Below are 72,089 nucleotides of genomic sequence, written 5' to 3' on the forward strand. Positions count from 1 at the left end.
GTTTTAGCTACCTTTTGAATGTGATAGAGGAGACGAGCCTGACACCTAGGCAGCATGCTTGTGCTACTGTGTGTATGATAGTACTTCCAACAGTAATGTGGAAAGAGGTTGTAGAGCCAGGTTTGGGAGGAAATATGAGGAGCTCCATTTTTGCCATGTTGAAGTTGGCAGAGGCCATCCAGGATGATATAGCAGAGAGACATTCAGAAACGTATCTCTGTACAGCAGTTGTAAGGTCAGGGGTTGAAAAGTAAATTTGTGTGTCATCAGCATAGAGCTGATATTTTAACCCAATAAATGTGATTAGGTCAACTAGAGAGATTGTGTAAAGAAAAGAGGTCCCAGGACAGAGCCTTGGGGTACCCCCACCGAGAGATTAATAAAAGAGCAGGAGGTGTTAGCAAAAGATGTTAGCAAGAGTACGATGGGAGAGTTAAGAAGAGATCCAGGATAGAGCTTTGCTATGGAAACCAAGAGTATGGAGAATATGAAGGAGAAGAGTGTCGTCCAAAGTATGAAATGCTGCAGAGAGGTCGAGTAATATGAGCAGAGTGTATTGACCTTTGTCTTTGGCAGCATTGAGGTCATTAGTTATTTTAGCGAGGGATGTTTCAGTGGAGTGGGCAGTGCAGAAGCCAGATTGTAGATGGTCTAGGAGACAATAGCTGGTGAGAAAATGGAGCAAGCGAGAGAATACAAGATGTTCAAGGAGTTTAGAGGCAAAAGACAGGAGGGAGTCAGGACGACAGTTAGAAAGACAGGTAGGGTCAAGCTTGCTGTTTTTGAGTAAAGATATAACTTTTGCATGTTTGAAGGAGGAGGGAAAGGTACCAGAGTAGAGGGAGGAGTTAAAAATGTGTGTGCATAGGGATTATAGTAGGTGCAAGAGGTTTTAGGAAATGGGAGGGAATGGGGTCAAGTGGGTAAGTGGTAGAGGGAGAAGAGGAGATCAGCAAAGATACATCCTCCTCTTTCATAGCGAGAAAGGAGTCGAGGAAGGCAGGAGGAGAGTTAGGAAGAGATGTAGGATAGGAGGATACCGAGGGGATTATAAGGATTGGGCTCCGGTCCCACCCTCCATGATGCGCCCCGTGACGAGACAGCTGACGCGCCTTGCACTGAGGTTGCGCACAGGTGTTGCACTCCCAGGCGTAAAGTCACCACACGGATCAAGCTTAAGCCCGCCCCCGTGATGCCACAGAGAAGCTCCCTCGCACACCTACGCACTGACGCCGTGTTGCCAAGGACACGCACAGGGTTAACACGATTACTCCACACTTACGGTGCACTCCGCCCGTGCTTAACAGTGGACAGAATACATATATTATTCATCCCTCACAGCCTGGTGCAGCCCTGCTATTGGCTTTCACTCCCTTATTCAGTATGCTCAGCCTGCCCTCCTCCAAGTTGGCTGAGCATAACCATAGTTTGTGACTCGTGCTTGCCTCAAGCAACCTACTGTTTACCATGCCTTTTTTCCTGCCTGCTGCTTTTCGTTGTACCTGACCCTTGCTTGTTCCTGGACCTCTGCCATCTCTGACCCTTGACCTTGGCTTGTATTTGGACTCAGACCTTCTATATTCCTGAACCCCGGCTACGCACTACGACCATCCGACTTCTCCAACCCTAGACCACGGCGAGTACCACGACCATCCGACTTCTCCAACCCTAGACCACAGCGAGTGTCACGACCATCCTAACCTCTCCTGCCCTGACCCCGCTACACAACTACGACTCTGCAATCCAGACGCAGTTGCGCGGTTGTTGGTCAGTGTATTCAAACATCCCCATCTCAACCTTGCGGTCCTGTCCTGTTTGTGGTGAGCACCCGTTACATGGATGTCCTGATGTATGGATTTCACCTTTTTCTTGAAATAGTCAGCAAAGTCCTGAGGTGACATTGAGGAAGAAACACAGGCAACAGATGATGGTCTGAGTAGGGAGTCAAAGACAGAGAAGAGTTGGCGTGGGTTAGACTTGTGCATGTTGATTAGTGAAGAAAAGTAGGTTTGTTTAGCCTGGGAGAGGGCAAAGATGAAACAGAATAACATCAATTTGTAGTGAAGGAAGTCTATAAGAGAGTGAGATTTCCTCCAGAGGCATTCAGAGGAACGAGTGCAGGAACGCAGCATGCGTGTGTGGCAATATAACGTGGGTCTGGGGTTTGAAGGGCGAGAATAGCAGAGAGAATTCGGGGCATCTAGATCAAGAGAGGAGGATAGGGCAAAGTTGTAGTTCCTGACCAGGTTGTCATGGTCTGGAGAAGAGCTGAGAGAGGAGAGGGATGAGCGCAAAGTGGAATCAAAAGCTGGTAAGTTAATAGAGTGCAGGTCTCTGCAGAAATGAGAGGTAGATGGAGGTGGAGAAGGGGAGAAGTGAGAGAGAGAAAATGAGATGATATGATGGTCAGAGAGAGGAAAGAGGGAGATCGAGAAATCAGAGAGAAATTTTTTTTTTATTGAAAACCAGGTCTTGACAGTAGCCATCCAGTGAGGCAATGTATTTGTATTTGCTCTATTGGAATCATAAATGCACTTTTGCAATTTTCTAAATACTGGTGTCTTCCTCCTTCATTATATACTATTTATTTGGGGATTGGGGATTTTCCCTATATGAATTTGTAATTATAATGCGAGTTTCAATGGAAGGTGATTCTTTCTTTAAGGATTCAGAGACCATACCATGCATTTTTTAATTTATTTGAATTGATGTTTCTTTAAAATCCTTTTCTTTTCTTCATATTTTTATATTATGTTTAGTTCTGTGATTATTCCCTACATATCTTTTGAGTGAGCTTTGGATTATACAATATTTAACACATAAACAACAGCAACTGTTCATATTCTGTAGTTAGAATTGTTTGTCTGATTGTATGATTTGTGCATGATATTACCTAAGTGACAGTGAACTCTGCTTTATCATATCAAAAAACAGTAAAATATCCTACTTTTTTGTTTGGTGTAACTCACAGAAGATTATATTTTTCCCAGTATTTCCATATTTGAAAAGCCTTCAGCATTGCTAACAAAATTACAAAAAAACCGATAACTGGTAGTTTAGGCGAAGGCAGCAGGAAGGTTATTTTTGTAACTTTGCTAATCATTAATAAAGCCGAACAATGCAGAATACAGACCGTAATGTGATGATTGAATTGATTTTGTGATACATTTTTTGCACTGCACTGCAAGATTCCTGTGAGTGCCTGTCTTGTGCATCGTCACGCTTCATCACCTGTGACAGTGTGCCCAGCTTAATGTATGGACTTATCATGACTGTCTTTCCCTCTCATCCTTATAATCATAAATAAATAATTAGGGTAGCATTCAACAGATGTGGAAGGTTACATTTGAGCATGTTAATCAATAAAAAGGTCATCTTCATTAAAAAAAATTAGCATGGGAAGCAAACATGCCAAATCTTCAATTCTAATAGCTTCACGGCCAGTCCCTTGCCTTTTTAGCCATTGCTGCTACTTTTTTGGTTCTTGATCTTGAGTGTATTATCACTCTTCTCATTCTTCTCTAGGGATTATAGACATTAATAAAACATATTTGCAGAAAGTATGTCAATGAGGCTGTTCTGTTATTGTATTTATTGCCATTTAAGTACTTGGAGTACTTTGGCCAGTAGTAAGGACATTTTGTCTTGGTCTCTGTTATATACATACACACACATTATATATAGATATATCGATATATAGATATATAGAGATATATAGATATATATATAGAGAGAGAGAGCCCAACCCTAGTGCTAGTGCATTGCCACAAATAAAATGTATTGATAAAAAAGAGGGGTAAACAATGCCCACTTACAAAAGATAGGAAAATGTAATTCATGTAAAGGTATCTATAAACAGTGTTGCTGCATATAAACATTGTCAACTGGAGAATCACCCGGTAGTTTGCTGATGGTTTGCTGTTCGCTGAGAAAGCATCTTATGTTCCGTGTGCTATTAAAGGCCCCTCCTGCTCCGTGGACTGCTGTTAAGGCTGCTGGAGTCCTCCGAACTCAACAGTCCGTGACAACGTTGCCCGATGTAACCGACAGCATACAAGGAAGCACAGGTTTAAATGTAACAAACCAGCACTCTCACAGCTTACAGGGATTCCCTCAGCATTCAACTCTCGTCCTCTAGGTAGCGCGATGACATCAGTCCCTACGCGTTTCATCAGCCGACTTCCTCAGGGGATACTGGGTGATGTGCTGTATGGGATTTTATAGAAAAAAAAAACAACTGAATTTCACTGGTCAGCAGCAGAAAGTAATTGGAAGTAATTGACAAAAAGGGAACACTCTGAAGAACTTAAAATTGATCTATATGTACAGTATATAACAATAGATAATTCAGGTAATAAACCTGTGGATTGTTAAAAATGTGCTCTTTAACCACTTGCCCAATTCCAACAATCCTTATAATAATAAAAGAATTAACCATACCTCAAAACAGAAAAAATATATACCACTAATAGAAAAATAGTATTCCATAACATCTATAAAAAAATAAAAATATAAAATGACAAGTGTAAAAAAATCACAATTTTGTTAAAAAGTTAAAAATGATAAATGATAATGTATATACAGTACATCAAACTAACACTGAGAGAAACTGACCAAAAACCAAGGAATAAATGAACAGAATGATTATGATGGGTGTGTATATTATGAGGAAATACTGTGGATAAGGGTGAGGCATGAGAATGAAAATGGGGAGAGAAGGAATAAAGGAAAAGGGGAGAGAAGTAAAGAAAAATAGGTGAGGGGGAAAGGGGGGAAGGGAGGGATGTGATGGGGGGGGGAATGGGAGGAAAAGAAGGGAGGTAAAAGATTATGGGTAGGACACTGAATTAGTATAGGGCAAGGAAGGGTAAAAAAGAATGATAAATGTGAGGTGAAAAATGGAATTGACAATAAATAAATCTAAACTATAGTACTGATATCAAGATGTTCATTTAGACCATGGGGCACAAGAGGATTTAATTTAAAGATCCAACAGCTTTCCTTCCTAGAAAGCAACTTGAATCTCTCACCAGCAAGCATGGATGGTGGTATAACTTCCAGACCCATTATTTTTAGGCCCTCTGTTTTTTTGTCACGCACCAATGAAAAATGTTTGGATACGTAATGGTTTGTGACGCAATTAACGATGTTCCATCTATGTTCCAAAAAACGTGTACTTAGTGGCCTGGTTGTCATCCCTACATAATGTAGGCCACAACCACAGGTCAGTAAGTACACGACATAGATAGTGATGCAATTGACAAATCCCTTAAAAGAGGGAAACCAGGAAGAGAGGAATGAAATTCCTTCTTACAGTTCATAAACGTGCAAGTGATGCACCTCCCACGACCGCATTTAAACTTACCAGCTGGTTTAGAGGCCATTTTAGAATCTGACCTAAGTTTAGTAGGGGCAAGAACATTCTTAGTACTGTTAGCCTTTCTATAAACAATAGAAGGTCTATCTTCTAAACTGTCAAGAAGAAACGGACCCCCATTAGAACAGACCAATGCTTCCTAATGATGGCTTCTAAAGATCGAGAGGAATGGCTATATTTTGTAGAAAATACTACACGACCACTAAGGAAATCCTCCTTATTTTTAGCTTTACAGAACCTTCTATTTCTGGAATCCAGGAGGAGATCTTTCCTCTTTGACTTGCTGCCCCAGAAAAGGAATCCTCGACAAGGGACTTGTCAGAACCCTTGGATAGGAACCTTTCCTTAAGCAATTCTGACTGTACCAGAAAATCAAGCTCAGTGGAGCAGTTACGACGTAGCCTGGGAAGTGATTCTTCCTGGATACAGCAGCCTCTTTCACCTGCATTTTGGCATTACAGCACATTGGAGTGCAGTTGGACATATATTTTTTCTACGCCTCCTGGACATATGATTACTGAAACTTTGTTTCTCCACCAGCTTTGATCTAGCACGATGTTCACAGCAGGCTCTACCTCGATGCGCTGTGACGTCTCCTACCAGGCTCAGCAAACACACCAGTTCTTTTCTCCTCACTGCTCCGGTTTCGCACCAAAAACAGGCAAGGGATGTGTGTAGATGCTGTGCTAAGGGTGCTCACAAGTCATAGGTGTCTCACCCTACGCATTTTACCAGACTGTGGATTCATCAGGGGTATGATTACTGCTTCAAAGAGCATCATTATATAGTTGTCACATATGCAAATTATGTTCATTCCTTGTTGACAATTTTTTTAGCTTCATTAAACTTTGCAGTTCTTTTTTGTTTTCACCTATATGCTTTTATTTTATTACTTATGTCCAGTACAATTTGTGAGTTTGTTCAAGGAATACATTTCGTTAAGCACTTGGATATCATTTATTGTGTATCCATGTTAAGATTCCTTCACCATATTATATGTAACAAACAATTTACACAAGAATAAATAACTTGTGTCTCTATAACATATACATATGTGTATATAATTGACACATTGATGAAAAGTTAAAAGATATTCATTTTGCCATATTTGTGGGTTTAGAGTGTCAGCTCTTGGACCCTTTGGTTGCACATGAAATGTATGTGATTGTGCAACAATAAAGTATTTATGTGTATTTTACCTTCCCAGGAGTGCTAACCAGTGGAGATTCACAGGCTATGAGTTTCAAGGGGGGTTTTGCGGAAAAAGTGTTGTCACATTGTGTTTAGGTAGACAAGGCCCAGAGTTGCTGGCCACCTCGAAACTGTAACCGGGAATCAAGTCAGATTCCAGGGGACATATAGGCACAGACCTCTGGTCAAAATCCTCCTTTGAAAACAGTTACGTGACTCACCGCCAAGTTCCCTGCTTCAGCACAGACCAGAAAGGTAAAAGGGGCATAGAGATGTAAGGTGTCCCTGACACAGTCAAGAGGTCCCTAGGTTAAGGGGGATGCCCAGATCACTCTGAAACCAATATAGGGGTTCAGGGGGTACTCCAGTTATATATAAGACTGTGAGGTTTTGTTACAGTCTAAAAGTCAGCTTTTGCAGAGTGTGAGGCATATGGCTAGTGGGACTAAAAAGTACAAGTTTTCATTCTATCCCTCATCACCAAAAAGACTTATTTTAGCAGCATAAAAGTGTAAGGTATATTTTATTAAACAAAGTGTGTTAAGTACATGTATGCTTTGTGCACAGTAAAATGAGGCACAGGGATGAAAAGTGTTCCTGTAGATGTGGGGATCCCTAGGTAACATAGGGGTACCACAGTTAGTGCCAAGTTGTCCCAGAACCGGTATTGGGATGTGGGTTATGGAAGTACCTGTAAAATAAAGGAAAATCTGACGTGTTTGTGTGCGTTTAGGAACCCCAAGGTTTATACTTTATTAAAGTAAGGTTCAGAGGGTGTTATACAGTATGTATAAAAATCCATGCATAGGAGACATGATGTGTATACCTAGCCTTCTGGCTTCAAAGGGAATCCAGGATGTGGAGGTGGGAGAACCATTTGGTGAGCAGGAAAAGGCCAGGTGTCAGTTCAAGAGAACAGAGGGCACCCCACTGGGGTCCTGATTGTGACACTAGACTTAGCGGAGCCGGCAAGGGGTTCGTGGGGGGGGAAAGGGAGAAGGGGGGAGGGGGGATGGGGGGGGGGGGGATGGGGACAGGGGGGGGGAAGGCGAAGTTGCTGCTTGTGGAAATATTTCACATTGGCTGATTCATTTTTCCAGCCCACACATTTTTTTCAAACTGGCTCAACACGCCCCTGCCTCTGACATCAACCAGGTGAGCCATGCTCTGATTGGCTACTGAGAAATTTCTCACTCTTCTGATTGGGCTGTAGGTTTATGTGAATGAAAGAGAGGTTTTAAAAACCCTTAAGCAGCTCTGATTTTCAGTTTCTTAGTGTGTCTAAGTGTCCTAAGTTTCTCTAAAGTTTTCTAAGATTCTAAGCAGCAAGCAAGTGTGTTTTCTCATGCTTATTATAATCCACTGTGTGTACGTCTGTTTCAATGGAATAAATGACAATTTGTTTTACTTCTTGGTTTTGCTCAGTGATATGATCCCGGTATAAAGGTGTAATTGCCTGGTCTCCCGTGACACCCAAAGGTTTTTTTTTCTTTTTTCTTTTTTCTTTCACAAGTTGTGGGGTAGACTCTGGTCACAGCATCAGTCCCTTGTGTGGGTCACCGTCTGTCGCAGTCCTCCCAGTCAAACTGTGGCATTGTGGCTTTCTCCAGTGCAGTGTAGTTTTCCTGCCTGGATGTGTAGCCCTTTAATTCTGGTCACTTCTGCACATGTTTTGTTGCTCAGACTGTTGCAGGAACTTATGCAGGCAAAAGCACAAAGACATTTCACAGGCAGTCTCCGGGGCCCCTTTGAACTTCAAGGGCCACCACATCCCAACTTCTGACACCATATGTAAGAAATGTGTGCAGAGGTATGCAATGAAGACCGTTTTTAAGGTGAAATTAAAATAAGGCTTTTTTGCCTGTTCATTTAAACAATACCGCAAACAAAAAAACATACATAAAACAATAAACACCTATCCCTGTGTAAGGGCTAACTTACTTCCCCATTCCCTCTCTGCCAGGCTTGGAGGGGAAAAGCACCTTACCCACGTATCACCCCATAGTACCTTAACACAGGTGGCCCTTCAGGTCAGTGGTGTCCGGGTAGGTGTCTGCTTGAGGGTCCAGGCATAGAGGTCTGGTCCCCTTTTGTCTTGCTCTCAGAACACAGCCCTCCTTTTCCTTATAGCAGCTCCACTGTGAGTCAAGGAATCTCTTTCCTGTTGCTCAGATCATGCTTTTTCTAAAAGTCCTAATCAGCCAGGTGGAGTCTGGTTGATTGCCTGTATGCAATTAACCAGCACACTGCTGGATTTAGAGACAGTTTCTCCAACATTGATAAGTCTCGGTTACAAGGTGCTTTAACGGTCCCTTTTTATTGTTGCTGATTCTTCTAAGAATAAGTGTCTTTAGGTTCTCTACCCCATATAATTATATGTACCTCCTCTCTCACTGTTTCCCCATATTTCATTAGTGCTGTACCTGCACTGGAAACATTAAGCTACTTATCACATAGGTAGTATGGCATAATATAGAAAGCTGATGGTAGAAGGAGAAACCCAGGCGCTACCTCTAAATATGATGTGGATAGGGAAATACAAATAAATAAAATTACCACCTTAAAAGTTCATAAGGTCTCCCTCCGCTTCTTGGTCTCTTCCTGTGTCTCAAAAAACCCCAAAAGGATCTATCCAGGATCCTTAGTGGTGTAGGGATACAGAAAGAAAAAATGGGGGAGCACAGGTTGAGGGGTAGATAGAAATAACAAATTTGGGTCTGGTGTATTAGTCCCTGAAACAATGGACGTAGGGGTGTTATAGTGTATAATATAATAAACACTTACACGGCCTTGTGCAAATGCTGTCGCATCAAGGTTTCTTTAGATCTTCTCTTCTTCTCTTGTATCTTGTTTCTTCCTTCTCCGTCTGTTCACTCCTGCTTCCCGTTCTTTAGTGCAGTGTAACCCTTGGAATAAACAAATTGATAGATTGAAAAAATGGGAGGTGGTAAATAGACAAAACGCAGGTTCTGATATAAAAAGCAGAAAAGACTGCAAACACTCACACGGACAAGTGTGAGTGCAGTCTTGAGGGAGGTTTCTTTGTCCCCTGCAAACACAGAGGTCCCTCAGAGAGGAACTTTTTATTGTACTGAATATACAGTGGAAAATAAGAATTGAAAAGGGGGGGGGGGAATACTATTACTCACACGGCCATCTGAACCAAATTTGTTATTTCTATCTACCCCTCAACCTGTGCTCCCCCATTTTTTCTTTCTGTAATATAGAAAGCTGTCATGATCATGATATTCAGATGTTTGTAAGAATAGCAATAAGAAAAAACAGATGTACCTTAATAAGAATACCACTGCTACTGGGTTTTGGACAATTCTAACATATAGTTCTTTTAGCTGTGGTTACAATGTTTTTTTTTTTTCTAAAACCAAGAGACAGAAAGGATACATTAAAATATATTATGAATGCAATCAATGCTCACAGTAAATAGGATGCATATAAAGGATGAAAACTTGTCATTACCATCACGTTTCATCTAAGGCTACGCTTATAGTGCCGGCGACGGTGACGTGACGGTCAGGCTACGGTCGCAGGAAAAATCAAATAGAGATGACTTACAGCAATCGCAACCAAACCGTCGCTCCATCGCGCCGCGCTTACTATAAGCGCACACGATGGCGGAAATGCATTTGTTTTGCCGCGACATCGCGTCGCTGTCGCCCGCACTATAAGCGCAGCTTTAGATAGGTGTCCACAACATTTTTGTAGTTTTAAAGAAATGTTTACGTTATTTTTCACCAGATTCTACCCAAACCTTTACATTGCAAACAGACATTCAATCACAACGTAACTTGAGCTAATATTAAAATATCCTATTTCTTGCTCCATAAAAGTTAACTTATCTAAATCTCTTACTAGGGCTTTATACGGTAGCGGGTAGATCAGAGATTGCCTGTAATGTACAGTTTAACACTTCTTTAAATGTGATTTTCCACAAACACTGATCATGTAATTAAAAATGTAATAACATTAAATTAGTCAAACAATTCTATCTTTCTTCCTCTTGTTATTTTACCCTAGATCTCTCTCACTTTCATTTAACCCAGAAGAGAATTGCTGCTGTAAAATATCACTCCCATTAAATTGGATAAAAATGTGTAAGAAATGAATAAAAGGTTAAATTAAAAACCTATATTGTGCGTGAAAACAAATTATCAACATTTCGGTCATCAGATTACATTCCTGCGTGGGAAATGCTGGTCATTTGTTTTCATGCATAATATAATTTTTTGATTTTACGTTTTGCCTGCTGTGTTAATTTTTATACTGTAATGTTTGAATTCCTTCTCAGTTCTTCATTTAGCGGCACCCTAGGGTTAGCACTGTTTGTTCTAATGCAAAGTTAAATAAGGAACATAATATTGCTCAAAGACAGTACTTATTTCTGTTAAGGAACTCAATGTATCCAAGTATTGTACCAAGGCAAAGAATGGTTTGCCATGATGAACTGATTTTTCCTATCTGTTTCTTAGCCAGAGGGATTTTATACTGCATTAACGTACAATTGGCACATTTTTTACACAAAAAAGGGAGTGACATAATTCACATAGCTAGAGAGATTAATATACCCTTAATATAATATGATACAATAATATAATGTCATGTAGTAAAATAATAGACACCAGCTATTTTTCTTTATTTTACGTCCTATGTTTTTTTAACATGAGCACAATGTTATTATTTTGGTCTGTAACCTACCGTAGATGTTACTTCCAAAGGCTTGAAGATACATTGAAGGCAAGGTCTACAAAAATCAGAGCACCTACTCACTAGGAAACCTAACATTCCTCTAAAAAGAATCCTTAGTTGTGAAAGCCTTCATCAGGAGTTGTGATTACAATCGTTAGATTGTGATGAAATGTTTCTCCTGATGAAGACTTTCATACCTAATGATTTTCTTTAGAGAAAGGTTAGGTTTCCTAGTGACTAGTTGCATTTCGCACACAGGAGAAAGTCACTCACGGTTTTAAGGAAACCTCTGATACATATATATATATATATATATAATGTGCTACCTAAACATATTCTTTGCTCATAATGTGTTCTGGTAGCATACATAAATGGCAGTGAGGATGGGATTATCAGGGCAAGTATTATGCTTTGATTATTGGAAAGTTCTACACATCTGCTTTTCTGTCGGCTTCATTATAGTCTTCTTTATAATACAAAGAATATGACTAGGAAAAAGCACAGTCATCTTTCATTGTATATGCTCTCTGTGTATAAAGTACTGGTGCTGGGTAGACCTTGGAAGAAAGTAGGAGTAGAAAGGGTACTGAAGATACAGTAAGTGGGAACAACATGTGAAGGCAGTAGAAAACAAATGGTCTGGTTTATAAAGTGAATACTCACAAATAAGGAAAGCTACTGAATGCCACTGATGACACATAGGAGTGGCATGGAAGAATCAAACAACTCAAAGAGCAAGTAGAAGGCCAGTCAATATTGAATTGTAATAACCAAACCAGGACATTTCAGATTAAACAGGCAATTTTTTCATCTGATATATAAAAATAGGGAACTTGCACATGTAGCTGTCTACAGTGACATCAGGATGCCTCACAACAAAGCTAGGGAAGCCCCCAATAGTGATACTGTATACCAGATTGCCTACGATCCAGGATAAGAGATAAAATGCTGGTCAAATATTGATTGGCTTATGAACGCTTATAGCATAGGCCCCTCTGTCTTTATGTTTCCTGTTTCAGTCTAGTCTTGGCCTTTGTTTTGTTTCCTATAATCTGCTTCTTGCTTGTACCCTGTTCTCTGACCTGACCTCTGTTTGCCTGTACCACGTTTAAGTTGTAGTTGAATTAAAGGTCTTTGCCTGTATTTTGACTTGTCTCTGCCTGTTCCTTGTCTCAGCCCAATTCCTTGTCTCAGCCCTGTTCCATGTCTCAGCCCTGTTCCTTGTATCAGCCATGTTCCTTGTCTCAGCCCAATTCCTTGTCTCAGCCCTGTTCCATGTCTCAGCCCTGTTCCATGTCTCAGCCCTGTTCCTTGTCTCAGTCCTGTTTCTTGTCTCAGCCATGTTCCTTGTCTCAGCCCTGTTCCCTATCCCAGCCAGGTTCCTTGTACAAGTTCTGTTGTCGTGCCCCAGTCCTGTTGTCGTGCCCCAGTCCTGTTGTCGTGCCCCAGTCCTGTTGTCGTGCCCCAGTCCTGTTGTCGTGCCCCAGTCCTGTTCCTGTTTATGAGTCCTGTTCCCACCTCTTCGCTGCCTGTCTCCGACCTCTACCTGTGGCTACTTCGCTGCCTGCCCTGACCTCTGTGAGTGACACTGACGATGCCTCTTCGCTGCCTGCCTATGATCTCTGCCCATGACCCCGACAACGCTACTTTGCTGCCTGCCCCGGATCCCTGCCTATAACCCATCTACGTCAACTGAGGTTCATCATGCACCTGACACCGTAGGGTCCGTGACACTGCAGCACATTTAGACATTGTGCTAACTTGCATATTTTTAATAGCATGGCTGCTTATTTATGTATAAAAACACACACAGTCTCAGCAAACTCAAAACTCAAGCCCACTCTATCTATCTTCTTCCCTGTCCGTCTCTTAGGGAGTTTCCATCAGTGTCAATGTTATGGCTTAGCCACGAACTACACTACACTACCGACACGCTTTATTGCGCATCGGCCAGATCCGCAAGCCGGGAGATTTCCCGGCTTGCTAGTGGCCGCCCCTCGGCGTGCCGCGCGTCATAGACGCGCGGTCACGCGTCTTCGGGAGCCTGCGCCCCCTGCACGCGCGTCCAGTGCTCCCCGAGGGAGCCCTGGTGTCCCGCGATGTGGGGGACGGCGGCAGGGGGTTCCGGGGGACCCGGCGGACCCGGCAGCGGTAGGGAGAGCGCCCCGATCGGAGGGCGCTCTTCCGCTGCTTCGGCGCGCGCCCGTCACCCTCGGGCGCGCGCCAGGCTACTGCTGCGGCCAAGAACGGGCAAATGCTCGAATAAACTTGGCTGCAGCAGTAGGTTCCCTCAAGATCAATATCCAGGTACTATATAGTTGATTTCTAAAAAAGGCATTCTGCTTCAGAGAAAACAGGGTGCCTATCAGCAGCTTCTCCGATTAGGTCCCAGGGCTACTGCCACTGCAGCCCCTATAGGACATACTGTAGGCTTCATCTGTTGGAAGCTGTGAGCTTCTGTGGTATCATGGCTACGTACACTAGCTAGAGTGGAAACTTTCTCTGACTACAAAATAACAAACAGGGACAGGACTCTATACATTATTTTCAGTATACACTGTACATGTTTACAGTACAAAAAGAAAAAATAGTGTGGCACTATCAGTGAGAATGGATATTTATTAATGTTAAATACCTTGTGCAAAAAATGATAAATAGGAAAATTATATATGTATAAAGTAATGCATATCTGTATGTCCAAAAAAAATTGTATCCCATGTCAGGCAAATATAACCTTGTAGAAAAGGAAGTCTTGAAGACCGATACTTATAGAAAGAAACTAAAACCTTTTTGATTCTGCAGCCAGAGTCCCCAGGGTTTCCAAACCCTTATTCAACAGATGCAAGAAAAGAATGGCTCCAGGCGCATGAATCGCAGTTTCAGAAATGGAAGAAAAGAGAAAAAAGTGTAATAATGTTATAACAGTGTGAATGTAATGCTGAGAGATGCATTCACGTTTTACTCCTTAACAAATAAAGCCTTAAATGCTGTTCTTTTTCTCTATCCCTTCCAGCGGTGCGCAAACTGGGGGGTGAGATGTTTTGGGGGGGCGCGGGCGGTTGCAGAAGTCCCGCACTCTTCCCCAAGGCATTTAAATTAAATGCCGGGGGACCGCGCGAGGCCTCTGCAACCTCTACATAACGGGATTCAACCGGCTTCAGGACGCGTGACCATGGCAACGCGGCGTCAAATGATGCCGCTGGGTCATGTGACATCACGGTTGCCCTGGTAACGTGCCGTGAAATGATGCTGCGGGTCACGTGACGTTACAAGACCCAGCGGTGCCATTTGACACTGCGCAAGGTAAGGAGGGGGACAGGCAACCGAGGAGGTAAGGCAGGGGGAGGCGCCACAAAAAACTTTGCGCGTCCCTGCCTTATACTATACAGCTTGCAAGTTCTTTCCTGCGTATAATTAGGCTACTGCTGTTATACCAATAGGGCTCATCCTTACAGTAGGGTATATTATCTATTGACATTAGCGCTAGTATACATCACCTTCTTTTGTTTTCTATCGAGTAATTGTTGTTTACTGTGCAGTTATATTCAAATAATATGGTGCATGGATGTTTGAGAAAACCTGTCTTTTCTTTCCTCAAGAAGGTGGAGGAAACTGTTGGAGGAAATACTTGAATTACTTATTATACGGCACTGTATGCATTTGAAGACACACAAGGTACAGCATACTACACTATGTACCTGATCAGGTGTATTCTGTGGCTATGAGGAGCGGGACGCACTCAGCGAATCTCCACATGATCCTAACTAGCAATATATAGTACAGGACAGTATAAATGTTAACACAGGTAACACTAAAACATGCACCTTCTGTTTACTTAACCTAACCATGTGTGTCTTTGTTTGCCCTAAGCTGCAGCTGCGTCTTATTGCTCAGAAGCACGATGGGTGGGGGAGGGTAATAACATGTTTTTTTATGGGTTTTTGTTAAGACAAGGCCAGTGATAGTATAAATATTAATGCGCAGTACACACTAAAATCTGCCAACATACTGTAGCAAAAAACTGCACCCACAGTACTGTACACACCGTAATCTCCCACAGAGCGATCACTGAGTGGTATCCAGATGGACCTTAGCAGCAAAATATGCGTTTCCGGATGACCCCGTTCAGGGCTGGCAGGATTAATGCATGGGCACGTGGAGGGATTCATATGCCCAGCCCTACTCACATAAATGTGCAGTGTATCCGGGAGTGTGCCTACAGAATATATGGAGACACAATTTTAACTGACACTTAAACCAATAGCACTGACACTAAACCTATGGCACTGACACTAAACCCATGGCACTGACACTAAACCCATGGCACTGACACTAAACCCATGGCACTGACACTAAACCAATGGCACTGACACTAAACCCATGGCACTGACACTAAACCCATGGCACTGACACTTACTTGCCACCGGTGACAGTAGGAGTAACCCATACACAATTTATACACACACCTGTCGGGGTCATCACGGTGGTGGAGCACCAGCACATGCGCTGTGCATAAGGGTTCTGCTGCTGCGAGGGTGGTGGGTACACATACTGTGAGGGCTATTGGTGCATGTAATGCGAGGGCTGTGGGTGCACATACTACGAAGGCTGTGGGTGCATAAACTTGGTGTTTCCATTGTAGCAGATAATGATAGATGTGCTGGGTGTGCTGTGTTGTCTGTTGGGGATGCAGGCACTGTGAATACAGCGGGGTACGTGAGATCGGCAGGTACTGTGGTGTCTGCTTGGGATACAGGTACTAAAGTGTTTGCTTGGATTACAGTTACTACGGTGTTTGCTCTGGATACAGGTACTGTGACTACAGCGGGGTATGCAGGTTGTGTGCTTTCTGCCATACAGGGGGTATTGTAGAAATTACCCCGACCTTAGCCATGGTGCCAGTGTTGTGTGACGTTCAGGGTTTCTAGACATTTCTAGAAATTCCACGGGACATTGTTACATTGTATATTGTACAGAAATATGTGTTAAGTTTTTGTGCAGTTCAACGTGGGTCTGGACAAAGATATTCAGTGCGCCATATGCCAGGCACATACTGAATTGCATTTACATAAACAAACCACACAAATATTTCATCCGGCGGACCGTCGCTGGCCCGCAGCCGAGTCGCGGTGAACAAAGTGTTCATGCGGCTATGATCTTGCGCCTTGTCATGGTACGAAAACAGTAAGTCTGGCTACATCTGTACACTTTTATACTAAATAGAATTATAGAAAACCACTGAGTCTACAGCTGGAATGACATGGTTCCAGCATTTATCATAACGATGAATAAGTCTGAAAATACTGTCCCTGGGAGGCTTACTTGAGGTATCGCCAAAAATCTTTTTCCAGTTTGTAATTAAGCACATAAACATATTTTCTGTTCACAGTTCAATAAAATATGGTGTCTTATTCACAAACGTCTGAAAGGTTTTCAGGCGATTAAAACACCTCTTGCTTCTGAAAAAGCTATTTGCAGGTGCAAGGTAAAGAATCTAAACCAGGCAGAGTTAGCTCATTTCTTACATACATTTCCAGGCTGAATCACTTCATTATTTCCCATGTTTCTGTGAATATACTCGGGGTAAATCTAGATACTGCATATTAAATGTTATTTGAAATATCTATGTTTCTGGCTACACAATAACTAATGAAGCACAATTTATTTTGCAACATTTATAAGGTTTGGTGAGGGTAATTATGTCCCAGGTTACAAAAGGTCCCAGTTCTGGAGCTTATGAAACATATTTAGTTCTTGAATAATATATTTACCTGTGAGGCTCTTGTTTAAAGATTATGAAAGATTTCTATGGTGTGGTTTGCTATAGCTACTAAAGCTTTACATTTCACCAATCAAACCAAATCTGCCCCAAGTCATTAAAGCATTCACTGTTAAGGAAGCAATTGTGTTCTTGTAATATGCTATAGAATGACCACCATTATTAGAAAAAAGTTTGCTAGTTGGAATCTTGTGTCTTTTTTGTTTCAGAACACTCAACACTCAATCATCAACTGGTGTCTGAAAATGAAGGCCCATATTTACAAAGCACTACTTGAATGGTCCGTAGGGTGTCTTCCTGTACTGGTGTCTTATGGATTAGCACCATTTAATAAACATGGGCCTATGCGTAGATGTGGTGTATAGCAATACATCAATAACTAACCCAGTTTTCTTACAGGTAATTCACTACTCAATGTATTTTTTTTTAAATGATAGCACACCATAGCCATTAACAAAATGTAAAGAAATCAGCATCTGACAGGTCATTTTCCCTCTGACTCAGAGGCTATTTTTCTACAGAATACATATTCAGTCCTCATATTGGCCTTTAAGGCCTTATAAAGTCTCCACTATTTTTCTCATTCTCTATTTTTTCCTAGGGAGTGTGACCTAAACGTGCAGCAGGGGTTGTAGCTGAGCTGGGAAATTTATTGACACACATTTGTTTCTTGTCCAGTTTCTGTTTCTTGTCCAGTTTCCCTTCCATCCATCATTCCATATTAATGATAGATTTACATCTTTATCTTCCTAAATCACCCCTCTCTTAAAACCCTGATAGGCCTTTTATTTTAAGGTTGCTGGATAGAGAATTCTCAGATTTTTCAATTAATTATTTTTCTGTCGAAACTATAGATCCAAAAAGTTGGCACATACAAAGTACGTATAAAGTAAGATTATAGTTGAGATATAGAACTTGAAGAAAACTAAATGCATAGCCAGTAAACCTACCCACAGTATATATATATATATATATATATATATATATATATATATATATATATATTCTAAAACTTTTAATAACTGGCAAAAAGCCTTTTTATTTATGCAAATGTTTTAGTAGAAAAGGACACTTCAATGTTGTGTTTTTTTAGTTAAACACATCAATATTATATTATATTGGAAGCATATACAGTAAACATTTTAGTGTTATAAGTTGTTTTTATATATGATGACCAATTCAGTTCATCGTGCGTATGAAGGATGTAGATTTGTGGTTGTCCTTTTTGTCTTCACGTTACTCTTTGCCCTTTCTAGTGGCTGCTGGTTAGCAAAAAAAATAAAATGTGGTCGGTGGAAATTCAAAAATAAGATATGCTGGGCCCTCAACGAATCTCATTGTAGATGGCGATCAGCCTGCAAATATAGGCAGGAATGTTCAAAGTGCGGGTGTAATCATTCAGCCTGGCGTTGTGCACGCAGGGGTGAAGTGGAAAGTCTGCAGTTGAATAGCCAGGATTTCAAAGTGACGACACCAGTGACAATAGAAGCGATGGAGTATTGGCTAAAATTGTTTTTTCGTTATAGAAATGTTCTAAGTAATACGTTAAAGAAAGATCTATTGTTGGAAAGAATTGTAGGCACCTTTTTGAAGAAGCATTTTAACATTTTTAAAGAATCCCTATTTGGTGTGGTAACTAAAAAGGAACCTGGTACAGTACTTTTGTTTAAGTCACAATTTGTCTTACCTAAGTGGTTTGTCGGTTTAAGTTGTTTGTCATGTGTCATGCGCAACTTTTGAACAGGCTGTTTGTCTAATTAGAGAATGCGGTAAAAGTGCTATTTAGCCAGAGCAGATATTGAGGCGGCCTTTAGATCCTCACCTTTTCATCCTTTATGTTTTCATTTGCTGGGTTTGTAAGTTTGACAGTTTTTTATTTCCTTGACAAATGTTTGCATATGGGTTGCTCTTTATCTTATATTACACTATTTTGATGATTTCTTATGTGTTGATCCTGCCAAGAGTGATATTTGCTTCAGGTTATTAAAATCCTTTGAATGGTAGTCAGATCCATTTGGAGTACCTTTGGCTAGAAAAAAAATGTAATTACCTTTTTAGGTATTGAAAGTGTGACTGAGCTTTTTTGAATTTAGGCTTCCTATTCAGAAAGTTAGGAAATTAAATGTGTTAATTCAGTTAGCCTTATCAGTTAATAAAAAAAAGCTGTGTGTGCTGTGCACGCGCATAGTAAGTGAAACTTCTTTGTCTTTTGTCACAGAAATTGTATTTGTGATGGTGATGTTTTTAATTCAAAATCAAAACACAATTTAAGTTCCAAAACACAAAGAAGTTTGACCGCGTGTTTTAGCTATTTATAGTAACTGAATTCCTTGGATGTGTGTGTGTCAGTCAGTGTGTGTCTCTGTGTGTGGTGTGTATGTCTCTCTCTGTGTCCTGCCCCCCTCTCCTGACTCTCTCCACCCCGGTGGAGCTGCGGACACGGGGGGCTCTGTCTGAGTCTCCCCCCCGGCAGAGCTGCATGCTTTGTGTCTTACGGCAGCCAGCCCCCCTGCGGAGGTATGTGTGTCAGTCAGTGTGTGTGTGTGTTTGTGACAGTAAGTGTGTGTGTATGTATGTGTGTCAGTCTGTGTGTATGTGTGTCAGTCTGTCAGTGTATGTGTGTGTCTTTCTCTCTGTGTGGGGTATGTCTTTCTCTGTCTGTGTACTCCCCCAACCCCCGGTGGAGCTGCGGACACGGGGGGCTCTGCCTGAGTCTCCTGAGCAGCTCTTCCCCCCCAGAGGTGCATGACCGGAGCAGCTCCCGTTCTCTTCCCCCTGGCGGAGATGTGCACACGGCGGCGTGTCCTGCTGCAGCCAGCGCACACGGCAGAGGTATGGGGTCACTGACCCTTTATAAGGAGCCTGAGCTGGGTGTATGGGGTCACTGACCCTTTATAAGGAGCCTGAGCTGTGTGTATGGGGTCACTGGTTCTTGTAAGGTCTCTTTGCTTTTCCCCTGTATGTAGGGGGTCTCCATTGTACCCCCTCCCTAGTCTCCCCCTTCCCCTCCCAGCAGGCCCCCACACTATGTTGCATTACCTGTGAGGACCCCTGTCCCAGGTTGTGTGGGTTTCGCGGCCTACCCCTCCCAGGCTTCATAGCAACCAGAGCATCCGCAGCCATCTTGAATTATCTAGGCTCTTCCCTTCTCCTTTTCTGCCTCAGCAGCCGCTCTGCGGCTGCGCAGCTCGCCTTCTCGCCCGGCCCACTAAAACGTTACCTTGGAGACCGAAGAGACACGTCTCCGCCTTGTCCTCTCAACAGATCTGCGGCGCATGCACAGTCCACAGCAATTGCTGCAGGGCAGCCATCTTTAATTTGGGCAAATAGCCCACAACCTATGCGTCTGAGATCAGATGCAGAGTAAGCGTCCGGTGTGGGGGAGCACGGAGTGGCGGCGGCGATTAAATTTTGAGCGGCGCCGCCACATGTCAGTGGGTGGGTGGGGGGAGCGGCGCTCGTCAGGAGCTGTGGCGGTGGCGAGTAAATTTTGAGCGGGTGCGGGGGAGCGGCGCCAGGGGCTAGCGCCGCCGCATGTCAGCAGCCGTGTGGGAGAGCAGCGGGCCTCGGGGAAGCAAGAGGGAGGAGAGAGGCTGAGCAGCGGCTCCTCCTCTCACAGCCCATGGCAGCGGGCGGCGGAACGGCGCCAGTTAGGAGCTGCGGCTATCGCCGCCGCATGTGAGCAACTGGGTGTGTGGGAGGGTGAGGGGTGTGTGGGAGGGTGAGGGGTGCGTGGCGATTAGGAGCGGCGCCGGCGGCTATCGCCACATGTGACAGGGGGCGTGTGAGCGGAGCGGCATCCATTACGTGACGTCACTTCCGTTTCATATTTCGCCCCCTATCTATCCAGTTTTATCCCATCAGAGGTGCCACTAAAGAAGTTTCACTTCAATATTACATTGAAACAGTTACAGTCTTTAATTGAGCATTAATATTTTGCATGTAATATTATGCCTATTGCAAGAATATTTGCTAGGCGGCTAGCAGCAGCTTCGGCAGGTGTTAAGATTCCTCATCATCACATTAGATTATCTAAGGAGCTTAAAGATGACTTGTAAATTTGGGATGTATTTTAAAGAGTTTTAATTGTAATTCTGGTATGCAGGATGATTTGATTACTATTTGCGACTTTGAGCTATTTACAACTGCGGCTAGTCATAGGATTTGGGGCCTTTAAGTAAGGACATTGGTGTGCTGAACCATTGCCTAAATTGTGGGCAGAAAAAGGTTTGACTAAGAATTTGATGCTTTTGAAGTTGTTTCCAAGTGCTGAGGCTGTAGATATTTGATGTGATTTATTAAAAAATAATAGAATTGTTATTTTTTTTGTTCCAATAATTTGGGTGTTTTGGCTATTAATAAGATTTCTGCTTCTCCTCCTCCGGTGATTCACGTTTTAAGACTTAAAGCTCAAACTTAGACAGTTGTGTGGGTTTAAGATTTGAAGACGGTTTTATTTTGGATAATAAAATTAGGTTGGTTATTGCTAAATCTAAAACTGACCAGTTGGAAGAAGGTCACTATATCTGTTTATAGGGTTTTATTATAAGGTTATTTATCCTGTCTACTTTGAGTCCTTTATTTAGATTAAAGGAACACATTTTTTGGGGTTCATAAAGATTGTTATTCTTCATCAGAATTAAAATGTATTAACATTTTCAAGTTACAGTATGTTTATTACGGTTGGGTTTTAATGCTGCGGATTATGGTTCGCACTCATTTTTAATACGGCAGCGACTGAAGCAGCGAGATTGGGTTTAGGCGAACATGTAATAATAAGAAAGTCATCTGGACCTTGGAACATTCCTTTGGTCAGTGGGTGGGTAAACACGCCTTAATTGGTCCTTATAGCTCTCAAGTGGGCGTGGAGGTCAGAGGTACCGTTCTTTGGTTGGGCCGTAAAGGTTTAAGATGGGGAGAATTTCCCCCCTGTTTGTTAGCCAAACAGCATACTGTAGGTTTTAGTGATCCGGAGTCTTAGTTATTCATGCGGGTGGGAACGTTTTGGGGAATTTATCGATGTTGAAGTTACTGCATCAATGAAAAGAGATTTGGCGTAGATGTCTCTGCTGTTTTGCAATTTCTTGGACATTTGATCCGAGGTAGCAACTCACATTAATCAGATTATTTTTTAAGAATTTAAAACCTCTCGAGAGATTTAGGAGAAAGCTTATCAAGGCTATGTCGATTTTTGTTCAATTTTGAAACAGTTTTTCTATTTGTCACGTGAGTTTGGAGAATGGTGGTAGAGGGCTTTACAGGAATGATTTCATTAATTAATCAGACAATGGTCCGGACATTTTTAATATTGGTATTCAAGAGAGGGGTCTTCGAGTTGTGGGGACTCTGAAGTCAATTTTATGTTTCAAATGGCTTTGTGGTGACGGTTATGTTAAAGCTTTGGTGTGATAAGTTTAAGCTCTTGGCTGGGAGGCAGATACATATTTGGTACGATATTCATATAACTAAGGTTACCTTATGGCCATAAGACTATGGTTAGTTTATAAGAAACAAGAAATAAACCCCCAAAAAGAGGAGTTCCAGAATCTCCACAAATAGGGGACGCTCTGTGGTGTGGTGTAGCGTAAAAGTATCAAAAATGTATTATAACAAAGAATACAAGCGGTGCCACCAACAAACCTTTAAAACGCTAAAACAAACATGTACAATCTAATTACCAGCAAATATGTATATGTAGCACATGTTCCCTCCCCCCTCTGGGAGATTTAGTCATGGCTATTGCTTGGTGTAGTGCAGGTTACCTGGTTGGCACAGGAGAGCTGAGGTACCTGCGATGGTGTGGGGGAAGACAGGCAGACTTTTAAGGAATCCTCTGGCTCTTATTCGTGGTGACAGCGCCTCCAGACATAGGGGGCTTCAGCAAGGCTGAAGGTGGTCCCCGCTATGACAGTCCTTACTCACAATACTCCCTCTATACAGACTGCCGCAAAGCCCAATTCATAAATGAGGATGATCTTTATTATAGCAGCCACTGCGATGTTGTTACAGCAAAGGTTTATTTGATAAGGTAGATCCCTGGCTTCTGGATGGTACTGGCCTGTTGGTAATAGTGACGTCTCTCTGGATTGAATTAGTGCCTCAGCCCATGAGGGACTGAGCAACGTCTCTCTCCCAGCCAGGAGAAGAGCTCAGAGCTCCTACCCCATGAAGGGATAGTTCGAACCCCAATCACAGACTGAAGGACCCACCCTAAGGGGCTGATCTTCATACTATAATTTAGACACTTCCTTCCTGTAGCTCAAAGAGGGAGGGCCCAGCACATGCACCACCACTCCTGCCACTCAGGAAGTCAGCACGAGGAGGGGGAACACCCCATAGGACAGCACTGTCTGTGTCTTACTAGAACTTACATGACAGGGTAGGTAGAGGGATAGATGGACTAGCCATCGCTATATTTATATAAGCAGATAAGAGACCCATAGATTTTGAGGGGTGCACGCAATCTCCCCTCAGGAAAAATGGAGTGCTGTACCTGGGTACTAAACACTAAGTGAATATACCAAACATGCGAGCAGCAGGGTAAGGGAACCATGTGAATATTGAGTAACAATTAACAGTGGATAGGTACAGTGTGTGTAAAAATCTATCAACCCTATCACATAGTAATAAAGTATGAATGTAACCGAACCCAAACTGGCTGTAAAAATGTTACAAAATGCTGGAGTTTAATGTCTCAATAGTAGCAGTAGGACTGGGATAAACCTCCGGAATTCACAGCAGTGTACTTAGTATCAATGGAGTAGCACAAATAATGGAATATGAACAAGCTCTAGAACACCATCAGATAAAGTCTAAAGGTAAACTGCCAAAAGGAAATTGTAACTGCGCAGGGTAATCATCAAAATCCCTATGTGGTGCCAGTACGCTATGCAGGGGAAACCAGGATACTGTACTCATAAGCCAAAGCGTTCAACTGTACACCCGTGGCTGCTGCATGATTAGCGTCTCTGAATCTGCATGGGCGATTGTTCTTTGATGTTAGAACGATGGCTTTGGGTTTATGCATAAGGCCATATCCAGTTTGGGCAGCAAGCTCCGGATATTTATACTGTATGGGTGACAGATAGACCTTTTTGGAATTTGAAGGGGATATTCTCAGGGGTATGGAACAGAGTTGAAAAAGGAGGGACTGGATTAAGTTCAATATCACCTGCTAAAGAGAGTAATAGTATGTGTAGAAATTTGAGTAGTTGTTTGCAAGTTGTAAATTTGTGATGCTTGTCATTAGAATGGTTGGTGTGCTGGCTTTCAGATCTCTCCAACAACATTCCATAAATAATGCAAGGCTTTTGAGTAATACAGGGTGTATGGTGATGTTAGGTGTCGGCCAGGAGGGAGGAGTTGTAGTGGATAGAGAGGGTAACATTTCCATGATGTCACAATAAAGAACAGAGTTGAGAGAAGTAGTACGTCATTATCACAGAGGTAGGTAACGTTGCATGAAGCTGTTGTGAGCCAAGTGAGAGTGTGTGCAGAGTAAACAGCAGATGTGTTCCTTTCCTTGCCAAATGTTTTGCTGCATTTGCAGTGCTAGGGTGTGTTCAGGGTTTGCATGGGGATTTGCAGGGTTGGAGGGGGAAGGAGGGGTGTGATGGTAGAGGCAGTTGTCTGCAGACAAGTGTTGGGAGAGGCTGCAGTAAATAAAGTGTACAAGGCGTTAAATGTGAAGGATAACAAGCATGGGATAAAAGTGTGGTCAGATAAGCTCACTGTTTGTTGTATTATGTAGAAGAGTTTACAGAAAGATTCAGTCCACAGTCCATCTCTAGTACACTTTAATATGCTATGCTACCCTGCTATGCTGTCCCTAAACTACAATATGATCAGATTTATACAACAGTCATGTGAACTCCCCCTTTCCCCCAGTAAATCTGCCTGTTACAAGCTGGACAATTAACAGCATACAATTAAAAAATAAAGTTTGCTATTCTTAACATACCAGAGATCATTAATACAGACAGGGTGGGGATGTTGCTTTAAAACAAGGGGTTACAGATGAATCAGTGGGTTAAACATACCAGAGATATTAGAAATCCATTTAGATTTTTGTCTCAAAAGTTGTTGTTCCAGGTTTCCTGCTTGACTACCCAGAGATAACTTTCTATGCCCCACAATTGTAAACCAAGGGATGAACCCTTGTGGGAAATAAGAAAATGACTTACTACACTAGTGAGCTGTTTGTTTCTGGATGAGTCTTTAGCAGTATTATTGATGTTACATGCATGCCCCAAGACATGCATCTTTAGCTCTTTCAATGTCATGCCCACATATACCAAGGGCATAGGGCAGCTTAATGCATAAATCCCTCCTGAATTACAGCAGTTAAAAAAAATCCTTGGTTCTATTATGTTTGGTATTACTACTATCAAAGAATCTTATAAGGGGGGTGCTATACCTGCAACACTTACAGGAACCACAGGGGTGTGTGCCCCTGATCTTTTTCTTTTGGGCCCTGGATCTACAAAAATGGTTATGCACCTTATGATCCTTAAGATCAGTTGGACTTTCTAGCTGTCGTCAATACTTTTTGATCTAATAACTGGAGATAGATCATTGTCACTCAAAGTTGGCTTATGTTTGATTATTCAAGATTACATAGTTACATAGTATGAATGAATATTAAATTAATAAAGGTGTGGCCTTTACCACCATTTCCATATACTACTGCCTGGTCTCATTATTTTAAGATTATAGGGCACTCGCATGCTGGACAGGACAATGCTTTTTGTGAAAACCAGGACCAGGTAGTGTCCATCCATGTATGTGCTGACTGTAGTCCATTGCGAAGGCCAAAAGAAGAAGCTACAGAGAGAAAGTAGAAAGCCCAAGGGAGAGAGGGGTCATCAATATGGCAGTTGATATTCCCAAGGAGAAGAACAGGGGAGTCGGAGGAATGAAAGATGGAGAGCCAGGATTGAAAGTCAGAGAGAAAGATAGAAGGGGGATGAGTAGAGGTAGGTGGGCGATAGATAACCGCCACATGGAGAGGAGAAAAAAATCATGTGCCTATCTGCAAAACATGCGTTTTTTGTTCTGGGGGAAATATCAATTGAGGCAGCTCCCTTAAAGATTCAGTACTTCCTAGGATGAAAGTGAACCAAGGACAGTGGCTTGGTTAATAGGTTAAATGTAGTTCATTGACACCTCTTCAAAACATCGAACAAGTGTAATTCGATTCAAATAATTGTAAAACTTTTTAACTTTTTCATATTAAACAAAAGCTTTAAGTGTTTTTATTTGCAATCTTTCTCTGTCTTTTGGTAAATTGTTGTTTTTGTTTTGACCATTGTTTGATAGTATTTCTAATTAGTAAAACAGATAAACACATAAAGTAGCTGATGCTTGGACCCAGAGCTAAGGGAAACATTCGTTAATTAGATTGTAAGCTCTTCGAGGCAGGGACTCCTTTTCCTAAATGTCCCTTTTATGTCTGAAAGCACTTCTTCCCATTATGTGTTATTTGTATTATTTGTTATTTATATGATTATCACGTGTATTACTGCTGTGTAGCGCTATGTAAATGAATGGTTCTATATAAATAAAGATATACATATATACATATATATATATACATACATACATACATACATACATACATACATACATTAACAGGATGCAAATAAGGATGTGTTACTTTTTTTAATGTGCTTGAGTGTACTATATATAGCTGATTAGTTTATATACAGTATATATTTAAGCCATTAGACTGATCAGTTGTTTAAAAAGGTTTTATTCTTGACCTGTTGTGTAGGACTGTCCTCTTTACAGAAGGTTGGTTAATTAAGAGAACAAAATCAGGATATTCATTACACTGTAGCAAACTTTCAAATATTATCAACTTTTAACTTGTTTATGTAGATTTTCTTCACAAATGTAACAGCACCTCCAACATAGGTACATCTTAGTTCCTCTGTCAAAGTGGGATACAGGAGCTTAAAATCAAGTACCAACTCCTATGAAGGCACCGTAAGACATGCAATTTATTATATGCAAAGGTCCTTTCAGAACACTTGTATTTCTGGACGTCTTTGTATATACTGAACTAATATATACATAAAATAGAAATAGTGATAATTTCCCTATTGCACGTGTAACCCCCCTTTGGGATTACTATTTTCACTTAAAAGGTTAAGGGCCTTAAAGGGTTAACACGATGCGCTTGGAAAGTGTAATACCCCTTTCCCATCACATGGTACAGGGTTATTAGGCAGAAATCTTGCCACACTCCCCTTCTAGATTGTATCTAGCCTTTCACCTGCTATAGAATGATTTTGAGGAATCCAATCTACTGCTCCTGTGGGCATTGTGATAGTGATGTTACAAGTAGGTATATATAGTGATGCTGGAAGATTCTAGAGCAATTACAGAGATGGGGGATCTCACGGTACATAGAGTAAGTAAGGTTTATGTGTACAAAGAAAAACCTGGGGCGAAAAGTTCATTGGATAATCCTGTACTTCTCAGGGGATCAGCACACTTGCTTGACAGGCCATGTGGGGGAAAAAACACAAACAGACACAGATCATAGTGCAACACTGTAGGGTTAAAACAGGTCTACACTAATACACACACTGCACATATAACATAGAGACTCCTAGTGACAATAAAAACTATTTATTAAATAAAAAGAACTATGCCATAAAATGGTATGGACAAATGAGAACACAGCTGGTCATCCAGATGGGAAAAATCAGAGCCCTACTTACAAGCAGCAAGGCAAATACAGGCAATGCAACAAAGAGTCCTCCGGGTGCTGCTGATGTCTTTGCAGAGATGTGATTCCTGCTGCACTGCGACTCTCATGCTGACTCTCCCTCCAGGGGTTAACAGGCACAGTGGCAGTGTCGAAGGCCCGCTCGTGGGGCTCACAGCTCTACTCCACGTGAGGCTGCTCTCCTCACTTCCTCCTCCGGTTACACAGGCTGTCTCAGAGAGTGCCCGTGCCCTTAAAGGGACAGTACAAGCGTCCTGTATGCCAAGAACTAACGGCTGCAATGGGGCTCAAATGTGACCAAGTGTCCCAAAAAGTCCAATACCAAGCTCAAAGTGACTGTGTCACCTGCCCTACGCGTTTTGTGGATGTTACTCCACTTCCTCAGGGGCTACAAAGACTGACACTGAATGACATATACATATACCCTAACCAATTAAAAATTAATTGCCCAATTATGCTGTATAGCCTGCATGTCATTAATATCAAATCACTACGTCTCTAACAACATAATACACATACAATACATTAAACAACATTAAAAACATTCAGATAACAACTGGTAACCGTATATCCCAAAATTGAGGCCAGATATAATATCATAATAGGCATTGATATATACCAAAATGCCAAATTGTGGCCAAAGGATAAACAAACCTGCTTAAGCCACTTAATATGCTACTGCTGGTACAGAGTCAAATGGATAAGGTCTCATCCATTAAGTAATGGTTGCACTTAACTTAATGTTTGTCTGAGCCATCTCATCTACCTAAAAAGGAGCCCAGTTCAAAATCAATATTGAGCCCATATGGGGATAAACATGGATAATCTCTTAGAAAAAGAGTAAATGCGCCGCACAGCACCAAAAAAGAAAGTGAAGGCTGATATGGGAAAAGTAAAAAAGCTTTATTTGCACAAGGTGCAAGCGAAACCTCTTGACGCGTTTCGGCCTGGGAGGCCTTTGTCAAAAGAGTGATTCGCTTGCATCATCAGACATCCATTTATACATCAGCAAACTGAGGACAGCTGTACATGTTGTTCAATGCAATGAATATCAGGTGTCCAACATAATGAACATTAACAACCTCAGTGTCAGACCTAGTGCCTGCATGATGAACATAGATGTCAGAAAAACATGTTAAAACAAAAGATATATATGTAAAAAAGACCAATCATTATGACTAGGAACATAAACATAAGTCTAAATGTCTCTGTTAAATACATAAATGACAGGTCAATAAGATATAAATTCTATGCACCTTGAGCTGAAATAAAGCACAAGTAGTATAGATCTAAATTTAAGTTTAATAACAAACCCAGAAATTGACCTGTCATTTATGTATTTAACAGAGACATTTAGACTTATGTTTATGTTCCTAGTCATAATGATTGGTCTTTTTTACATATATATCTTTTGTTTTAACATGTTTTTCTGACATCTATGTTCATCATGCAGGCACTAGGTCTGACACTGAGGTTGTTAATGTTCATTATGTTGGACACCTGATATTCATTGCATTGAACAACATGTACAGCTGTCCTCAGTTTGCTGATGTATAAATGGATGTCTGATGATGCAAGCGAATCACTCTTTTGACAAAGGCCTCCCAGGCCGAAACGCGTCAAGAGGTTTCGCTTGCACCTTGTGCAAATAAAGCTTTTTTACTTTTCCCATATCAGCCTTCACTTTCTTTTTTGGTGCTGTGCGGCGCATTTACTCTTTTTCTAAGAGATTATCCATGCTGATTCACTGCGCGCCTGCACGCCGAGTCACTGCTGGGTGTTCCTGGCTGTCGGGTCTGCCGTGACGTCACTCAGAAGCACCATCCATGCCGCCGGTCAGGTGACCACCCTCCGCATCGGCGGGCAGCGGGTTGGCGGTGAAGCAACGAGATCCTGCGACGGAGAGACCCCAGCCTATCCAGGAGGAGCGGGAGCATACAGCACAGCAATTTGAAAGACCTGACATCAAGTATTATACGTGAGTTTCCCGTGTTCCAGCCTTATAGTGCTCTTGGTGAGCCGGTTGGAGGGAAGGATACATTTTCTATACTGCTATACGATTGAATACAGCCGGGGTCTATGTGATTTATTGTATCATTGCTCACCAGCAGGACTATGCTTTATTCTGAGCGCCTGGAGGGTTAATCCATTGATTTACCCATTTGTATACCATATGGGGATAAAGTCTTAAGTTCATAGATCCAAAAGGCCTCCCTCCTATTGATGTGTTGAATGTTATTGCCACCTCTCCAATTGGGTGTACACAATTCAATAGGTTGACAGATAAAACTACCATTAACTTTTTGGATTTAAATATTAGTATTGTTGATGACCACATTCATACACAAACATTTTTTAAGCCTTTACAGGCCAACAATTATGTTATGGCCAACAGCCATCACAATCCGCAATGGATTAGGAATATTCCGAAAGGACAATTCATCCGATTTAGGCGCAACTGCTCCAGGTTGGAATCTTTTGTAGAGCAGGCGGATGAACTCAAAAATAAGTTTCTAGATCGGAATTATCCCATAGACGAACTAGAGAATACTATCTCTTTAGTTCAAGACATGGACAGGAACAAACTCCTGGAATATAAGGACAAAGGGGACAGCCAAGGGAAAAATAATATTTCCTTTATAACACAATATAACGCTATGGCCCCCAAAATAAGGAATATTTTTGCCAAACATTGGCCTATATTGTTGCAGGATGCAACTTTGTCACAGATACTAACACCACAGCCATCTATTCTTTTTAAGAAAGCTGGTAACTTTAGGAACAAACTGGCACCTAGTTACCCTTTAAACCAAGGTGAAATAAAAATGAACATCAATCAGGTTAAAAATGGGTTTAAACCATGCAGTAAATGTATAGCCTGTAAGTACAGCTGTTGTAGCACAGAATTCAAATCTAATGTCACCGCCAAAAACTACAAAATCATGTCACATATTTCATGTAAGTCGGAGTTTGTCATTTATATGTTGCAGTGTCTTTGTGGCCTGCAATATGTGGGTCGCACTGGTCGTACGTTTCAAAGACGTATATATGAACATATCTACAACATCAAAAAGGGTTTAACATCACACAGTGTTTCCCACCACTTTTTGGTACATCATGGCAAAATTCCAAAGGGCCTTATCTGTCAACCTATTGAATTGTGTACACCCAATTGGAGAGGTGGCAATAACATTCAACACATCAATAGGAGGGAGGCCTTTTGGATCTATGAACTTAAGATTTTATCCCCATATGGGCTCAATATTGATTTTGAACTGGGCTACTTTTTAGGTAGATGAGATGGCTCAGACAAACATTAAGTTAAGTGCAACCATTACTTAATGGATGAGACCTTATCCATTTGACTCTGTACCAGCAGTAGCATATTAAGTGGCTTAAGCAGGTTTGTTTATCCTTTGGCCACAATTTGGCATTTTGGTATATATCAATGCCTATTATGATATTATATCTGGCCTCAATTTTGGGATATACGGTTACCAGTTGTTATCTGAATGTTTTTAATGTTGTTTAATGTATTGTATGTGTATTATGTTGTTAGAGACGTAGTGATTTGATATTAATGACATGCAGGCTATACAGCATAATTGGGCAATTAATTTTTAATTGGTTAGGGTATATGTATATGTCATTCAGTGTCAGTCTTTGTAGCCCCTGAGGAAGTGGAGTAACATCCACGAAACGCGTAGGGCAGGTGACACAGTCACTTTGAGCTTGGTATTGGACTTTTTGGGACACTTGGTCACATTTGAGCCCCATTGCAGCCGTTAGTTCTTGGCATACAGGACGCTTGTACTGTCCCTTTAAGGGCACGGGCACTCTCTGAGACAGCCTGTGTAACCGGAGGAGGAAGTGAGGAGAGCAGCCTCATGTGGAGTAGAGCTGTGAGCCCCACGAGCGGGCCTCCGACACTGCCACTGTTCCTGTTAACCCCTGGAGGGAGAGTCAGCACGAGAGTTGCAGTGCAGCAGGAATCACATCTCTGCAAAGACATCAGCAGCACCCGGAGGACTCTTTGTTGCATTGCCTGTATTTGCCTTGCTGCTTGTAAGTAGCGCTCTGATTTTTCCTATCTGGATGACCAGCGGTGTTCTCATTTGTCCATACCATTTTATGGCATAGTTCTTTTTATTTAATAAATAGTTTTTGTAGTCACTAGGAGTCTCTATGTTATATTTGCAGTGTGTGTATTAGTGTAGACCTGATTTAACCCTACAGTGTTGCACTATGATCTGTGTCTGTTTGTGTTTTTTCCCCCACATGGCCTGTCAAGCAAGTGTGCTGATCCCTTGAGGAGTACAGGATTATCCAATGAACTTTTGGTGCCAGGTTTTTCTTTGTTTTCACTTTTTCTGTTAGTACTGACAGTATTACTAGGCAGCCTTTATATATATATATTTTGTACTTGTCACACTGGTGTTTTAGTCTTTAGCGCTTGTTCACATTTTTTCTTTTTCAGGTTTATGTGTACAGCTATACAGTATGTTTAAGGATGTCTTGTCACCTTTATTATTTTATAGTTTGGGGCAGTGCCCCTTCTAGTCATGACCCATAGCAATGGTCCGAGGTTAATTGTCTGTTCTGAAAGAGGATGATGCATGGAACTCCGGGGGGGAATCCTTTTAAAATAGGGTTCCAGAGCACCTCGGGTTTGGCCCATACTGACCAGTTCTAAATGTGAGCCCCTTCTGATGCCTTGGGATAAGGGGGGAACTACTCAGAGTGACGGGATATGTATTTCTGATGACTGAAGTATCTCTACCACGGGTCTTGGTGGGATGGAGGCAAATCCAAATGCATGGACAGCAAATACAATGCAGACTTAAAGCTAAGGGTACCAAGTCCAGAACCTTCCTAGGAAAGTGTTGAGAGCTGCCTGGGGAAGAATACCTAATGCAACTGTATTATTTGCCACTCTTTATTGTCTGAAGAGAAGATGTCCTTATATGTGGAACCTGATCAAAGGAATAAAGCTCTTGTTTATACTGTACTAATAAAGTTCCTGGCGGCCTTTACTATCACCTTTCAACATACACACTCAGCCAGCCTGGATGCCAGCACCCTGAGAAGGTAAATAGAGACACTGAACACCACTTTAAATAAGACACATCGATATAGCACTCTTTTTGAGCTGGGTAAAGAGGGGTTACACATGCTAACCGTTTAATCAGTTATCAATCTTCATGCTGCTGTAATGAACTGAATGTTCTGAGCTTCAACCAATGGGAGACAGGCAGTGTAGCTTTTCACAGCTTACACACACAGGTAGAAATATTAAAATGAGGTGAAGCTGCTGTGCCTAGGTACAGGGCATAAAAAATAGGCACAGTAGCTGCTAAATAGGTACAGTCAGTGTCAGATTTGCCATTAGGCCCAATAGGCCCAGGCCTAAGGCGGCAGAATTTGGAGGCGGCAGATTTTCCCTGCATCTTCCAGACGTCAGAGTCCTCACAGTCTTCAAGCTCGCCGCCTCCCCCAAGATTGGATTGGAGGAGACATCGGAATTGGGACTACATGCAACTGCACAGCACGAGAACAATGTTGCAAGTCTCTCTGAGCATGCTGTGCAGTTGTTCGTGTAGGAGCAGACATCAGAGCAGCAAACATGAGTGAATACAGATTTGAACACTGAAAACGATCTAGTTATCCCAAATAATTGCATGTATGTAGGAAATGACAGATCAGTCCTGCTGCCGGAAAGAATAAAGTTTTTTTTTCCGGACACCCTTGTGCAATATGGAAAAGGTATATTCTTGCGCATGGACTGGGCGTCAAATGAAACAGCGTAGTACAAGTACCAAAATAATGAACCTAGGTCCTAAAAGGACAACAAGCATGGGGTAGGGGGCTATTTTGTGTGTGCTGGGGTAGGGATGCCATTTGGTCTGTGCTACGGGGGTGGCGGTGCCATTTTGTGTGTGTGTGTGTGTGCTGCTGTGGGGGTACCATGCTGTGTGTGCTGTAGGGTGGGTGCCATGTTGTGTATTTGCTGTGGGGGGGGTATGTTTGTGTATGTGCGCTGCATGGGGGTGCCATGTTGTGTGTGTGTGCTGAAGGGGGTACCATGTTTTGTGTGTACGCTACGTGGAGGGAGGTGCCATGTTTGTGTGTGCACTGGGCAGGGGGAGTGCCATATGTGTGGTATTAAATTGAGTACATTGAGGAGAGGTCAGTATTATATGTATTGCGAAGAGGGTGAGACGAAAAATGAAGGGGCGGCAAAAAGGTATGGGCCTAAGGGCGGCAAAATTGTAATTCCGCCTCTGGGTACAGTTTGAGGGTTTGATGTAATGCTAATGTGCAGACACGTTTATAATATATTTAATGCTCTTTCTTACCTATGCATAATTTATTTTACTTGTGAAATAGATAGACAGTATCTCTTTTGTTCTGAACTACATGAAGTTAGTGAAACTGTATATTCACAAACAATGCATCCAATATATGTGCTCTAAACCATTGTGGTTTTTGTTTGACTGTGGTTTAACACAGTTCCAAAGATTGTCATTCCTGAGTGCCCGAGGGGTCTGCGATGCATTACTCTGCAGAGTATTATGTTGTGGTCCCACAGGCACTCAAGGGGATGAACCCGCACTGCAGGTTTTTCAAAACCGAATGGGTTACACTTACCCAGTGTGACTGGCAAACACATTCAGTACTGTAATCTCAATCAGAAGTTTCATTAAAGAATTTGAAAGAGATTTGGAATTTAACAAATGTGCTAGAAACAAATAATTAGAATCTATCACTAAAATATTGAACCACAAATGTAGTAATGTGCATGTTGTAGAGGATTCGTCACGCTACTTGAATAGAAATTCACTGGGTAGTACACTATTAAATATAAGTAGTATCTGGGGAAAATAAATACGTGGGTTCATTTGCAGTTCCTTCTACTTATGTACCATTAAATCATGACCCATCACATAAGTCAGACCATAAAACACACTGAAGGTTTATATATTTTTAAGACACTTTTGTAGATCTTTTGAGACATATTTTAAGTGCTTGATTTGTAACATTTCTACATTTTAAGAAACTTAAAGGGACGTGTGTGGGCTAAGGAAGCAGGGGAAAGCAGAAATTATTTACAACATGCTGTAAATCTAAAAGAACCCTTCCAAGGCTGAGCAACAAGAAACAAGAAAAAAGTAACGTGTTCTGTCTATGTGATACCCAATGTAATCTATAAAATAAGACAATTGTGTAAAAACAAAAGCAAGTAAATTAAAGGTTAAAGTGATGTTTTCCGGAACCTAGAAAACTTGTGTGTTAAAGGCGGTGTTTCGTAATGACACATATGCAATGCATTAGAAATTATGCTTTGTAGATCAGAAACGGAGTGAACAATGGATATTAAAAACACATTCCTTATTGCTGGCCTAGTGCTTTGGCAGCAGTACTTTTAGACATAAGCTGGACTCCAAACAAGAGCCTTTTATGGTTTGGCAGTGACTGAACTAGAGTTGTACCGTAGGGAGGGGCAGATTAAGGAAAGAGAAGAATGTTCCTGTAGTTTTGTTCTGTTCTGATTTGTTCTGTTATATCTGAGCACGGCCATTTAAAATAACTCACCAATTAATTAAAAAATTGTGTTTGGATGCTTGCTCAAAAGATTATTCAGAATGTTATCCAGTCAGTTTCAAGAGTGGTAGAATAAATCAATATCAAGCTTAAAGTTTTTTTTGTCTGCTTAGCAAAAGAATAGCAGGTAAAAATTCTTATTTAATACTCACCCAATATACTCACAATATGGTGGGTGAATTTTATCTCTTCAGTTTTGTGAATTGAGCTTTAAAATTATTGATACAATCTCATTTCTCATATTTGAAACAAATGACAAATTGATAGGTAACTAGTTACATCTAAACTAATATATATATATATATATATATATATATATATATATATATATATATATATATAAAACAAGAAACAAACAGCGCAAATATTTAACAATATGTTAGCGTGGTAGAAAATATATAAACCACACTCCTAGCCAATTCAGTCAATATAAAAAAGATTGTACCCTTACAATCTACTAACCCTACAGACTGCAGCCAATTTAGGTCTGCGACTCCACAATCGCCGCCTTGAATGTATAAAAAAGAATGACCTAGGCGCACATATGCAGGGAAAGAGAAAAAGAGAGGAATATCATAGGGCAGTATATCAAATTATAGTCAGATAATAAAATGGTAAGATATGCACTTACACTAATAAAGCAAATAAAAGCCTTTAATCCACTTAGGGACTCACGAACTCAGCTCCTGCAGCTTGTCTTTTTTCTTGGCCTCTGGATCTTTGGAGTGGATGTCCTCATGGATCAGCAACAGCAATCACGTTATGTCTTTTTGAACAGACTATCCCTTGTAGATAGATCTCACAAAAGAGGATAGGAAGGGAATAAAAGGAGAAACAAAATGTGTAAAACCTTTTAATAATTAAATATATATATATAAGGTGACACGGTGTGCTCATTTGCATGTAAATTCCCAGAATCCCTTGCTCCAGTGGAAGCACTTTTTGCTAGGTGATAATGGTGAAAGGTGGGGTTGCAGACCTGTCTAAGACATGTGAATGTGCTCACAAGTAATCTTTTTATTTACTATAGATATACAGATAGATGGGGTTCACTTGTGCAGAAGGATGTCTAACGCCCCTTTCCTGGTTACAAAAGTGGAAGGGTTAATCCTTGTAGCCCTGACTGTAGAGGGAGAAAGGGGGTGGCCCGGTATTAAAGGGGTTGCACCCCATTTGGCCACCCCTGACTGCACCAGGGAGACAAGGGGTTAACTGGACTGAGGTCCAGAAATGTGATTTAACCCTTGTTATGACCTGTAAATGTATTTTCCCCTGTTCCCCTGTTCCATTGTAATGTCTGTGTTAATCAGTGTCTGCATCACACACACACTAGAATCCATCCGGGAGCACAAGGGTTAATAGTTCTTTAATGATTATAGCTCTTTGTGTAGTTTTCCCGCCTTTTCAGGCACCATTTTGCAGGTCCCCATTGGCCGCCATTAGGGCTCAATGCATTCCAATGGCAGATTGTGCTGTTTTAGTCCTGTTTCCTGTAAAGACCAGCAGGTGGCGTCCAAGAGGGAGAGCGGCGGTTTCCCATTGAAAGTCAATGGGCCCATTGGCTTCAATGGAGATGCCTCGAGGTAACCTTTCCAGGAAGAAGTTGGCTGCCGTCCAAACCGCAAACCGCAAAGCGGATACAATGTCTAAAAAAGAGTGTACAATCACTTGAGTCAAGTTCAAAGTTAATTGATGTGGGAATAAACAGTTCTAGGGCACCTAGAAATAAAATTCTTTTTGCCCCTAGTTCCGAGGCTTCCCCCCACTCGACCACCACCGGGTCCCTGAATCCTGGACCCCCGATAAGGGTCGAACCAGATAGAGCGGGTCGCGCCATAGGCTTTGCCGGCGGCGGCAGAAACGGCTCAAAAAAATGACTAAGTGTGAAATACTGAATTTTAGGAATCCATATCTCCGGTTCCGGAGGGTCCAGCGGATCAGGGTTTGGGGTATCTGTAGCCACTGCTCTGGCATCGCTGCAGAACCATCCTTGACCTGCTTGGACCAACCCGACGGAGTATGGACCCCCTTGAAGTTCGGGACTTTTCCCATAGACTTCAATGGCAGAAAAACCCCATTGACTTCAATGGCGGCGATTTACCATTGAAAGTCTATGGCGGAGCTGCCTGTTGTTTTCAATGGGGATTTAGTGAAAAGCTGAGATTTCTTTTTCAATGGAGATTTTTGTATTAAAATGATTTAATGTACATTTGTGTAACTCCGGTTCCTTAGATAGTAACAAGTCGCTTTTTGGACCATATGGTGTCCCAGTTCTGGCAATGCGAACTGGGAAGTTTGGACCTGCTAGACCAAACGGAACCGGATATTTTAATACGTCTATGTTTTATGCTTAATACTGTATTCTAAGGTATGAATAAATTCCAGAGGAAATTTCTTTGGCCATAATGTAGCAGATGGCCGGAGAGGCGACCGAATGTCTAGGACTTAAGTATTGTTCAAAGAGTTTTGTCACCCTCACTGTTTATCCGAGGCCCAAACCAGAGCAGTTCTTAAGTGTTCCAGTTAACACCTTCCAACAAAGGTTTTCCTGCCATAAAGCCAAATGGGTAGAATGGCTGGCATTCCATTTGCATATGTGGGGCTACAGAAATGAGACCCTGGAGTTCTACTGCGCCTGTGCCAGCTAGCAGGGGGGCATGTGTTGAAATGTGTTCCCATGTTAAAGATTGGCTGGAGGTAATTGAAAACCAATCACTGGTGCTTAATGGTACAGATAGAGGGACAAAAGGTTTATAAACTGCTGTCCACCCATACAGTATATCCTTTGTCTTCGTTTGCTGATATGGTTACCTGATATCACCTGAATGATTTCCTGATTGCTGAGAGAAATGCTACATCTAACTTCTCATTCCCCAACCCCTAAGTAAGTGTACTTCTTGTTTGTTACTGTATTATCTGTTGTGTTCACCTTTATTCTAAGGAATAAATACAATTTATTATATCTTAAGCCTCGTTCAGTTCAAACCCAATTATTTTTGTGTAATATTAATAAGCCTGTGGAAGCTATCGTCACAGGCGTATTAATAAAACTGGTGGCAGCTGGCGGGACTGAACTGGACCTGGATTACAGTATTCTGCAGGGTACTGTGATCCAGTGGGAACTTGATGGTAATTGCAAGTTCCTGGGACTAAAGATATTGAACACACAGTAGTGCAACAAGTAACGCAAGTTGTCACACCACCTCACTGCTGCGACCCAGAACTCAGAGCCATGAGTGAAGCGGAGAACCTCTATTACCTGAGAACTAGAAATCAGCTAAAAGACAAGTGCCGTGCCTATGGACTGGAATATGTGGACCAGGAGGTCGAGGACATGGTTGTTGCAGTCACCGCATATGAAGCTGAGCATCCAGAGGTCCTGGAAGTAGCTCAGCTTGCCCTTGTACAGCCGCCCGGAGATCAGGGACTGAACCCAGTGCCGGGCCGGCAGGATCCCGGGGAGGGACCAAGTGCACCTCCCAGGACAAGTGCAGCAGGAGGGGCACTGATAGCTGCGGCTACCAGCCCGTTTACCCCTGAAATGCTGGCGCTGATAACAGCGTGGGGAGACCGAGGGACACCGGAGGAGCGGCTACAGTTTATCTCTATGGCAGTGAACAGACCCTCTTATTGCCCCCCGGTCCGACCCCCCAAAGATGGACTCCAACTGGACAAGCACAGTCTCACCAAGTATGTGGAGGGCACTGATCAGATTGACATGTTTCTAAGGAACTTTGAAACGCAGTGCCGGCGGTACGGGGTGCTTCCCCAGCATAGGGTTGCACGCCTGGACCCGCTACTCTCCGGCTTGGCTAAACAGACTTTGATGGCGCTTACAGAGGAGTTTGCTGATGACTATGACCACCTGAAAGAACTTTTGCTGTTTCAGCACGGTTTTACCCCTGAAGCTTACCGGGGTAATTTCCGGCTGGAGGAGAGGCACCCTCAGGAGACCTATGTCACTTATGTGACCCGCATGGCTTTGTACGGGTTACACTGGGTGGAGGGCTCTGAGGCCAGGACTTACCAACGCCTGCTGGACCTCATCTTTCAGGAGCAGCTCATGCAGCAGTGCCCGCCGGCGGTGAGGGCTTTTGTGTATGATAAAAAGCCCAAGACCTACACCGAGGCGGCGAGGATGGCAGATGACTATGTGGTCAGCCAGTCCCAGATGACCGCCAAGGTACCAGCCAAAGCAGTAACCCCACCGGCGCCGGCCAAGAAAGCTGTGAGTACCCCCCAGTGGACCCAAAAGCCGCCTGCGGGCAGCGGGTCACAGAAGGCATGAGAGCTCCGGTCCTGAGCGCCGGTGCTACAATTGCAACAGCACTGGTCACCTCAGACCTGATTGCCCGTAACCCCTGCGTTCCAATGGACCCTATCGAGGGCAACGCACCCCAGCTGCAAAGCCGGTAGCCCGCGTGCGGGTGGCTTCCACCAAAGAACCAGGACCGGTCATGGAAACAACTCCCAGCGAGACGTCCCATGTCACCCCTACCCCGGTTTCATCGGTGCCTACAGCCAGGAGCGGAGGTCAGCGCAGCGCAGACTTGCAGCAGATGGACGCAGGAGCAAGCATCTCACCCCGGTCACAGTCGGTGACCGGCCAGCAGTCGGCTTGCTTGATTCAGGAGCTGCAGTGACCCTGGTCCGACCTGATATGGTCCGGCCAGAGGAATTGCTCCCAGGCCCTGGGATGCAGATCACTGTGGCTGACGGAGAGCCACGTTTCCTGCAGGTGGCCTGCATTTTTTTGGATTGGGGGGTGGGCAAGGGTGTGCGGGAGGTGGGGGTTTTACCAGGTTTGGATGCTGAAATTCTTTTGGGCAATGACCTGGGACCGATGACCTGCACCTACGACCGTGTGCCCCAGCCCGCTGCAATGGCGGCGGTTACCCGGAGCCAGACCGCAGCAATGCCGGCGGTGGCCACCCCAGTCCCCCAGCCTTTGGGACCAACGTTAGCAGAGGGCGCAGAGGAGCCCGGGGAGGTAAGCCAGGATCAGTTGCAACCACAGGCTGACGTAATGTTCCCCCTTACCCTGTCCCCTTCCCCTGACAATGACATGACTGGGGGGTGGCCAGATTTAGGAGCCCAGTTTAGGGAGGCAGTGAAGACAGACCCTACCCTGGCCGGCGTGAGACTTCGGGCGTCCGAATCTCAGGTAGGGGAGGGCACTGAGCGCTGCCTATGGCATAAGGGACTCCTATACAGAGAAGAAGGGAACCCGGGGATAGAGAAGGGATTGACCGGTAAGCGACAGCTAGTAGTACCCCAGGGGTACCGACAGCAATTGTTACGGGTAGCTCACTCTATTCCGTTAGCGGGACATCAGGGGGTCACCAGGACGCGAGCCCGGTTATTACAGCGTTACTACTGGCCGGGGGCATCCCGAGATGCGAGCAATTTCTGCCGCTCTTGTGATGCCTGCCAGCGAGTGGGTAAGGCGGGCGACCGTGTGAAGGCACCCCTGAAACCTCTACCGATACTAGGGGAACCCTTCCAGAAGGTAGCGATGGACCTGATAGGACCCCTCATGATTCCTAGCAGGTCAGGGAAGCGCTACATCCTCACGGTGGTGGATTTTGCCACCCGGTACCCTGAGGCGGTAGCGCTGGGCACCATAAGTGCCTAGACAGTGGCAGCAGCAGCTTTGCTGAACATTTTTGCTAGGGTAGGTTTCCCTAGTGAGATCCTAACCGATCAGGGGTCGCAGTTCATGAGTGAACTGTTACATTGTCTCTGGGATGCTTGCGGTGTACAGCACCGGCGCACTACCCCTTACCATCCCCAAACAAACGGATTATGTGAGAGGTTTAATGGTACCCTGAAGCAGATGCTTCGGACCTTTATAGAGGCGGAGGGGAAAGACTGGGAGATTCACCTGCAGCACTTGCTGTTTGCATACCGAGAGGTACCGCAAGAATCTACAGGCTTCTCCCCCTTCGAGCTACTATATGGCCGCAGGGTACGTGGACCTCTGGACCTCTTCCGTGAGGGATGGGAGGGGGAGACTACTGCTACTGATGCTTCAGTGATCCAGTATGTAGTAGATCTCAGAGACCGGTTAGAGATGCTTATGGGGGTGGCCCAGGACCACCTCAGGGCTGCTCAGACCAAGCAGAAGCAATGGTATGACCAGCAGGCCTGTAGCAAAGAATTCATCCCAGGACAGCAGGTGCTTGTTCTCAAACCCACTCGGGAGAACAAGTTAATGGCTGCCTGGTCGGGACCGTACCCCGTCATCCGAAAGGTGAATGAGTGCAACTATGTTGTACAGGTAGCGCCTGAGAGGCACAAGACATATCACATTAATATGTTAAAGGAATACAGAGCACCGAGAATGGGAGCAGTAATGGCCATTTGTAGCCCACTGCTGGAGGATCCGGCGAGCAATGCTCTGCCTGATTTTCTAGGAGAGGCAAAGCAAGGAAACACTGTTGAGCAGGTAGAGATAGGGGTACAGTTGAGTGCTAGGCAGAAGGGAGAAGCCAGGGATATGCTAGCTCAGTATAGCGCCCTCTTCACTGACATGCCATGGACCACACATCTCACCAAACACCCAGTACACACAGGGGACCTGCAGCCTCTGCATAAGCACGCTTATAGAGTGTCAGCAGAGGTCAAGACAAGTATGGAGAGAGAGATTGAGGAGATGCTGACCCTAGGGGTAATTACTCTGTCCCAGAGCCCTTGGGCAAGTCCAGTAGTCCTAGTGCCTAAGAAGGACAAAACCACCAGGTTTTGTGTGGACTACCAGTTGCTCAACGCTGGGACGGTGTCAGATGCTTACCCCATGCCCCACATGGATGAGTTACTAGATGAACTCGCAGGGGCAAAGTATCTGACCACCATGGATTTGAGCAAAGGCTATTGGCAAATCCCACTGACCCTGGAGGCTAGGGAGAAGTCAGCATTCATCACTCCAAGTGGCCTCTATGAGTTCTTAGTGATGCCATTTGGGATGAAGAATGCCCCGGCTACCTTCCAACGCTTGGTCAATAGGTTACTGGAAGGGATGCAGAGCTATGCCAGGGCTTACTTAGATGACATTGCTGTCTTTAGTAATTCCTGGGAATCCCACATAGGACATGTAGCTGCGGTGCTGGATAGGATCAGGGAGGCTGGGCTTACCTTAAAACCCACTAAGTGTATGGTAGGGATGGCAGAAGTCCTGTACTTAGGGCACAGGGTGGGTGGAGGGCATCTCAAACCAGAGCCAGCCAAGGTAGAAGCCATAGTTCAGTGGCCTGTTCCAAAAACCAAGAAACAGGTCATGGCATTTTTGGGCACCGCAGGGTACTACAGGAAATTTGTCCCACAGTACAGCGCCGTGACCAAACCCCTGACTGATCTGACTAAGAAGCAACTGCCTGTGCTTATTACCTGGTCTCCTGCCTGTGAAACTGCTTTCCAGGCACTGAAAGCTGCGCTTGCTTAGGCCCCCATCCTGGCTGCCCCAGATTATACCAAGCATTTTCTTATTCAGACTGATGCCTCAGACTTTGGTGTGGGGGCTGTGTTGAGCCAGGTGGGGGACGACGGCAAAGAGCACCCTGTGGTGTATCTCAGTCGCAAACTGCTCCCCAGGGAGGTGGCATATGCCACCATTGAAAAGGAGTGCTTGGCCATTGTGTGGGCACTCAAAAAGCTCCAGCCCTATGGCTATGGGAGGGCTTTCACGGTCATCACAGACCACAATCCCCTGAGTGGGCTACAGAGGGAATCAGGGGAAAATGCCAAACTGCTGAGATGGAGCTTGGCTTTGCAAGAATTTGAATTTACCATTCAGCACAAAAAGGGCAGTGAAAACAGCAATGCTGATGGACTTTCACGCCAGGACTATCCTTCTGAGACTGAATTCATTAATGGTGCCAGCAGTGCCCCACTCCCCGTCAGGGCCAGTGGGCCACAGGACACGCATTAAGAAGGGGAGGTGTAGAGGGAGAAAGGGGGTGGCCCGGTATTAAAGGGGTTGCACCCCATTTGGCCACCCCTGACCGCACCAGGGAGACAAGGGGTTAACTGGACTGAGGTCCAGAAATGTGATTTAACCCTTGTTATGACCTGTAAATGTATTTTCCCCTGTTCCCCTGTTCCATTGTAATGTCTGTGTTAATCAGTGTATGCATCACACACACACTAGAATCCATCCGGGAGCACAAGGGTTAATAGTTCATTAATGATTATAGCTCTTTGTGTAGTTTTCCCGCCTTTTCAGGCACCATTTTGCAGGTCCCCATTGGCCGCCATTAGGGCTCAATGCATTCCAATGGCAGATTGTGCTGTTTTAGTCCTGTTTCCTGTAAAGACCAGCAGGTGGCGTCCGAGAGGGAGAGCGGCGGTTTCCCATTGAAAGTCAATGGGCCCATTGGCTTCAATGGAGATGCCTCGAGGTAACCTTTCCAGGAAGAAGTTGGCTGCCGTCCAGACCGCAAACCGCAAAGCAGATACAATGTCTAAAAAAGAGTTACAATCACTTGAGTCAAGTTCAAAGTTAATTGATGTGGGAATAAACAGTTCTAGGGCACCTTGAAATAAAATTCTATTTGCCCCTAGTTCCGAGGCTTCCCCCCACTCGACCACCACCGGGTCCCCGAATCCTGGACCCCCGATAAGGGTCGAACCAGATAGAGCGGGTCGCGCCATAGGCTTTGCCGGCGGCGGCAGAAACGGCTCAGAAAAATGACTAAGTGTGAAATACTGAATTTTAGGAATCCATATCTCCGGTTCCGGAAAGTCCAGCGGATCAGAGTTTGGGGTATCTGTAGCCACTGCTCCGGCATCGCTGCAGAACCATCCTTGACCTGCTTGGACCAACCCGACGGAGTATGGACCCCCTTGAAGTTCGGGACTTTTCCCATAGACTTCAATGGCAGAAAAACCCCATTGACTTCAATGGCGGTGATTTACCATTGAAAGTCTATGGCGGAGCTGCCCGTTGTTTTCAATGGGGATTTAGTGAAAAGCTGAGATTTCTTTTTCAATGGAGATTTTTGTATTTAAAAGATTTAATGTACATTTGTGTAACTCCGGTTCCTTAGATAGTAGCAAGTCGCTTTTTGGACCATATGGTGTCCCAGTTCTGGCAATGCGAACTGGGAAGTTTGGACCTGCTAGACCAAACGGAACCGGATATTTTAATACGTCTATGTTTTATGCTTAATACTGTATTCTAAGGTATGGATAAATTCCAGAGGAAATTTCTTTGGCCATAATGTAGCAGATGGCCGGAGAGGCGACCGAATGTCTAGGACTTAAGTATTGTTCAAAGAGTTTTGTCACCCTCACTGTTTATCCGAGGCCCAAACCAGAGCAGTTCTTAAGTGTTCCAGTTAACACCTTCCAACAAAGGTTTTCCTGCCATAAAGCCAAATGGGTAGAATGGCTGGCATTCCATTTGCATATGTGGGGCTACAGAAATGAGACCCCAGAGTTCTACTGCGCCTGTGCCAGCTAGCAGGGGGGCATGTGTTGAAATGTGTTCCCATGTTAAAGATTGGCTGGAGGTAATTGAAAACCAATCACTGGTGCTTAATGGTACAGATAGAGGGACAAAAGGTTTATAAACTGCTGTCCACCCATACAGTATATCCTTTGTCTTCGTTTGCTGATATGGTTACCTGATATCACCTGAATGATTTCCTGATTGCTGAGAGAAATGCTACATCTAACTTCTCATTCCCCAACCCCTAAGTAAGTGTACTTCTTGTTTGTTACTGTATTATCTGTTGTGTTCACCTTTATTCTAAGGAATAAATACAATTTATTATATCTTAAGCCTCGTTCAGTTCAAACCCAATTATTTTTGTGTAATATTAATAAGCCTGTGGAAGCTATCGTCACACTGACTAATGCATTTTTCATGACCCTTGTACCCCCAACTCTTGCCCATTCCGTTTTCTCACCCACCCAGATAAATACAGACACCTTGATTGGGTACAAATGGCCACAGCTTTTATTAAACAAACAGCAACACTCCTGGACCTGGTCATAAAGTAGCTCCAGCCAGCGGAACCTAATTACTGTAAGCTCACCACCACTACATGACCAAGTGAGCACTCATTGCTCATAGTACCTTGGGTTCCTTTTAGGAGTACACCCTTAGGCTAGCCGCACCTGACCTTGACCCAAGAGTGCTTCCTGTTGGACCCCTCACATACCATCAATTTAAAAACCTGGGTAAAACTGACCAGTCTGCACCCCTCCAATGCCGAGCCTATTTGATCCCTCAAATTTGCTTCTCTGCCGCCAACACCAGTGCAGTTTTCACAAAACTGTATGACACACCCATATTATATATGTCTAAGGCTATCTCGGATAGGTGAAATCTAGCCACCGGATAAAGCCCAGCATCCTCCCCTTCCCACTCCTTGTGGCTTTTGTAACACCCCCGATGATCTCACCAGCTCAGCCTGTCCGGAGCTCCCCTTCAAACCAAGCGTGGCACAATTTTGAACCATACTGTAGCGCCCCAGGAATGTTACCATTAACTGGGTCACATCCCCCGGATTGCGCTCATTAACTCCCTTGAGTTAATTTTGGCCAGATCAATCCCCCTCCAACATCAAAAAATTACACAAAAGAAAAAGAACTCAGCTGGTTTAGCACTCAATAACCTATTGTGTGTGAATTGAGATGATTAAAAATAATCTTTAATGAATATTAGTTTAAAATAAAGTGTGCACAAAAAGGACAGACTGATAAATCACACTGGACCAAACTAATGGCTGAGGTAAATGTTAGAACTGGATATAGTGTACTAATTGGTGTGGTACAATATTCCACTCCTTAAGTAAACACTGGTTGGTAAATCAGTACTGCCAACGTAATTCCACCCTATATTAGGATAATACCTAAATGCGCCAATCAGAATCTGACAATTTAGAACTAATAGATGTCAGGGTAATGATGATTACCCACCGGTTACAGATCTAATACAGTATATATATGCCCATACCAGCGTATTCAATTATAGTCAGGGAAGATATGGACACTAATGGCCACCTAGAGTATTAGTAGGCTAGCTCACTCCACTTTTTAGATTGACACTGTCATAAATTGTCAATCCGAATAAATCAGTGGTATTTGACGTTATTCCACCCTATCCATGGGTAATACCTTATTGTATCATTAAAGAGTGGACAAAAAACAAACTGATTGATATCAGTGTTAAAGTGATTACCCACTAGTAAAAAAGTTGATACAAGTATCTCTAACAGAGCTTCACACTATTATTGTAGTGGATGTAAACAGCTATTGTCACAGTTCTCATGATACATATAAATGTGTTTGGATACAAATGTTACAGCTTGCTGAGCTGACATAAGACTTACATAACTAGCAAATATCCAGTTACATATATAACTCGGCACAGTAAGGTCAGTTAAAATCAACATGTAGTAAAAATCCTGACAGGTAATATCGGATAAAGTGCTGAGTTAGTGAACCAACCAAATTTATATTGTGGTATTATTAGCCACTAGTTGAGGCACTTACAGCTGTACAGGGGTATTACCGATCCCCCTTCCCACACTTGATGTACCCCCCAACATAAAAAAAAAAAAACTAATCTGCTCCCGGGACCAACTACCAAAGCAAAACAAAATTGCTTAGACAAGGCATCCACAACTATGTTCTCTACCCATGGTACATAACACCCTGAAAGGGATATTATATCACTAGATGCACCACTGGCGGCAAAGTCAAGTTCCCTATAGGAAGTTGCCCAGGTAATAGATCATTCCTGAAGTACCTGCTTCTTGCTAAAAACACAAACCATTTCCTGCGACACAACCCTTACTACCTCTCCCTTCCTAAAATCTGAACATATTGTGCCCTTCCCTTCGCAGAACATGCACTCGAAATGACAAGACACCCAACACTTGCACTTCTTTCATTGAGTGCTAAACACCTACTTGCCCAATAGTGCCCGACTCCCTCGAGTTGCTGGACAGAGTTTGAAAAGGGGGATGGATGATGTAGTGTCATTCGAACAAGCACCAGACATATCCTTTAGATTCAACCTCACATGCTTCATAACTGCCACCCACTCCCTGAACCCTCATCTTTCTTTCATCAAGTTACCCCCCCTGAACATCTTATATGCTTCCCAAATACCATTCAAGTATCTAAAAAGCACTGAACATTTCTGCTCTGCCTGCTTTCCCACTGTCACAGAAGACCAGGACTTTTTTCAAATTTATATCAGGATCATTCACTAGAAAAAACACGATAGTAGAACAAATGGAAGTTTATTTAGGTAAACCCATGTACACTGTAAGGCTCCAAGATCCTCGAAGCGCTCGGCGATCTCCTCGCTTACCCCAACCCGCGATCGGGTGTTCCGCTTCTCCTGCCTCCTGCAGCACACCTCGCCTGCCGGTGAATACCAGCATTCCTTCTAGGGGCATGCGCAGACCACACTCTGCACTAAATGCCATCCCCGCTGGTCCCGCTTCCAGGCTACGCTTTCACGGTGACGCCATCACGCAGCACGCACCCGCAATGCGCGGCACTTGCACACATGCGCAGAACCTTCCTCTGCCTATACTACACCTATTGCTGATTCCTCTGCCTGAGTATATTGCTGTTAGTGAGGAGCAGGTAGGTAGCTGGGTGACAGTTAGAAGGGGAAGCAGGGGCAATAGGGAGAGGCAGGTCGTTTCTGAGCTGACACATCCCAATAGATTTGCCATGTTGAGTGAAGATATTGGGAATGTTGGGGCAGAAATGGCAAGGCTGGGGGAGACTAATCCCTCTAGCAGCCAGGGGAATAGTTACTCCAGCACAGTGGGGACTCAGGATGCTCAGATACAAAGAAAGATTGTGGTGGTAGGGGATTCCATTATTAGGAAGGTAGATAGGCAATCTGTTGCCAGGACCGCATGAACCGAACAGTTTGTTGTCTCCCGGGTGCTCGGGTTCGGCACATTGCGGATCGGGTAGACAGATTGTTTGGGGGGGGGCTGGGTTTGACCCAGAGGTCTTGGTACACGTTGGCACCAATGACAAAGTTAGAGAAAGATGGAGGGTCCTAAAAAATGATTACAGGGATCTAGGCCAAAAGCTTAAGGGAAGGACCTCCAAGGTAGTATTTTCTGAAATACTACCAGTGCCATACGCTACCGCAGGGAGACAGTCAGAGATCAGGGAGGTTAATGCATGGCTAAGAAAGTGGTGCAGGAAGGAGGGGTTTAGGGTTTTTAGAGTACTGGGACTCCTTTTCTGAGAGGTGCCATCTATATTCTAGGGACGGATTGCACCTCAATGAAGAGGGATCTTCTGTGCTAGGGGGGAGAATGCTAAAAAGGTTGGAGGAGATTTTAAACTAGGATGGAGGGGGGAGGAGAATGAAACAGATAATGAACTAAATGGAATAGATAAGGATACAAGGTGGTATTACTGAAACATGGTGGGATGAAACTCATGACTGGACAGTTAATTTAGAGGGTTATTCTCTTTTTCGGAAGGATCGAACAAATAGAAGGGGAGGTGGAGTATGTTTATATGTTAAACCGGATCTAAAACCTATTATAAGGGATGATGTCTATGAAGGGAATGATGAAAATGTAGAGACTTTGTGGATAGAAATTAGCAGTGGAGGTAAAAGTATAAAGAAAATGTTTGTGGGAATATGCTATAAATCACCAAATATCTGTGAGATTGAGGAAGCTAAAATACTTTTGCAAATGGAGAAGGCATCAAAACTGGGTCATGTTTGCATAATGGGGAATTTTAATTATCCAGACATAGACTGGGGCAATGAGATTAGCGATACAACAAAGGGGAACAGGTTTTTGGGGGTGCTTAAAGACAATTATATGACCCAAATTATTGAGAAACCAACCAGGAGAGGGTCAGTTCTGGATTTGGTCATATCAAACAATGTAGAAGTAATAACAAATATTCAAGTCCTGGAACATTTGGGTAACAGTGATCATAACATGGTCTCATTTGAAATAAATTATCAAAAAACAGATTACTTGGTTTCAACAAAGACCTTCAACTTTGGAAAGGCAGATTTTAATAAACTGAGGTCTAATCTAGTAGTGATACAATGGGATGATGTTTTTGCAGGGAAAAATGTAGAAGATAAATGGTCAGTCTTTAAAACATTGTTAGAGAAGAAATCCAAATGTTGGAAGCGGTGCACAGCTGCAGAAACGGGGCCAGCACCAATACTAATGAGGTTAAAAACAGTTTATTTGTAACATGGTAACGGGGACAGAGACACACTCTAACGCGTTTCAGGCAAACACCCTTTCTCAAAGAGTAGATTTGCGTCTAATCAAACTCCCTGTCTTATAAAGAATCCCCCGCCTCCAAACGCTGACGTCACATTGTAAATTTGGCACGAGAATCATATGGAGTAATACTATTGGTGGACCCCTCTTCCAATCCCGTATCTAGAATGGAAGTTGCGTCCTGTATGAGCGGGGGATACTGTATAAAGTATAGAGAGCAGATGTGATACAATTGAAAACAACATAAAACACAGACAGACATAAAAAGAGAAACAATGTTCTAAAATAAGAAAAGAAACAAAGTAATATGAACTAGTGAATTTGGTTCCCTATATGGAACAAGGACATAGAAACAGTAATGAATAAATGTTTGGAATAATATATCAAAATGAAATAATTTTTAAATAATCTATATGTATATATAAGGAAAATAGATATGCATTTATAACAAGCATAAAGTCTAGAATGAAAATAGTATAAGTATAGATCAAATAATATTAGTGAAAATCTATTGAAGCCTAATTATTCAAAAAAGTGCAGAATATTAATAAAACATATTAATAAATTAGTAATTATTATTAATAATAAAATTAACTAACATAGAGTAAAGAGACAGTAAAACATTGTTAGAAAAGAACACTTATCAGTGTATACCCTTGGGTAAAAAGTATAAAAGAAATAAGTCAAAACCAATGTGGCTAAATAAACAAGTAGGGGAGGAAATGGACAAGAAGAGGAAGGCGTTTAGATTCTTTAAGTCAGAAGGGACAGAGACATCGTATCAGAATTATAAGGAATGTAACAAAAATTGCAAAAAGGCAATCAAATTAGCAAAAATGGATAATGAAAAAAGGATTGCAATAGAAAGTAAGGTCAACCCTAAAAAATTCTTTAAGTACCTCAATAACAAAAAAATGAGAAAAGAAAATATAGGACCCTTTCAGTGTGAGTTGGGCAGGCAGATTATTGGAGATAAGGAAAAAGCTGAGGTATTAAACACATTCTTTGCCTCTGTGTTTACCAGGGAAGAATCAAGTTCAATAGTAGTGCCGCAGGAGGAAGCCACAACCTCCATATTAATGAACAATTGGTTAACTGAGGAAGAAGTTCATAAGCAACTTGAAAAAATTAAAGTTAATAAGGCACCTGGCCCTGATGGCATACATCCAAGAGTTCTCAAGGAGTTAAGCTCAGTAATAGCAAAACCATTATATTTAATATTCAAGGACTCCATTTCCACAGGCTCAGTACCACAAGATTGGCGTAAAGCAGATGTGGTGCCTATATTTAAAAAGGGAGCTAGATCACAACCGGGAAATTACAGACCTGTAAGCCTGACTTCAATAGTAGGGAAACTACTTGAAGGTTTAATACGGGATAATATTCAGGAATACCTAATGGAAAACCAAATTATTAGTAATAGTCAGCATGGATTTATGAAGGATAGATCTTGCCAAACTAACCTTATTTGTTTCTTTGAGGAGGTAAGTAGGAATTTAGACCAGGGTAATGCAGTTTATGTGGTATTCTTAGATTTTGCAAAAACTTTTGATACGGTTTCACACAAGAGGTTGGTGTACAAAATAAAGAAAGTTGGACTCAGTAATAATATATGCACCTGGATTGAAAACTGGTTAAAAGACAGACAACAGAGGGTTGTCATAAATGGAACTTTTTCAGGTTGGGCTAAAGTCGTGAGTGGAGTACCTCAGGGATCGGTACTAGGACCCCTGCTTTTTAACTTGTTTATTAATGACCTTGAGGTTGGGATCGAGAGCAAAGTCTCCATCTTTGCTGATAATACTAAATTGTGTAAGGTAATAGAACCAGAGCAGGATGTAATTTCTCTTCAGAAGGACTTGGAGAGACTGGAAACGTGGGCAGGTAAATGGCAGATGAGGTTTAATACAAATAAATGTAAGGTTATGCATTTGGGATGCAAGATTAAACTGGCGACTTACACATTAAATGGTGATAAATTGGGGGAATCCTTGATGGAGAAGGATTTAGGAGTGCTTGTAGACAGCAGGCTTAGCAATAGTGCCCAAAGTCATGCAGTAGCTGCAAAGGCAAACAAGATCTTATCTTGCATCAAACGGGCAATGGATGGAAGGGAAATAAACATAATTATGCCCCTTTACAAAGCATTAGTAAGACCACACCTTGAATATGGAGTACAATTTTGGGCACCAATCCTAAGAAAAGACATTATGGAACTAGAGAGAGTGCAGAGAAGAGCCACCAAATTAATAAATGGGATGGACTAACTTATGAGGAGAGGCTAGCTAAATTAGATTTATTTACATTAGAAAAGAGGCATCTAAGAGGGGATATGATAACTATATACAAATATATTCAGGGACATACAAGGAGCTTTCAAAAGAACTATTCATCCCACGGGCAGTACAAAGGACTCGGGGCCATCCCTTAAGGTTGGAGGAAAGGAAATTTCACCAGCAACAAAGGAAAGGGTTCTTTACAGTGAGGGCAGTTGAAATGTGGAATTCCTTACCCATGGAGACTGTGATGGCAGATACAATAGATTTGTTCAAAAAAAGGTTGGACATCTTTTTAGATGGGAAAGGTATACAGGGAAATACCAAATAAGTATACATGGGAAGGATGTTGATCCAGGGATTAATCCGATTGCCAATTCTTGGAGTCACGAAGGAATTAATTTTTCCCCTTAATGGGGTTTTTTGTTTGCCTTCCTCTGGATCAATAAGTATAGATATAGGATAAAGTATCTGTTGTCTACATTTAGCATAGGTTGAACTTGATGGACGAAGTCTTTTCTCAACCTCATCTACTATGTAACTATATGTAACTATGTATACACCTGTTCTAAATCTCTCCAACCAACCACAGCCAGGCATACTCCTGAGTATGCTTCAACATCATTGGACAATCTCCCTTTATATGCTCAGCTGCCACACTGGCAAATTGGCTGAGCATAAACCTTCCTGCTAGCAAAGTATTCACTGCTGTCTTGCCTCCACAGTCTTGTCCTGCTCCTTGTTCCTTTTTCCTGACCTTGGCTACTCTTCCGGACTCTGCTCTTCTGTTCTCCTGACCTCGGCTACTTATGACCATCCGCACCTCTCCCCTACAGACCTCGGCAAAGTACCACGATGATCCGCCTCTCTCCAATCCAGACCATGGCTAAGTACCTCCTACGATACGCTACTCTCCAACACTGACCTCGGCAAGTATAACTGATCATCCATACCCAGACCTGGCTACCTTGACCAATCTACACTCCAGATGCGCTCACGTGGCTGTGGGTTCGTGTTATAGCAAATTCCAACCTCGGCCTAGCGGTCACGCCTTGTTTGTGGTGAGCACCCTGTTACAGTTTACATACACGCAATGAATACACAAAATATAGGCAATGGGGGTGAAATCTAGGCTCAAATAGGTGCAGGGCCCCTGCTTTGGAAGGCTTACCCTGACCGGGATATACAACTGGGCATCCTGGTCCTCTTTTCGGTTAAAGATCTTAGCCGCGACCGCTACGTTCAATTCTCAGAACTTGGTCCTGACGCCTGACTTAGTCTTTGCAGGGCAGACTTTCCTAACTTCAAAATGTTGGGGCTCGTCCTTTGGCTGATGTCAGAGGAGGAGGCGTGCCAAGCTGGCTCGGGATGACGCATAGGCGGGGCATACGAATTAACCAATGGAAACGCGCCGACCTTCTGTGGCTTCCCCCAGTCAATCCATTGCCACCTACTGGGCAGGCTCCACTGAGTCTGGCAGACCAGAGTGTCCTTCCCGCAGGGGGTCTCTGTTCTCTGGACCCAGTGTTCCGCCCTGCCTCAGCCACCTAGCATCCTGACACCTCTCAACATCCCATCTCCTCTTTGAACTCCAATGTCTATCCAGACTTCCCGGCACCAATGTGGATGCCCGGGCTGACTGAATAGACATTTATAGTAAATGCATCCACATAATATAAATATGGTTTAATACAAGGTATACATTGGGGAGACCCATATCTGTGAGGGAAATAGGACTGGGATATCTGGGCTCGAAAACCAGGAGTAGGGAGGATAGCCTGGGTAGCTCGGTGTAATTCAACCTGCGTACCGGCAAAACATGCCTGCTCGCCGGGGAGAATTAGGGGACTACTGGTAACCTTGCCACCAAACTCCTGCAAACAAAATAATTGCATATCTACCCAAAAACCCCACCTAAAACTTACACTCAGAAAGTTTATTGAATCTGGGGCAAAGGGAACATGAAAGTGGAAAAGCAGGGGTCACTTTAACTTTGCATGTTACATTACATGGCCCCTGGCTTATGGTGCTATGTAGCTGCCAGGGACCCACGGATTTCAGAGATAACCAGATGGGCTTAACCTTTATTGTATAGCCTGGCTACCCCCTACCATCACATCCACTATCAATGCTAATACCAGAAATTCCTTCAACCAATTCCCAAATGCCTCGGGAACCTGCTTCTTCTCCTTCATATCGCCTTACTTTACCTGCAAAAATTTTATTACCCCGGCAACAAAGCCCCTATCTTAACATATTCCCCCGCCCCTATTTCCTATTAGTCTACATTGCAAATGGAAACCCATAAATGGAAACACCATAAATCAGTAAAAAAAAAATATTTGACATTTTCCTTATAAACTACTAACTTTTACTGCCTGCTGTCTCCTCCACTTATCTAAACGTAGCAGACCAGGCACCAACCTGTCCACAGTTGGCTCCACTAGCTGCAACCAATTATTTTGCCGCTACATACAGGCATCCAGGATGACCACATAGACCTTTCACTGGGGCCTGCTGGGGCATCTCTCCAATTGAGACCATCTCTGTGAATGTGGTGTGCTGGGGTCCCAGTCCTCCTGGGGCCTCCCTCTGTTTGGGGCATGCTGGACCCCTGAGTTCCCTGGGGCCTGTTGTTTCCACTTTCTGCTTGGGGCATATTGCGCGCCTGTACTCCTGGGGCCTCCCACTGATTTTGGCATGCATGGACCCCATGCCTCTTGGGGCATGGAGTGGTCTCCCTCTGCTTGTTGCATGCTAAGGCCCATGGCCTCCTCGGGCCTGTTGGTGCCTACCTCATCCTGGGGCATGTTGGGGCATTTGACCTTCCAGTGCCTGTCTCTGCCTGGAACTTTGGGCCCCTATCATCCTGGGGCCTTCTGGTTCCCTCGTCTGCTTGGGGCATGCTAAGGCCCCTGATCTTCTGAGGCCTGCTTGTGCCTACCTCTGCTTCAGCCTGCTGGTGGCCCCTATATTCCCTTAAGCCTTATGAGGCCCTTGACTTCCTATTGCCTGTTGGGGTTGCAGACACCCTCTGGGCTGCTAAGGCTCCTGACTTCCAGGGGGCTGCTGAGACTCCAGACTCCCAGAGGGCTGTTTAGGCTCCTGATTCCCCAGGGAGCCACAAGCTAAATAGAGAGATACTGTAGGAATTGTTGCAAGGAAAGTGAGCGCAAACCTTAATATTATAATAAAAATAAATAAACAATGTAAACAAATTGATATCACCAAGAGGAGATGCAGCTGGTGTGAGAGATTTCTCAATCTCTCAAAGTAACATCTGGGGGAGGGCACAAAGCGCAAAACTTCCTCTCCAGGGTGGAAAAAAATCACATGGAATCAGATGACGATGTAAACAGCATATGTGGGAAAAAAGAAGAAAAATATAGTGCAACACAGTTTTAATTGATACAAAATACTTGAGCAAGGAGCTCCAATACACTCACATGCTCCGGAATAAATTAGGGCAGTTTAACTACTCTGGGACACTCCCACAATGCTTGGGGGCCGTCCCGATGGGCTAGTGACGTCATCACGCATTGTGGGCGTGTCCACGTCATTACCTTTTGGCGCGAAAATGGGCATTTAGATTTGTGTATATAAGCCATTAATGTTTGTCACAGTACATGCTCCTTGATAAACTGTTTTCACACGAGACGCGTAGGAGGTTGTTCACCTCCATTGTTTAGATGGTTCAATAAAGAAGAAGATTTTATTATATCTTTGGGACCCATTCTTGGCTGTGCGCCAGTTTTTTCTCTTGTTTTTCTCATATTTTGTAGAGATTTTGGTTTAAACATCACCCCCCCTGCATCTCACATCACCCCTCCCCCTCATATCACCCCTCCTGCATCTCACATCACCCCCCTTACATCACCTCCCCCTGCATCTCACATCACCCCCCTCACATCCCCCCTACATCTCACATCACCCCCCCTTCACATCACACCCCTGAATTTCACATCACCCCCCCTCACATCCCACCCTGCATCTCACATCACCCGCCCCTCACATATCCTCCTGCATCTCACATCACACACCCCTGCATCTCACATCATCCCCCCCTGCATGTCACATCCCCCCCCCTAGCATCTCACATCACCCCCCCCCCCCCTCATGTCCCCCTGTCACGGGAGACTCCTGTGGCAGGTAGGATCTCGGTGGCTGGAACAGCAGGAGCGTAGTAGGGGTCAATATCAGAGGGTCCGATGCAGGCGGCATACAGCGCATTAGGGTGACAAGCAGGGGTCTGAGGCAGGCGGCAGACAGCGCAGTCAGGTAACAAGCAGAGGTCGGCAACGAGGAGACTGGAACAGAACAGGGGGGCAGGAACAGGTCCGGGAGCAGGGACTGAGACCGGGGAGCAGGGACTGAGACTGGGGAGCAGGGACTGAGACCAGGGAACAAACAGGGACAAGCCAGATTACCAGAAAGGGCCTTTACTATGAACAGAATCAAAATACAGGAACAGATCAGGATCAAAGACAGAGGCATGTGAATAGGAGTCTGACTCAAAACAAATGCAAGGGAACAAACAGGAAGCAGAACTATAAGACAGAGAGAGGAGCAACAAGAAGACAGACAGACAGAGGAACCCAGAGCAAACAGAAGGCAGCAGCACACCCGGTGGACAAAGAAGAACTATGGCTAGGCAGAAGGTCTATGAGACCCTGACATTACTCCCCGCTCTCGAGAACGTTCTCCGGACGATCCTCCAGGCTCTTCAGGGAAACCTTGATGGAAGGCCAACTTAGTGTGTACATAAAGTGCTGATGGGAAATCTGTGAGAGGTGCATTTATCCTTATCACAGGAGCGTAGGCATCAGCATCAGGTACATTAGGCATAGCAAGGAACTTCACAAGGGATCCGTCTAACGTCATAGCAGGGGCATCGGGAACAGTTACATCAGGCTCTTCACATGCATCAGTGGGGACATATAGTTAACTTTCCGTGGTCTCTTTTTGTGACCTACATATCTCTTTTAGTTTTGGAATCAGGAACTTCCCAATGGGTACATACACCTCAATCACAGGGGCATGGACATCAGGAACATGGGCCTTAGGAACGTGTGCATCAGACTCTCCATACAAGTCAATGGGGACATTACGTTCACTCTTCGTGGTCTCTTTTTGTGACTGCCATTTTTGGTATCAGCTAAATTCTCATTAAGACCAGCTATTTGAGTTTTCACCTCTTGAAGCTGTCCTTCTGCACTTCTTTTCCCACTCAATGCAGTTGTCAGTTTAGCTTCTTTGGAGTCGAGTCGTGACTCCATATCTCCCAGCTGACTCAGAGTAAAGCTTAAATGTGTTTCATTTTCTTCATTTCTGATCTGCAGCTGCCAGTACTCCTCCCGGACCTTGTCCAGCTCCAGCTGAAACCAGACCTTATCACGGGCTGTGTGGTCCAATAATTTGCAGGCATCGGTAATCTTGACCTCATAGCACAGTGTCAAGCCAGCCACTTGACAGACGGACACCTCCTCTCTCTCCTCCTTTTTGGCAAGCTGTGTCTGGAGCTCAGCGATCTGCGCCTGCAGCGCTGTGAGTTGCTGAGATGTGTGTACAGCTGCTAGCTTTAGCTCTTCCATTTTTAGGCGTTGCTGCAATTTCCACTCCTCAGCGAGAGACTCCTGGTTGAGTGCATCCTGCAATTCTCTTCTCAGGGCTTTCATCTCTTCACTGTGATCATTTTGAGCTTGCTTCCATGCATCCCTCATCACGTCTTGGAGCTCTGCAAATTCCTTTGCTAAGGTCTCAGCAGCTTGCCTTTTCCAGGTCTCTTTCTCTTGGGTGTACTGGCTGTTAGGGATGGAGCAGTGTCTCTGCTCCTCTAAGTCTTGCTTCAGTTTCTGGACCGCCTTGTGCTCCCTCTCATACAGGGTCACCTGGGTTCTATGCTGCTCCTCCAGCGAGGCTCTGGTTATGCTCAGTGTGGCCTTCAGCTCCTCATGCTGTTCTTTGGGGACACACTGGGTACTCAAATGCTCTTGCAGCATTTTTACTTTGTAGGCAGTCTGGAAACTTTCTTCCCGCAGAACTCGCTGCTTTTCCTCAGCCTTCACCCATTTCTCCCTCGTGTCCTGCAGATGTGTACGCAGTTCTTGCAGCTGACTCTGCAGCATATTTTCTGCTTGTGTGCGCTGCTCCAGTGAGACACGTTCTTCTTGCCGCACTCTCTCTGCATTCTGCAGTGCTGTCTGCACGTCTAACTTTTCCTGGGCTAACCGTTTCATCTCCTCTCCTAATTCATGGAGTTTCTTATCTCCTTCACTGACTTGGGCATGGAGATGCTTGCACTCTTGGGTTACAGTTTCAAAACTGCTATTTAACCCTTCGAAGATCTCTCTCAATGAGCATAGTTCTGTGTTTAAGTGGCAACTCTTCTCCTTGGAGGCTTCCAGCTCTGTAGTAAGACTGTGAACCTCTTTCTGAGATACTTCCAGTGCTGCTCCAACTTGAGCCATGAAACTCTGGTACTGGGCATTATCCACGTAGCCTTCTCCAGCTTACTTGACAAGATCACCTGTCATTCTCCAACTGATACTTTTCTTTTTCCAAGTCACCCTCTGCTTTTTCCAGTGCTAATTGCATCCTTGACTTTTCTTCTATCAATAGTCTCTTCTCCTCTTCTAATTCATGGAGTCTTTTATCTCCTTCACTGGCTTGGACAAAGAAGTTCTTACTCATTTGGTTTATAGTTTCAAACCTACTATTTAACTCTTCGGAAGCGTCTCTCACAGACCGTATCTCTGCTTTAAAGTAGCAAATCTCCTCCAGGGAGACTTTAAGCTCTGTATTAAGCCTGTGAACTTCCTTCTGAGAGGTTTCCAGTGCTGTTCTTAGCTTGTGAAATTCCTTTTGAGAGGTTTCAAGCTCTGTATTAAGCCTGTCAATTTCTTTCATAGAGATTTCCAGGAATTCGTTACTTTTAGAAGCGAGGCGCTGATCCTCGGCAGCATCAGCATATGCCCTCTCCAGCTCACCTGACATGACATCCAGGTCACTCTCCAACTGGTGCTTTTCTTTTTCCTGGAGAACACACTTAGCAATTGATGAGGATAGACAGCTTTGTAGTGCAGCCTTGGCTTCTTGCGCTTTATGTAAACGTCCATGAAGACAATCAATCTCTTTTCGTGCAGATTGAAGTGTCTGAGTTAGGGCATCTTTTCCTTGATTAAATACATCTTTCTTTTCTTCCACTATTCTTGGGATAAGTCTGTGAGTTGCCTTAAGCTGCAGCATATCTTTTTCATCAAATGCAGACTTTCCTGAGGTTAAAGGTTCATCCTTAATTCCTTCTGCAACTTCCACAGTAATACTTCCTTTCTTTTTCTTCTTCTTCCTCACTTTGAGAAGTTCTGAAGAATCAGTGGTACTGTGTTCACATTTACTGCTCAAGACTGTTTTTTGAGTGGGAGCCATAATTTCAGACATGGGGAAACCACACTTCCCAAGAAACCAGTAAAGAGGAAATGTGTCTTTAAAGCAGAAGCATTAGAATGAACAACAGAAATATTAGACACAGAGAGACAAGATAGGAGAGCTGACCCTTTTGAGACCTTAGCATCAGTCACAGAGATATCATAAATGCAAGGAAAAAACATAAACAGAGAAACCCGTAGTTAAATCTGAATCTTTAGACATCAGGCGTAGGGATATCATTTAGACAGAGAAAACCTGCAGTTAAATCTGAATCTTTAGACATCAGGCGTAGGGATATCATATACAGAGAAAACCTGCAGTTAAATCTGAATCTTTAGACATCAGGCGTAGGGATATCATACAGAGAAACCTGCAGTTAAATCTGAATCTTTGAAATCAGGCGTAGGGATATTATAGACAGCAGGAAACTACTATAGAAAAAACTTGCAGTTAGATTTGAAACTTTAGAATTAAGCATGGAAATAACAGACAGGGAAACAAACTACAGGTAAACCTGAAACCTTGGAACCAATCATAGGAAGAACTACAGATTGCAGGAAAATCACAGCATGCAGCAACAAAACCTTCAGGATCCCAACTGGGATTTCAAAAAACAAAAAAAAGTACTTATCTTCCTCCAAGCGAATGGGGTCTGCTGAAGAAGGAAGGCAGATAATCTGTTCCGGCGAGATCCAGAAGTGGCCTTTGTTTTCTGTCACGGGGGACTCCTGAGGCAGGTAGGATCTCGGTGGCCAGAACAGCAGGAGCATAGTATGGGTCACAATCAGAGGGTCCGAGGCACGCGGCAGACAGCGCAGCCGGGTGACAAGCAGGGGTCCGAGGCCGGCGGCAGACAGCGCAGTCAGGTAACAAGCAGAGGTCAGCAACGAGGAGACTGGAACAGAACAGGGGAGCAGGAACAGGTCCGGGAGCAGGGACTGAGACTGGGTAGCAGGGACTGAGACTGGGGAGCAGGGACTGAGACCGGGGAGCAGGGACTGAGACCAGGGAACAAACAGGGACAAGCCAGATTACCAGCAAGGGCCTTTACTATGAACAGAATCAAAATACAGGAACAGATCAGGATCAAAGACAGAGGCATGTGAATAGGAGTCTGACTCAAAACAAAGGCAAGGGAACAAACAGGAAGCAGAACAATAAGACAGAGAGAGGAGCAACAAGAAGACAGACAGACAGAGGAACCCAGAGCAAACAGAAGGCAGCAGCCCACCCGGTGGACAAAGAAGAACTATGGCTAGGCAGGAGGTCTAGGAGACCCTGACACCCCCCCATGGATAGATGATCTCTCTCCTCTCCCTCCCCCCGCTTCCTCCTCTCTCCTCTCCTTCCTCTCTTCTCTCCTCTTCCTCCCTCCTCTCTTCTCTCCTCTCCCTCCTCTCTTCTCTCCTCTCCCTCCTCCTCTCTCCTCTCCCTCCCTCATCTCTTCTCTCCTCTCCCTCCTTCGCTCCCTCTCCCTCCATCCTTCCCTCTCCCTCCTTCCTTCCCTATCCCTCCTTCCTTCCTTCCCTCTCCCTCTCCTTCCTTCCTTCTCTCCCTCTCCTCTCTTCTCTCTCCCCTCCCTCCCTCCCTCCCTCCCTCTCTCTCTCACGCAAGCAACATTTGCAGCAGCCGCCTCTCCAACTCCTCCCCCTTCCCATATCTCACAAGGAATGTTTGCAGCAGCCGACGGATCACCCTCTCCTCTCCCCTTACCCCCGTAGCTCACAAGCCAAGTTCTCCCTCTCCCATCCGCCTACCTCAGGCAGCAGGAGCTCTATAGCAGCAGGCACAGGAAGTGCCCGTACTGCTAGAGCACGCTCCTAGGACGTAGGTGGAGGGAGCAGAGGAGCCAGGGGCTGCAGTGAGTGCGGGCGGCCAGGAGAAACCCCTGTGACTACTTCACGGAGCCCCAGGGTTCCGCGGAGCACCTGTTGGGAATCACTGCCCTAGAGCTTAGTACACTGCCTATGTACAAATGTGACAGTGAAGCAATATAGAAACAACTCACGATTGCGGTGCTATTCCGTATACAGAGTGTGCCTCACTTAGAAGTATCAAGCAGGATTCCATGGGTTGTAGAAATGGAGCACAGCAAGCAGGAAAAACGAACAAAAAGTGAGGGCTATGATGCAAAAACCACCACTCTAACGCGTTTCGCACAACGGCGCTTTGTCAAAACCGTTTTTTGCATCCTAGCCCACACTTTTTGTTAGTTTTTCCTGCTTGCTGTGCTCCGTTTCTACAACCTAAGGAATCCAGTATTGCAAACAGTTTCTTTTTTTTGGTAAAAGGAAAGGATCCCTCTAATGCATGCACTCTACCTCTTAATCAGAACTATATTTTTTATTTTTCTAAAAGAGATGAATATTCATCTCCACTAATATATATTTTATTCTGCACAAAAAAGTTAATAAAACCTATTTTCAAACAGCATGGCAAAATAGACCTACAGATAAATAGGGATAATTTGTTGATTATGACCGTTACTGGTACACAATGTGTTGATGCTAATACGTCCCCACAGGGTTAGCATAAGTACTTCATAATTTAGGGATTGGTATGATAGTGTAAATATATCAATGTAATAAATTATATAAATGTTGTCGTGTGTGATAATTATTGTGAAAAATTACAAAAGTGAGTTATATATACAAGAAGTGATCTGTGCTACATAAAAGTGTATAATCAACCAGTTGTTCCCTTTCAATGTTGAATATATAATCAGTCTCTTGATTTTACTTCCTATTGATATAGGTCAGAGGGACGATACATATTCTGGTGTTTAGCTATCAATGTCAGCATCAGTGAAGCGCATACATTTAATACAGGTAAGTGCTGCAGACACCATGTGCTTCCTTCTGGGTGCACTGTTCTGCGTTTTTACCAACCAGTAATATATATATTTATTTTTTATTTTTTATGTGGTTGACCCAAATGGTGTCTTATTTTCTTTATATAAGTCACAGTTGTGATTATATCACCATTAGCTATTTATGTCAACACATATATACATATATAACTGATAATATCCAAGAAAGCCTTTAAAGCCCTTTAGCTATATCTTTGAGAAAAGGCTGAATGTATCCTCTTAAGGCGTTCTGTCTATTTGCACTGTTTATCTTGGTAGTACTTTTGCTACGTATGTATCTCTCAAACCTAGCTGCTAGTGGATTCCTTCACGGTCCACATCTTTGTTATGCTAGCTAGGAGTTGGAAAGTATATTAGGTCAAATCAAATTGCATCATATTAGCATCAACACATTGTGTACCAGTAACGGTCATAATCAACAAATTATCCCTATTTATCTATAGGTCTATTTTGCCATGCTGTTTGAAAATAGGTTTTATTAACTTTTTTGTGCAGAATAAAAAATATATATTAGTGGAGATGAACATTCATCTCTTTTTGAAAAATAAAAAATATAGTTCTGATTAAGAGGTACAGTGCACGCATTAGAGGGATCCTTTCCTTTTATCTACTAACAATCTTCTATCCCGGTATGCACCCCTCCAAATAATACCCAGCAGAGCAGGAGCTGTTTTTTTCCCCTCTTTAACAGTTCTTTTTTTTGGTAAGCATAACAGAACGGACAATGCTTCTATGTTGGGATTCATCCTTTATTAAGCTTGCCACGGTTCCAGTGAAGTGTAATGCCATATGTAATACTACAGTTGGACTAATCTGCTGTAGGTTCTGCTCAGTATAAATATAGTATATTATATTTAGAATTGAATTGTGTGAGAACTGAACTATTGAACGAGATGAAGACGTATGTTTTTCTAAACCACCAGACACCCGGGAAAAAAAAACAATTACTACAAACAAGTCTTGGTACTTCCCTTGCATGTTGTTTTACGAGATAGCAAAAGATATATAGTTGCCCTGCACTCCTGTTGGTAGGCAGTTTTTTAATAAACGTTAATTTCGGTGGTGCAGAGGATGTGCGTGGTGGGATTCCCTTAGCCATCACAATTACAAACTTTCATTTGAGAAAAAAATAATCGCACACGCATTTGGGGAGAGGAGAACCCACAAGGTACTCACTCCGTTCCGTGAACAGAGAGGACTATGCTGAGTCCAGAGCATGGAGTATAGGCGTGACCTGTGCAGAGCTTGCTATACTCCTACTTCCCAATCACGTGATAGCTTAATGCAATAAGCCTAAGGCTGTGTCCATGGTTACCGCAAAAGGAGGGCACAAGGAAATGTGCACTGCCAAAGAATTCACTTAATTGCACACCACCTTTGTATAACATAGCATTTATTAGCTATACCATAAAACATGTATCACTATTGTGAGTATAAAGAGTAAGAAAAAGTGAGGTAGTGGGACAATGTGGCCAAGGAGCTGACATAAATCCCAGTGGGGCTCAAAATAATAGGTACTATCAATAACACTAATGAGTCAAACGAAACGTGGTTTACCTTAATAGGAATGTAAGCTCCCCACCCAGAGTACTGTATATATACGTAATGGCAAAGAAACAGGCTTGCAATGACTCAATACACTAAGATTATTGGTGTCATGCAAGGCGTTAATAGCCTGAAATCCCTGCCAAAGTGATATACCTAAACACTCAGCATGTAAATATGCACAGTGGTGCCACAATGTAAGAAGCTGATGTGGCATTGATTTCACTAATTAGATCTGTACCGGAAACATGCTGCTAATAGATGGTGAAGGCAAACATTGCCTAACTGTAGGAGATGCACAGTGAATACGGTATAACTACACGCTACAGAGAATAGTTAACTGTTGGTGGTAATGTCTGGCAGAGGATGGAAAACAACACCCAAAAGTAACTAATCACAGTGTAGCAAGCAAGTGAAGCAGCACTGCAGTGTGAAAATGCATTTGATAGACACTTAAGTTTAGAGTATCACATAGTTAGCAAGCTACACTATAGCACGTAAGTAGAGCAGTTACTGCAGTGTGACCATATATTACGGTAACTTGTATCACATAATTAGTAACTATGTTGTATCAGTATGCCCCTAATATGATTGCTTCAAACGAGGAGGCTGCTGGATGAAGCAGTCAGTTATGTGCCAGTCAATACTGGAATACCAAGGTGGAAGGAGGCAAGCAGTAAGTAAAATCGATGACTGGCAGAAGGAGCTAAGAGGAGAGGTACTATACACTTGCTGACTTATTTATCCCACTTGCTAAGCCCTACAACTCTGGGTGTAGCCCACCATTGTCAACTACAGCAGACCTGTGTCTGCGTCTGCTGACATCACGCTACATGCCTGACACACGTTTCCCTCCTATTACGGAGCTTCGCCAAGGAGAAGTTTTGCATAAAGTACCTTGGCTGTGCTTTTAAAGGGAACCGTTCCCGTTGTGACCCGAAAAGGCAGGCATTACGCATGTGTGAAAGGTAATCAAGTACTTAGATCCTACACAAGCGCTGTGAAGGTGAGAATCCCCTGTTTCCATGGTAAACAGATACAAGCACACTGTATATGTTTTGTGGAGTACAGCAGCCTAGTGTGCTTGACAGCAAAGTGTTTCATGTGAAATTCATTGATGGGGTCATATAAATCAATCAAGATAATAAATGGTATTCAAATAGATATGATACATCATACAAAATAAAGCAATCATAGGTAATTAATGTATACAATAAGTAGTGTAGTGAATATTTCGTTCTTTTCATGCAGCTAGTTGTGACAGGTTCAATGCTAGGACCATTCTCCCTCTAATTATAGAGGTAAATAAGAATTTTAATCAGTTAGTGTTAGGACCTGCGAATTGGTCATGCCTTGAAGTGGCTCGCAGGCTTAAACACGTTGGCCAAAGGGTTAACTAAATTACCCTTTTTCAAGAGATATATAGGTATTTCACGTGTATTTTTGTCACATTGGATGTTGCTCTAGACTTCTTTGTTTCTTCTTGTATACATTTAGCCACGCCCAGTAGCACTCCTTTTGACACTTGTATATATATATGTATATATATATATGTATATATATATACAGTGCTCGACAAATCACCCAAAAATCTACTCGCCCAACCAAAAAATCTACTCGCCACCTAGTCCCGCCCCCAACCCCGCCCTAGTCCCGCCCCCAAACCCACCCATAGTCCAGCTTTAAAATAAAATATATAAATAAAATACATTTAATAAATTCCTAGTCAGAACAACATTCGTTTTTTGACATAAATGTATTTATTGTATTACATTATACTACAATTAGTCCTTGTTACGTGTGTGTGTAAATGTCGGATCTAGAAATAAAAGCCAGATATGAATGACTAGTTTCCTGAATCCCTTAACCAATGTCTGGACGCCCCCGCGTCACAATATCTAAAGCAGCAATCCCGTCTGGGATCTTACCTGATCTGCAGTCCCTCAATGTCCAGGTACCCTCATTCCCGCAATGTTATACATTGAAAGAGATGTTTTTCCTTACCTGTCTTCTGGGTTAGGGGGGGGGTTCTGATGTCTTCCGTGTGAAGCTTGAGTCAAATCTGGAAGAAAGCAGTATAGGTTATTTCGGTGTAGTATAGGGCAGTTAAGATATATAGGGCAAATAAGAGATCCAGAGTGTGAGAGAGTGGGGGGAGAGCGAGAGAATGGGGGGAGAGTGAGAGATTGGGGGGGGAGAGCGAGAGAGTGGGAGGGGGAGAGCGAGAGAGTGGGGGGAGAGAGAGAGTGTGAGGGGGAGAGAGAGAGAGTGGGGGGGAGAGAGAGAGTGGGGAGAGAGAGAGAGTGGGGGGGAGAGAGAGAGTGTGGGGGGGAGAGAGTGTGGGGGGGAGAGAGTGTGGGGGGGAGAGAGACTGTGGGGGGGAGAGAGAGAGTGTGGGGGGGAGAGGGAGAGTGTGGGGGGGGGAGAGAGAGTGTGGGGGGGAGAGAGAGAGTGTGGGGGGGAGAGAGAGAGTGTGGGGGGGGGAGAGAGAGAGTGTGGGGGGGAGAGAGAGAGAGTGGGGGAGAGAGAGAGTGTGGGAGAGAGAGAGAGAGAGTGTGGGGGAGAGAGAGAGTGTGAGAGAAAGAGTAGGTGAGAGAGAGTGTGGGGGGAGAGAGAGTGTGGGGGAGAGAGAGAGAGTGTGGGGGAGAGAGAGTGTGAGAGAAAAAGTGTGTGAGAGAGAGAGTGTGAGGGAGAGAGAGTGTGTGAGAGAGAGTGGGTGAGAGAGAGAGAGAGTATGAGGGAGAGAGAGAGAGAGTGAGTGGGGGGAGAAAGAGAGAGTGTGGGGGAGAGAGAGAGTGTAGGGGAGAGAGAGAGTGTGGGGGAGAGAGAGAGTGTGGGGGAGAGAGAGAGTGGGGGAGAGAGAGAGCGAGTAGGGGAGAGAGAGAGAGAGTGTGTGGGGAGAGAGAGAGAGAGTGGGGGGGAGAGAGAGTGTGGGGGGGGGAGATCGAGAGTGTGGGGGGGGGAGAGAGAGAGTGTGGGGGGAGAGAGAGTGGGGGGGAGAGAGAGTGTGGGGGGGAGGGAGAAAGAGTGGGGGGGAGAGAGAGTGTGGGGGGGGGAGAGAGAGTGTGGGGGGGGAAAGAGAGTTTGTGGGGGGGAGAGAGAGTGTGGGGGGGAGAGAGAGTGTGGGGGAAAGAGAGTGTGGGGGAGAGAGAGTGTGGGGGAGAGAGAGTGTGGGGGAGGAGACATAGAGGGGGGAGACACACACAGAGTGTGGGTGATACACAGAGAGAGAGAGGGTGGGTGACTGACTGGGTGGGTGACTAGCTGGGTGGGTGACTGGCTGGGTGGATGACTGGCTGGCTGGGTGACTGGCTGGGTGACTGACTGGGGGGGGGGTGACTGACTGGGGGGGTGACTGACTGGGGGGGTGACTGACTGGGGGGGGTGACTGACTGGGGGGGTGACTGACTGGGGGGGGTGACTGACTGGGGAGGGGTGACTGACTGGGGGGGTGACTGACTGGGGTGGGGTGACTGACTGGTGGGGTAACTGACTGGGGGGGTGACTGACTGGGAGGGGTGACTGACTGGGGGGGGTGACTGACTGGGGGGGTGACTGACTGGGGGGGTGACTGACTGGGGGGTGTGACTGACTGAGGGGGGGTGACTGACTGGGGGGGGTGACTGACCACGGGGGGTGACTGACTGGGGTGGGGAGTTACTGACTGGGGGGGTGACTGACCAGGGGGGGTGACTGACTGGGGCGGGGGGTGACTGACTGGGATGGGGGGTGACTGACTGGGGGGGTGACTGACTGGGACGGGGGGTGACTGACTGGGGTGGGGGGTGACTGACTGGGGGGGTGACTGACTGGGGGGTGTGACTGACTGGGGGGGGGGGGTGACTGACTGGGGGGGGTGACTGACTGTGGGGGGGTGACTGACTGGGGGGGGTGACTTACTGGGGGGGTGACTGACTGGGGGGGGGGGTGACTGACTGGGGGGGGTGACTGACGGGGGGGGTGACTGATTGGGGGGATACCTCTGGTGTCACACACATACTCCCATACACACATACTCCCATACACATACACATTTTCCCACACACACACCCACCCATTCTCCCATATACACACACACACACACACACACACACACACACACACACACACACACACACACACACACACACACACACACACACACACACACACACACACACACACACACACACACACACACACACACACACACACACACACACACACACACACTCTACACTCACAGGGGGGGGGGAAGGCCGCGACCACCACTACGCTCCTCCCCCACCCACCCGCGCCCATCTCCCGCTCGTGGGGGAGGGGCAGGCTGACATCCCCCCCTATACCTCACACGGGCATAGTGGAAGCTTTGGGGAGTTGGCAGGGTGGGGGGGAGTCATGTAACAAGGTGTCCCCCAGCGGGCTCCCCAGGGGACAGTCAGACCTGCCGTGGCCGCCACTGCCCTGCTCCCCTCGTCGTCATGTCTGCAGTTTTGCTGTGCAGGTTTGCCACCCCACGGCGGCATGAAGCTAGTTGTCGGGCGGGCGGGCGGGCAGACTGGCATCCCCCCCCCATACCTCACCTCATGCAAACCAGCATCCCCTACCATACACACACACACACCTCACCTCATGCGTCGGCAGCGCCGTCATGAAGATAGCTGGGCTTTCAGTGTAATCTGTAATCTTTGGGGAGGCAGCAGGTTGGGAGGCACGTGGTGGGAGGCACGTGGTGAGGCTCCCCCCCCCGTATGCCAACCGGGCTGCAGCAGTGGGGACCTCTCGCCCCAGGCAGCGATCGGTGGACAGGAGGAGGGGTGGGGGACAGGAGGAGGGGAGGGGACAGGAGGAGGGGAAGGGGACAGGAGGAGTGGAGGGGAATGGGACAGGAGGAGGGGAGGGGGACAGGTGGAGTGGAGGGGAATGGGACAGGAGGAGGGGAGGGGAAGGGGACAGGAGGAGGGGAGGGACAGGAGGAGGGAAGGGGAAGCGGACAGGAGGAGGGGAGGGGAAGCGGACAGGAGGAGGGGAAGGGGACAGGAGGAGGGGAAGGGGACAGGAGGAGGGAGAACTAACGCAAAGGCGCGGCAGAGGACAGGAGCCAAGGGCCGCGGTGGTGAGTGGGGAGCCATGTGGGGACCGCACGGGTTGTCTTGCAGGAGGCAGGGAAGGAGCAGAGGGGCCGCAGCATGGAGAGTACTTACCCTCCAACAGATCTCCTGGCAGAGAAAGAATGGCTGCTCGTTGGGGGCGGGCTCATATAGAGCCTGGCCGCGTGCCCACAAAGCCTGGGAGCGCGCGCCAATGAGCTGTCAGGTAGGGGGAGGTTTTTTTTTTTCAGCGCGAGCAGGGAAATTAAAAAAAACAAACACGTGTGCTGCTTGGGCCAATATTTATTCGCACGGAGGTTAAATCCACACACCCCGGGCGTGTAAATGTATATGATTGTCGAACACTGTTTATATATATATATATATATATATATAAATATATATATATATATATATATACACATATATATATATACATATACAGTATATATATATATATATATATATATATATATATATATATATATATATATATATATGTTGTGGTAATTTGGGGAGGTTTCTGAGAGCTGGCTGGGTATCTGTGTGTTTGGTAACTTTGTTCTGCTGGTTTCAGCTGTTTTGGAGGTCAGTGGATCCTTCCTCCCAGGGTTAAAGCTCACCCCTCTCCACTTTCCAAGTAAGCAGGTTTTCTTTCATGCAGCTGGTTGTGACAGGTTCAATGCTAGGACCATTCTTCCTCTAATTATAGAGGTAAATAAGAATTTTAATCAGTTAGTATTGGGACCTGCAAATTGGTCATGCCTTGAAGTGGCTCGCTGTGAGGATTTGCTATCCTTGCGGCCGAAGACTGTCTGCTCACCTCAGACCTGCGGCAGTGTCAGACTCCCTGGAAGCACAGTCGCGCGGTTCTGCTACGCGCGTGTGAATCTTGCACGGACTGCCTGCCCATTCGTGGGCCCTGGCCCCGCCCCCTGCTCTGGTTCTCGTCCAGCCTCCCTCTGTGGCATGCCCCAGTCTCCGCCCCCGCTTCGCTGACGGACAGGACCGGCATGGGAGTGACTTGAGCACAAGGCTCCACCCCTGACCTCCGTGACGCGCGCAGGTCACTGAGCCCTCAGTCCCGCCTCCGTTCCTGATCAGGCTGCATCATAGGGCACACCTGTGTGCACCAGCAGACTATAGGATTCAATTTCCTGGTTCCGCCCTGGCTTACTATTGGAGGATCTTCCTTTATATACCCTCTTGTTCCTGACTCTCATTGCGGAGTCACACTTAAGCTATATATATATATAGTGGTAATTTGGGGGGGTTTCTGAGAGCTTGCTAGGTATCTGTGTGTAACATAGTGTAATAGGTCTAGATAAAATTGATTGTGTTTTCCAAACCTCCAGTCCCTTGTTGACAGAAAATGTGCACATGCTTTAAAGCCATTGACATTTCTAATACTTAAGTAATAATCCCTGAAGAACAGGGCATTACTGGCCAATAATGACCTGGCTGGAAGAGATGAAGGCCCGAGGTTACAAATTCAGTTACATAAGTGAACAGGGTATACATTATATACAAGACATAGCACAGTTAGAGATAATATATATTATAGACGTATGTAAATGTTACAGACCAGATTAAAATGTGAGACATCTTTGGTTTTGAAAGAACTTAGACTGGTGGAGGCTGGGAGAGTCTCCGGTAGATTGTTCCAGTTTTGGGGCGCATGGTAAGAGAAGGAGGAGCAGCCGTATACTTTGCTGAACCTTGGGACCATGACAGTCTTTTGGAGTCAGATCTCAGATAAGTGCTGCATGTGGTAGGGGTGAGGAGCTTATTCAGATAATGAAGACAACCATTATCGAACTCGTATGAGATTTGTGAAACTTTATCTCAAATACAATAAAATAAACATACAATTATATATAACAAAACACACCTCTGATGAAGTCGCCGTTCTATTTGCGATGAAACACGTAAGGGCGCTATTGGCAACACTAAGCATCCAGCTCACTGAGGTTCTGTTCAATCGGATAGGAACTTTTGTACTGCGGAACCAAGTAATCGTGTGCAGCTTCAGCTGGGGGGCCATTGAGTGGACGCCCATCACGGAGGTGCAGCCACAAGACTTCAGTTCCTGACTGACGGAGATACTACAGATGACTGGTGTTCTTGTTCAATGTGCATCTCCTACCTCAATGCTGTGAGTGAACTGATTTTAGCTTGTAATTAATAAAGCCTTAACTATTTACACTATGGAGCCCGCGCTGTCCCTCTTTGTCTTGTAATTCAATTATATATACAGATATATATCTATTAGAGAAAAAGAGAAAAGAAGCGCCCGATCCTTGTGTAAAATCAGATGGAAATATTTTAATACATCACGGACAAGACAAATGCACACTTACAATTTGTCTGATAAAATAAGGCATATTATGGGACCAGCCCATGCACCAACTGAAGACTCCACGGTCACCTCTGTGTGTATTGAAGTCCACAATAGTTCCGGATCTTGTGTCTGTGTCAGCCGCTGTCTCCAAGATGAAGGATCTTTACTTTCCTTTATGAGCGCTTAGTTGTAGCGTGCGGCCGCCATTCACCTCTCTCGTGGAGCACCGGGACCCGGAAAGGACTTGACACACGTCTCTACGTCTTCACGCTGGTGCTAGGAACTGCTCGACCACCGTAGATTCAATCCCAGAAATCCCTACGCGTTTCTTCCGTCTTTGCGGATTTCATCAGGGGATGGATACCACACAGAACTGCCTGGTGTTAAATAGTCCCTTAGACCAATAAAAATCGTTTTTTTCACAGCTGTGTTCAGTTCCATAGGTATCGTTAAGCTAATCTATACCTGGTGCAACGATGTTAATCTATTGCTGAATTAATTGAAAGAGAATATATTTATAATACATTTAAAACAAATAAGAGTGAAAACATAAATAAAAACAGAATCAAATGAATTAATATGATGTAATTAAACTAAAACATTCATGACTACATAATGAAAGCAAATATAATCATAATAATATTTAGCAACAAAGGCTAATTGCAAATAATAAATAAAACCTATTCAAACCTAATCAATATTAGTATTTATTGATATTAGTATTTAGTACAAGGATTTTATCACTTGTATTATATATTATTCACAATCACATAGACATAATTGAGACATTATAATTAATGTCAATAAATTTATAATTTTATTAATACACATATTATAAAATTCATCTTCACTATATCCAATAATTTATTAAAATTGTTGTATAATTATCACATATATTATAATGAAAATTGATTTTTCATCTCATATCGC

The 72,089-nt window shown here is 44.1% G+C and overlaps 1 long non-coding RNA gene across 1 annotated transcript; it reads right to left on the bottom strand.

The window, feature by feature from the left end:
• Positions 1 to 3,745: 3,745 nt before the first annotated feature.
• Positions 3,746 to 36,073, bottom strand: LOC142488758 (uncharacterized). The gene is made up of 3 exons (XR_012799639.1): positions 36,020 to 36,073; positions 9,353 to 9,474; positions 3,746 to 4,206 (listed from the first exon to the last, which is right to left on the bottom strand). It is a non-coding gene; the product is annotated as an uncharacterized LOC142488758 (long non-coding RNA).
• Between the last annotated feature and the right edge of the window lie 36,016 nt (positions 36,074 to 72,089).

This window comes from Ascaphus truei, chromosome 2, assembly GCF_040206685.1.
Source record: "Ascaphus truei isolate aAscTru1 chromosome 2, aAscTru1.hap1, whole genome shotgun sequence".
Classification (NCBI taxonomy): Eukaryota; Metazoa; Chordata; class Amphibia; order Anura; family Ascaphidae; genus Ascaphus; species Ascaphus truei.